The sequence below is a fragment of the Lycium barbarum genome, chromosome 3 (assembly GCF_019175385.1).
Source record: "Lycium barbarum isolate Lr01 chromosome 3, ASM1917538v2, whole genome shotgun sequence".
In the NCBI taxonomy this organism is placed as follows: domain Eukaryota; kingdom Viridiplantae; phylum Streptophyta; class Magnoliopsida; order Solanales; family Solanaceae; genus Lycium; species Lycium barbarum.
Window position 1 is genome coordinate 128,487,250 of NC_083339.1, and position 72,089 is coordinate 128,559,338.

The following is a 72,089-nucleotide window of genomic DNA, read 5'->3' on the forward strand; positions in this document are numbered from 1 at the left end:
CTGTGCCTCGGATTCTTCTTCACTACCCTCCTCCATCTCAGCGGATATGAGATCCGCAGAACACGAGTCCTCATCAGTGGGCAACCTGCCCTCCTCTCCAATGAGAACTCTTGAGTAAGGGGTGTGAGGACATTCCGCAAACACAATTGAGATATCTAGCTCAAACTGCTCACTAGCGAGTACCTCCATCTTGTATAGTTGTGTTAGCACGATCGATTGAGCCGATCTTTCTTATGCTTGAGTCAAGTTGAACTTGCTCTTCTCAGGGGCTTTGACATTATAGATGTTTATCGGGTTATCTGGGAACTCAATCACTCTATCATACTTACACTCCAAGTGCGGGACCAAATTTCTCAGATATGTTGTAAGTGTGTTTCCGAAGCTGAGCTTGAGGGATTTGCCCTCCCTGATGCAGATCATATCCTGAAGCATCCAGTATCTAATGTTGACCGGCTGCCCAGTCAAGAAGAAGTACACTATTGCCACTCTCTCTTTCAGCACGGTGGTGAAGTGGTCAAGAGGCATAATGCGGTAATTTAGGAGTCGGAGCCATACTCGTGCCTCCTTCAGAAAATCACCCATTAGCATAGTCTTATGCTTCTTCATATTCTCTCGGTATCTTTCTCACTTCGCCATGGATTCAGGGCCACACAAGGTTTCCCGAATGACTTTATAGTCAGGCCTTTTTATGAACTCGAGCAATGGGCCTATAAGATGGTCTGGAACTCCCAATTGTGCACACAAAGTGGAGGCTGTCAACGACACCCATTCACCCTTCAACTGCACTGAATGATGAGGCTCGCCCCCCTCTGTTCTTGCCAAAATAATGTTGGAGTAAATCTCCAAGACCATGTCAATGTTTACCGGCCTTGGGTTATCAAATACCGCGCTCCAGCCCATTCCGACTATTTGATTGTAAATTCCCCTGAAATTTTTGTTCAACGCCACCTTGTTGACAGGCCGTTCATGCACATATCCATCCGTCAAGGGGAACTCCTTGTACCATTCTTCTGCCAACCCAATCTCATAAAAGGTAGGTCGAGGCCTCTGGGAAGAGGCCCAAGGGACAGGGACCACTAGTTGCTTCCCACTACGAGTTGTTGCCCCTTTCTTAGTGGCAGTGTCCTTACCACCTCTACTTCTCTTGGAACCTTGTGACGGGCCTGACTCGTCAACTTTACCCTTGAGTTTTTTTACCATTGTACCTGTGGAGATTCAAAACACAAACATCCAACATTGTTAGCAAATTTTAAACCAAGTGGACACTTATTGCAAGCCGTGTTGTTTATGCATTGAGTGTTCATCATTCTTGAGGTTTGGGTCCTCTCATGTCTTTAATGACTCTCCAGTTCACGACCCCACACTTACTTCCGACTATGATACACAAAACTCAAAAGAAAGAAGTTAACTAATTTCTAGCCTAAAACGACAAAATTAATGAATTAAAGACTATCCTACAAAACAAGGAAAAGCATGTTGAATGACCTATGAGTGTTCATGGCATTGCCCTATGGTTTAGACTGTTGTTTCATGTTTATTTGCTAGTCAAGACTTCACAAAAATCACATGAAACTTAATTGAGTAATTCTATCAAGCATCTTGTGGGTATAGAACTATCTCTTGAAGTTTTGCAACAATGGAGGGTTGTAAAACCCTCCCTTATGTTTGGGAATCATTGTTCTAGCATTCAACACTCTTTACAAATAACACAATACCAAAACACCCATACAAATTCGCCCAACCCACAAACCCTTATTTATCAATATCTCAACCCAACAAAAAGAGGAAAGAAGGAATGGGATTTCATTGATGAAAACACACGAATTCTTACCTTGTGTTGTGAAGGAGATGATTGGCACTACTTTCCTTGGAGTTGGAAGGGATTGGGAGAAGGGTTTTTGTGTTTGGGTTCGGTTGGGAGCAGTTTTAGAAGGGAGGGAGAGGGGGTTGTGAGAAGTGGAAATTAAGTGGGGGTCGACCGTGTCTTATTCTTTTTAAAAGAATTCGAATTGGGACGACCCGTGCGATGGCCATGCGTCGTATGGTCAGCACACACGATCCCCCTTTCTGAACCTGACACTTAGAATTTTTTTAGCTCTGAGTTCCCTTCATGCGCTGGCCATGCGTCGCATGACCAGCGCACAATATACCCCTTTCTGAACTCTGGACTTAGCCAAACTTTTGGCTCTGATTGTTGATCATGCGCTGACCATGTGACGCATGGCTAGCGCACAATGTACCCCTCTCTGAACTCTGGACTTAGCCAAAATTTTGTCCTGCTTACCCGTTGTGCGATTTCCATGCGACGCATGGTCATAGGGCACACAAACCTGGAGCTGTTTCATTATTTGCTTCGAGTGTTTATTGTTCCTGCTTATTATTGGGTCCTGCAACATGAACACACATATGACATATATGCTACAAAAGTTGTGTTGCCTCCCAACCAGCGCCTTAGTTAAGGTCGTGGCACGACATTGTTTTTTAAATTGTTACATTACAAACTCGGGTTGCCTCTCGAGAAGCGCCTGAGTTAATGTCGCGGCACGACACGTATCTTTCTCTACTCGTCATCGAGGAGCACTTGCTCATTTTCCTTATAAAAATTTACATCCCAATATCGCTTGAGGCGCTGTCTATTGACCAAGAACTTGCACACCCCATCCATAGTTTGTAGTTCGACGGCCCCATGGGGTGTGATTTGCGACACAATAAATGGGCCAGACCATTGGGACTTAAGTTTTCTCGGAAACAACCGTAGCCTAGAGTTGAAGAGTAGTACCTGCTGCCCTGGGTCGAAATCACGATGCTGTATATGCTTGTCATGCCATCGCTTTTTGTTTTCTCCTTGTACAACTTTGCATTCTCATACGCCCCTAATCTGAATTCGTCAAGCTCGTGCAGCTGCAACAACCTCTTCTCTCCGGCAAAGCTCATATCAAGATTGAGCATTTTGATTGCCCAATATGATTTATGCTCTAGCTCAACCGAAAAATGACATGCCTTCCCATAGACTAACCTGTAAGGAGAAGCTCCGATGGGGGTTTTATATACTGTGCGATACGCCTATAAAGCGGCATCCAACTTCATTGCCCAATCTTTCCTCTGAGCGTTCACAACTTTCTCTAAGATTTGCTTTACCTCTCTATTTGAGACCTCTACCTATCTGCATGTCTGTGGATGGTAAGCTATAGACACCTTATGCTTCACCCCATACCTCGCCAGAAGGTTCTTCAGGAGGCTGTTGCAGAAATGGGCACCCCCATCATTGATCATGGCCCGTGGAGTTCCAAACCTCGCGAATATATTCTTTCGCACAAAATTCACTACCACCTTCGCATCATTGGTTGGAAGAGGGACTGCCTCTACCCATTTTGAAACATAATCGACAACAAGCATAATGTACCTGTTACCGAAGGATGGTGGGAAGGGTCCCATAAAGTCGATGCCCTAAACGTCAAATATCTCCACCTCCAATATGTTCGTTAGAGGCATCTCGTGCCTCTTAGAGATGTTTCCCGTTCGTTGACATCGATCACAACTTCCAGCAAATGCATGGGCATCTTTGAAGAGGGTGGACCAATAGAAGCCAGATTGTAATACCTTAGCCGCAGTATGATCACCTTGAAAGTGTTCCCCGTATGGGGAATAATGACAACTCTCCAGCACTTGACCCACCTCAGTCAGTGGAATGCATCTCCTTACTAGCTGATCAGTTCCTTGCCTAAACAAATACGGCTCATCCCATATGTAAAATCGACAGTCATGATATAACTTCTTTCTCTGCTGTGAAGTGGCTTCAGGTGGGTATACCCCACTTATGATCAAGTTCACAATATCAGCATCTATGGAACTTCGACAGCAGGAATTGCAAATGGCTGCTCGCCAGGCAAAACTCTCGAATTTGAACATCCTCCACAAAATGGTTATGGTTGTCCAATCTAGACAGGTGGTCCGCAACTTGGTTCTCCGCTCCCTTCAGATCTTTAATATCAATATCAAATTCTTGCAACAAAAGAATCCACCGAATCAACCTGGGTTTAGCGTCCTTCTTGCGGAACAAGTAGCGAATAACTACATGGTCTGTGTAAACAATAACATGTGTTCCGACAAGATAGGACTGAAACTTATTGAACGCATAAACCACAGCTAGCAACTCCTTCTCTGTAATAGTGTAATTCAATTGGGCAGCGTCTAACATCTTGCTAGCATAGTAGATAGAATGAAAAACTTTTGTCTCGTCGCTGACCCAACACAGCCCCCACAGCATTGTCACTTGCATCACACATTAACTCGAATATCACGTTCCAGTCAGGTGCAATGATTATTGGTGCAGTTACCAATATCTTCTTCAGACATTCAAAGGCTTTCATACATGCATCATCAAATAGGAATTTCACATCCTTTCCAAGTAATCTGCACATCGGACTTGAGATTTTTGAAAAATCCTTTATGAAGCGCCTATAGAATCCTGCATGCCCGAGGAACCTGCGCATGCCCTTGACTGATATGGGGAGTGGCAGCTTCTCAATGACCTCCACTTTTGCACGATCAACCTCCAGCCCTCTCTTTGAAACCTTGTGCCCAAGGACTATGCCTTCTCGGACCATAAAGTGACATTTTTCCCAATTCAAGACCAAGTTAGTTTTTTCATATCTTGCCAGCACTTGGTCTAGATTCTGCAACCTCAAAAGAGTTCTCGAATACCGAAAAATCATCCATGAACACTTCGACGAAGTCCTCAACCATCTCTGAAAAAATAGCCATCATGCACCTTGGAAAGTCGCGGGTGCATTACATAACCCAAATGGCATGCGTCTGAAAGCATATGTGCTATATGGGTATGTAAACGTGGTCTTCTCTTGATCCTCCGGAGCAATAGCTATCTGATTATATCCAGAGTAACCATCCAGAAAATAATAAAACTCTTGCTCGGCTAACCTGTCTAGCATTTGACCTATGCAGGGAATAGGATAGTGATCCTTTCTGGTCTGGTTGCCTCGTTCAGCTTGCGATAATCCATGTAGATTCTCCACCCAGTGATTATTCTAGTAAGAATGAGCTCGTTTTTGTCATTTGTCACAACTGTCATCCCTCCTTTCTTCGGGACGCATTGCACCGGGCTCACCCACTTACTGTCTAAAATGGGAAAAATAATGCCTGAATCTAACCACTTGATTACCTCTTTCTTGACAACCTCCTTCATCATAGGGTTTAGTCTCCATTGATGCTGTGCGCTGGGCTTATGATCATCCTCCATAAGTATCTTGTGCATGCACAGCGCGGGGCTAATTCCCTGAATATCAGATATCTGCCACCCCAATGCTCTTTTGTGGGATTTCAATACTTTGAGACAAATATAAACCTCTTCAGTGGTCGACTCTGCTGCCAATATCACTAGAAAGGTGGCCCCCTCACCTAAGAATGCATATTTAAGATGGGTGGGCAGGGGCTTCAATTCCAGCATCGGAGGCTCTTCAATTGATAACTTTAGAGTTACTCCCATTGTTCTATCTAAGTGCTCAAACTCGCCTGCCCGAATATAAATATTCGCCATATCCAGAGTCTGCACCATCTCATGAGAAGTGATAAGTGGCCTTCGTGTATCATCATTCAGAATAGTAATGGCGGACAGCTCCTCATAGATTGCAGGCATCTTCAGAGCTTGGTATACATTGAAGACCTCTGCTTTATCATGTACTCGCATGGTAAGCTGCCTAGCAGCTACATCAATAAGTGCTCTCCCTGTGACAAAGAACGGACGCCCTAAAATAAATGGGACTTCCGGGTCTGGCTCGAAATCCAATATCACAAAGTCAGCCGGAATTATCAACAACCCTACTTGTACCAATACATCTTCAATAATGCCTTCGGGTCTTGCCAACGATCTGTCTGCCAGTTGAAGAACTATAGTGGTTGGTCTGGGGACTCCCAAACCTAGCTTCCGGAAGATAGACGGAGGCATCAGATTTATACTTGCACCTAGGTCACAAAGTGCTCGATCAATGATGTGTCGTGAATTTCGGCACATTTTATGCCTTTGTAACTAGAAGTGTTGCTTGTTTTTAAGTGTTTTTACATTGTTTATTATGTTATTTTTGTATTTTATAGGATTGGTTAACTAAGGATCGGAAATGAGATAAAAATGCTAAAAAACGGACAAATTGGAGCTAAATGACGGTCCGTAACTGGATTCGTAACTCATGTTACGGTCTGTAACATTGAACCGTAACATGAGCCAAATTTCCAGAAATTTTTCATGGAAACCATCAGTGTTACGATGTGGTGTTATGGTCCGTAACTCATGTTACGGTCCGTAACATCTCACCGTAACATCAGCCAAAATTCCAGAGAGTTGCCAAGTAAATGTCACAAGTTACGCTTCAGAAGGACGGACCGTAACACAGGCTACGGTCCGTCGCATGGTGGCCGTAACAGCAAGATGACAAATGACGAACTGAAGGACGGGCAGTAACCTGGTTATGGTCCGTAACGACGCCGCGAAAGGGTGTTTTTGTCCAAAAACTTGGCACGATTTTTGTCCCTACAAATACTTAAAGTAGGGTCTTTATCTCATTATTTCAGATTTCTTTTGGGAGAATAAACTCTAGGTTTTGAATATTAGAAGTAGTTGGAGCATTTAAAGCAACAACTTCACTCTCATTCCATCTTGTATTTGCATCGTAAGTATATTATGTTAATTTGTAAGCTTTCTTTGTTAGCCAAAATTATGAGCAGCTAATTTTAAAGCTAAGGTTGTGGAACCCATGATGGATATTATGTGAATGGGTTTCTATTATTGATATATGTATAATGATTGTTATTATTTATTCTATCTTTGTGCGTTAGCGTTGGGTAATGATTGCAAGCATTATCCAAAGCAATTATATTGACTTTTTTGGGAAAGAGAGTTAATATTGGTAAGATTGAATAATAATGACTCGAGACGTTAACCCTCGTTTAATAGACTAACTTAGGAATAAGAACAAGTCTAAATTGGCATTATTGGTTGCTCTTCGATTGCAACTCTTTTATATTTAGAAGAATCATAAAGAGGAAATACTGCTTAACTGTTGGGAAACATTAAGAAGTCATTAAGAGATCAAATGCATATTCGTAGAACAACCATTAGAAATATATCACATTGAAACCTGAAGCATAATATCTAATCAAGTCGGGGAACACAACCTTAGTCTCTTTCAATTAATTATATTTCAAGTCAAAGTATTCAATTACATTATTCAACAATCAATTCAAACTATCCGGAATAGGATTAAAGCCTTTAAAGACTAGTATCGCATACGATTAGTATTTTCTCTCCATATTCCCTGTGGGATTCGACCCCAACCTTGTTGGGTTACTATATTTGACAATGTCCGCTTGACGCCATTAATAGGTGTAATTTGAGCGTATCAAATTTTGGCACCGTTGCCGGGGAATACAGTTTAGGAATCACTGATTGTTGTGTACTCTTCTTTAAAACTTTTTCTATTCCAGCACACCTTGTTTGCTGTTGTAGTGAACCAGGTGAACATGGCAAGAAGACACAATCGCAATCAAGGAAACCAAGGGGGAATCCAAGTGAACCATCCTGCACCAGAAGAAGAAGAGGGGGATGAGAATGTATTTGCGGAATTCATCAACGAAGATGATTATGCTTCTGCTGTAGTTCCTCCTAGAGCGGGAAATGCTAATTTAAAAATTGATAGTTCTATCTATCAGCTATTGAAACTTGAAGGCTATTTCCGCAATACTTCGGAGGATTGTCCACTCCGACACCTGAAGAATTTCCTGCATGTATGTTTTCAATAATCCCAAGGTGCTGTTTCTGTTGATGCACTGCAGTTACGTTTTTTCAAATATTCCTTGGCTGGCCAAGCGAGGGAATGGTATGAAAAGCTCCTCAGCAATACTATTCATACCTGGAGCGAGTTAGCCAATATATTTTAAAAAAAATGGTTCCCACCAAGCAAAAAGGATGAGCTCCGGGACAAGATCTTTGAGTTCAAACAACTTTCGGGGGAACAATTGTATGCATCATGGGAGCATTTCAAATATTATCTAGCTCAATCTCCGACTCATGAATTTCCGGATGCAATCCTCACCGGGAAGTTCTACAAGGGGTTAGATACCATGAATCAAATTGCTGTCAACACTGCAGCTGGGGGATGCTTCATGGACAAGTCATTTGTCAACATCACCAGGTTGCTCGATAAGATTACTACCCACAACCAAGCTTGGCATTCTAGTGATAGTGAAATACTGTCATATGGTAGTCCCTTTGCTGCCGCGGTGGCCAAAGAAAATCATGAGCGAGATCATGTTTTTGCTCAATTGCAAACCACCGTGGATTTATTATCGAAGAGGCTTACGGATAAAGAATCCAAAGGTGTGAATGTTGTCGAGGAGATGCCACCTCATGCTCCCGGAATATACCAAGTCTCTGAAGAAGCTTATCTAGAGGGGCAGCCACCAGATGAAGATGCGAATTATGTCAACAACTCGCAAGAGGGCTATCAAAGGCAAAATTATCAAGGTCCCGGTAATCACCCATGGCAAAAGCCTCAACAACAATTTCAAGGGTACAATTATGGAAGAAATGATCAGGGCAATCCAAATCAATGGAATTACAACAACAATAATTATGGCAACAAGAGCTCGAACCCCTACATTCCACCTAGGGGGCAAGCATCCAATTCCCAACAATGGAGAGATCATTCAGCTAGCAACTCTGCTGGCAACACGTCTAATGATTCTGTGAAACTGAAAAGTATGATGCAAAAAAGCTAATGAATCAAGATAGAACAGAGAGCACAATCAAGGGAATGTCTCAGGTCCAACTATCTCATTCAGCTTCCATTCAAAAGCTTGAAGCGCAATTCAAAGACCTTTCCCGAGAAGTGCATACTCCTCAACCGGGACAACTACTGAGTGATACAGTTCCAAATCCTAAAGGTAGTGGAGTAAACTCTGTGGAGAATGTAGCTGCTATTAGCACCAGAAGTGGAAAAGAACTTCAAGGTGCTAATAAAAAGGTGGTTGATCTTGAGCCAATTGTTAAAGAAAAAGTGCAACCTGATGTATCTGATGATATTGTAGAGGAAGAAGCAGAGGAGGAAGTCCCTATTATAGCGGAAGAGGAGCAGAACCTCGACAATCTCAAGGCACAAGGAGAAAAACAGGAAAAAGGGAAGGCAAAACTTTCTGACGCTCTTCGCCCTTTAAGCCAATTGTTAAAATCTTCACCGCCTTTTCCTCAAAGGCTAGTGAGAAAAACAGAAGATGAGAAGTGCTTGCGATTTTATGATCAACTCAAGCAGTTGACGATGAACATTCCTTTCATGGACGCTGTCCAAGAAATGCCTGGCTTTGCTAAGTATTTGAAGGATCTTTTAACAAAGAAAAAAAAGTCATTGAAACACGACACTGTGGGTATCACTCACCGCGTTAGTGCTATTCTTTCCAAGACCACAGTGCAAAAGAGGGAAGATCCTGGAGCATTCACAATTCCATGCACCATAGGGCAGCAGGATTTTACCAGGGCTTTGTGTGATAACGGGGCCAGCATAAATCTTATGCCCCTGGAAATTTTCAAGAGATCGGGATTAGTGATGCCAAGGCCAACTACCATGAGGTTTCAGATGGCTGACAGATCGATAAAAAGGCCAGTGGGGGTAGTTGATGATGTGCTTGTTCAAATCGGGGAATTCCTACTGACGGTAGATTTCGTGATTCTTGATTGTGCTATTGATCAGGAAATTTTTATTATTCTGGGAAGACTTTTCCTTGCGACAGGGAGAGCTCTTATGGATTCCGAGAAGTACGAGATCAAGTTCCATATGAACAATGAGGAGGTGAATTTTCACGCTAGCAAAGGCATGAAATTACCTAGTCCTTATCAAAGTATTTCAGTCATAAACTCTGTTGATGAGGTGGATGAAGCAGTGGAATTTAAAATGGAGGAAGAATGCTTGAGTGAAGCATTATTGGCCGTCTTGGTGAATTTTGATGCCGAACAAATGGAGGGATATATTGAGACAGTGAATTCACTCACCGGTCTGGGGTCTTACTCTTATGAGCCTAAGAAACCGTCTCTTGATTTAGAGAAACGAACAACTCCTCCAGCAAAACCATCAATTATTGAGCCACCAAAGTTGGAACTCAAGCAACTTCCATCCCATCTTAAATATGTGTTTCTTGGAGCAAATGCTACCTTTACAGTTATTGTGTCATCACTTCTGAATGAGGGCCAAATTCAAAGACTCATCGCAGTCTTGTGGAAGCATTTAGGAGCTTTGGGTTGGACTATTGTAGACATCCGGGGGATTCCCTCCGGAATTTGTGAGCACCGAATTCAACTAGAGGAGGAAAGTTCACCAAGTGTTGAGCATCAACGAAGATTGAATCCACCGATGCAAGTGGTGGTAAAGAAAGAGATTATTAAGTGTATAGATGCTGGGGTGGTTAACCCGATTGCCAACAGTCCATGGGTAAGTCCAGTCCAGTGTGTGCCAAAGAAAGGGGGCATCACTGTTGTCCCTAACTCAAAAAATGAGTTGATTCCGACAAGAACTGTCACCGGTTAGAGAGTGTGTATGGATTACCGGAAGCTGAACACGGCATCTTGCAAAGATCATTTCCCTATGCCTTTTATTGATCAAATGCTTGATCGGCTAGCTGGAAGGTCTTATTATTGTTTCTTGGATGGGTACTCAGGTTACAATCAAATCAATATTGCATTGGAAGACCAAGAAAAGACTACTTTCACTTGTCCCTATGGGACATTCGCTTTCAGCCGGATGCCATTTGGACTTTGCAATGCCCCGGCTACCTTCCAACGATGCATGATGTCCATATTCTCCGACATGGTTGAAAACTTTCTTGAAGTATTCATGGATGACTTCTCTGTGGTGGGAGATTCATTCGATGAATGTTTAGACTATCTTAATTGGGTGCTACAAAGGTGTGAGGAGACAAACCTCGTCCTCAACTGGGAGAATCTCATTTTATGGTAAAGGAGGGAATTGTCCTTGGCCATAAGATTTCAGAAAGAAGGATTGAGGTTGATCAAGCCAAAATTGATGTGATTTCACAACTCCCTCCATCCATTTCAGTAAAAGGAGTTCGAAGTTTCGTGGGACACGCCGAATTCTATAGAAGGTTTATCAAAGACTTCTCCAAAATTGCAAACCCAATGTGCAAACTCTTGAAAAAAGAGTCCAAATTCAATTTTGATGAGAAGTGCATCAAGGCTTTCGACGAGTTGAAGCTGAAGTTAACCTCCGCACCTATTGTTGTGTCCCCGGATTGGTCACTGCCCTTTGAATTAATGTGTGACGCCAGTGGTCTTGCAATTGGCGCTGTGCTTGGTCAACGGCTAAACAAAATCCTGCACCCAATTTATTATGCTAGCAAAATATTAAATGGAGCTCAACTGAACTATACAGTAACGGAGCAGGAACTACTTGCTATTGTTTATGCCTTTGAAAAGTTCCTAGCTTATTTGTTGGGTGCCAAGGTAGTGGTTCACACTGACCATGCTGCCTTGCGCTATTTGATGGCTAAGAAGGATTCTAAGCCTCGGTTGATAAGATGGGTCTTGTTGCTACAGGAATTTGACTTTGAAGTCAAAGACCGAAAAGGGTCAGAAAATCAAGTAGCTGACCATCTCTCCCGACTGGAAACACCAGGGAGACCGATTGATGTGCTGGATATTGATGACACTTTTTCGGATGAAAGAGTCTTGGTCACCTCCAATGATATGGCGCCATGGTATGCCGATATTGCCAATTATTTGGTAACTGGCATTGTTCCTGAAGAGTTGAAGACATATCAAAAGAAGAAGTTCTTGAGAGATTGCCGACAGTATTATTGGGATGAGCCTTACTTATTCAGGACTTGCGCTGACAATATGATCAGAAGATGTGTGACTGAATCTGAGGTGATGGATATTTTGAAGGTGTGTCATGATTCTCCGGTTGGTGGGCATCACAGTGGAAATCGAACCGCAGCCAAAGTATTAGAGTGTGGCTACTATTGGCCAGCCATTTATCGTGATGCAAATATGTTGGCACACTCTTGTGATAAATGCCAACGCCAGTGCACGATAGGTATGAGGCATGAAACTCCGATGAATTTTGTTCTTGAGGTGGAGCTCTTTGATGTATGGGGAATTGATTTTATGGGGTCCTTCGTGAGCTCCTACGGCCTGAAATACATTCTTGTTGCGGTGGATTATGTCTTTAAATGGGTGGAGGCGGTGGCCTTGCCTAACAACGATGGTAGAAGAGTCAATGCCTTTCTAAAAAAGAACATCTTTACTAGATTTGACACTCATAGAGTTATTATTAGTGATGGTGGCTCTCATTTCTACAACAAACCATTTGCCGATCTTCTTAAAAAATATGACGTGCATCACAGGGTTGCCACTCCATATCATCCTCAGACGAGTGGTCAGGTTGAGGTCTCAAATAGAGAAATAAAAAGCATCTTGACGAAGACGGTTAATGTGAATCGCACTGACTGGTCCAAAAAGTTGGATGATGCTTTGTGGGCATATCGCACGGCGTACAAAACGCCTATTGGGACTTCACCGTATAAGTTGGTATTTGGGAAGGCATCTCATTTGCCTATTGAGCTTGAGCATAAAGCCCTTTGGGCATTGAAAAAGCCGAATATGGACTGGCATGAAGCAACAAAGCTGAGGTTGTTTCAAATCAATGAGATGGATGAATTTAGGTACAATGCCTATGAAAGTGCAACACTGTACAAGGAAAAGATGAAATACTATCATGACTCGAAAATCCTAAAAAGGGATTTTCAGCCAAAGGATTTGGTCTTGTTGTACAATTCACGCCTAAAGTTCTTTCCGGGCAAGTTAAAGTCTCGGTGGTCTGGTCCTTTCGAAATCGCAAGTGTTTCCCCGAATGGAAGCGTCATTGAGGTGAAATCCGAGGATGGCACTCGGACTTTTAAGGTGAATGCACAAAGAGTGAAGCATTACCATTGGTGTATTGATGATGGTAAGGTCGTTGATAGGTACCATTTGAAATACGATTCCTAAACTCATAAATGAGGTATCCCGTCGAGCTGTGACGTTAAATCAAGCGCTGTGTGGGAGGCAACCCACATTTACTGCTTTGTAAGTAGTTTAAATTTTGTATTTCCTTTGTGTTCTTTTGTGTTTTTGATGTGCTAATGTGGTAGGATTTTGAGAACTTAAAAGGCCAAATAACTGTTGAGTTTTTCCCAGACGAGACGCTCCACGTTACGGCCCGTAACTCATGTTACGGCTCGTATCATGGAGCGTAACAAGCGAAAAGAAAAATCAGAAATCACTGAAAGATGGAGAAAGAGTGATACGGTCTGAGTTACGGACCGTCACACGTGTTACGGTCCATAACACATGACCGTAACTTTAAAAAAAAAATCTGGGCATTCACTGGAAATTTCGCACCTGTTACGCCAGGTAATACGGACCGTAACACGAGTTACGGTCCTTAGGCTGTGGTGCCAGGTCATAAATGAAAAAGGAAACGGTGTCGTTTGGTTAACCGTAACACGGATACGTCGCGTATCTCGTGTTACGGTCCGTAACAAGGAACGTAACCGTCAGGCATGTTTAAATACATGAACCGACGGTTACAAATTTTAAAAACAAAATAACCGGTGCCGTCAAACCTTTTAATTCCCTCTCTCCCATAACTCCCTTCTCTCATTAACTCCCTTCTTCTTCTCTTAATCTCCTCCTCTCTACATCTCCCATTCTCCTTAATATTTTTCTCAACCTAGTTGCTTTGTTATCATTCAAAATCCCGTCTTTGCATTTCGAGTTTCGTCTACTAATCGCCAACGATCAGGTATTACATGTCTTAACTCTCTTCTTTTAACTATCGACACGATTGCTATGATCTTCATGAGTAGATTTGTATGATTTGCAGTGAAATTTGTGTATTGATTGTGTTTAATGAATTTAAATTCCTATTGATAAATTGTGCGGGATTTGACAATGGTTGGGGGTTGGGATTGTTATGTGTGCTGTTTGAGAGACCCGTGGGCACAAGAACATTGTTTCCCACTGAGTCGGAGGGCATTCCGGGTGAAGTCTGAGTAACCCGAGGTAGGTGAACGGATAATATGTTGTTTTACACCATACCCAAGAAGCATAAAGTTGAAAATCTAGGCCTTGTGCTTGAAATGAGAAAATTAGGCCAAGAAATTTGTCTGTTGATTTAATGCCCGTCGTTCAATGTTACGAGCCGTAACGTGCGTTACGGACCGTAACATCGCACCGTAACACTGAGAATTTCCATGACAACTTTCTGGAAATTTGAACGATGTTACGGTGAGGTGTTATGGACCGCAACCCATGTGACGGACCGTAACACCACATCGTAACACCGAGGATTTCCATGAAAACTTTCTGGAAATTTGAATGCTGTTACGGTGAGGTGTTACGGACCGTAACACGTGCGACGGTCCGTAACCTCTTACCGTAACTCCTATGATTTTTCAGAAAACTTTCTAGATGTTTGGGTTATGTTACGGTACCATGTTACGGACCGTAACTCATATGACGGTCCGTCGAATGTTTTACAGTCCCTGTGTTAGAAATGAACAAATTGAGTTACGGTTGGAAGATACGAACCGTAACGCATGTGATGGTCCGTCAATTGTGTTACGGTGCCTGAGCTAATTGAAGCCTTAATTTCCACCAATAAACTGTATAATTGAACAGGTTCTCGTGCATTATATCTAACTTTACCTTCCACAGGTATGGGTAAACCACGACAAGCAAAGAAGCTTTCACCTAAGGTTGCGAAAAAAGAAAAAAGTCATGCTGCAAGAAAAGTAACCTCGCGGATACGCGACGATGATCTGATCAAAGACGCCAGGGCTACAAAGCGGCCAGTCGCACCTAGCAGGCTAGCCCCACCAGTCGCACCTAGCAGGCCAGACCCACCATCAGAGAGTTCCTCCTCGGCTGAGGAGGAGAGTTCATTTAGTTCGTCGAGCCAGAATGAACCCCAGCGGGCTTTCACACCAACACACCGACCTCAACCACCCATTAGACAGCCTACTGCGGAGAAGCGCGAAAAAGAGCGCGAGCAGGAAAGGATAGAAACTGACATTCGGATGCAGGCTATGTATGAGCAGGACCTCCGATTTTCTGTGGAGGGATCTGAAGATTTGTACAACAAGGGGTGTGAGCTGGTAAAGAATGAGGGGCAGGACCCAAGTCGGAGTATTTTCGAGGAGAGGAACGTCAGTTTCGACGGTCTCGATGGTTATCCAGGCATTCGTGACACTATCCGCTTCCATAAGTTAGAGTTTCTGAAAAACTCTGTGGGGTCTTACATCCCGGTTCTTGTCGGAAATTCTACGCTTCTTACGGGGCTGCTGTATTCAAAACACTAAAAAAGGGGCAATGCGCAAGTCAAGTGCCGGCCATGACCGAGGTAATAGTGCGGAAAAAGAAGATATACATCAATAGAATACTATTCAGGGAGAATTATATAGAGCCTACAGCAGCGAAAGAAGGGGAGTTTGTATACAAAATTGAACAGAAGGATACAATCTCCGTCCGAAAATGGGTGGCTTCAGTTATTTCACGAACAGCAGATCCCGAATGGGCCATACTGCTAAAGTTGACAGCCACCACGCGGATTTAGAAAAATACCCTCACGCCAGAGGCAAAGTTTTGGTGGCAGATTGTTCTGTTTCGCATCCGTCCTACCTAGACAGATAATGTTTTGACTCCGGACAGGGCTGTTCTTGTGGCTGCCATTATGTCGAGGTATAAGATCAACTTCGGACGACTGATAGCAGCAGATCTCCGAGAGAGAACCACTCAGCCGGCCACTTCCCTCATTCATCCATGTCTGCTTACGCTATTATGCTTGCGTGAAGAACCAGAACCCCTCCCCCATATCGATCACAATGTGATCGCCAGAAGTATTTATGACATCACAAAGGGGAAGGATGATGTGTTGAGCCAGGGTTCAATGCTATCTGCATCATCTTCTGATGTGCCGGAGGGGCCAACATGATCAGATGTTATACCCATGGCTATCATGGGTGCTGAGGAAGCTGCTGCGGGTCAACCTACAGATTCTGAGGCTCCACCGGCTGCTTATGCTACACAGCCCATGCCATCTCCAGCCGCACCTACTTCGGGTGGTCCTACCTCATCGACTGGAGCGAGCCCAGCACCGGCTCAGCCAATACCGGGAGTCCCACCCGAGCTTGTGAGAAAAATGATGTTCAATCGAGAGAATTTTGGGGCAGTAGTCCTGCAAGCAGATCGCACAGATAGGCAGGTCAAGCAGCTCATGACTGAGCTGAAATTGTACACTAAAAGTGTCATTGATGCTGCATTGCGGCCAATCAAAGAACAGCTGGCTGATGACCACCTACGGATCCACTCTCGGATAGATGGTATTGACAACATAATGACTGAGCTGACTATGACACACCCTGCTATGGAGTTGAGCACTATTCGGAGTGTGTTGCAGTCTGTCAAGGATGATGTGCAGAAATTGAAGGCACAGGACGTGGCTGTTGTGACTGACCAGCTTTTGAAAGTACACACAGAGTTGGTATAGAGCTTCTACTTGGGGATGATGACATCGAGGACATGGTTGAGGAGGAGCACGACGAGGAGTTGGAAGAGGAGACCCCCTCTTTGGCAAAAGGGAAGCGCAGGAGAGCCTCGCCAGATGATGAAAACCTCGAGCCCATTCTCCAGAGTCTTGATCCATTTGCTGATTTGCGCCCACAGAATGAGGAGGAGGAGTGACGTACTTTGAAGAAGATCCGCCAAGAGTCCCGACTGAGTTCTGACACCGCAGGAGCTACTTCTAGCTCAACCCATCCCATTGAGCCGGCTCACCATGCTTCTCCCCCACCCACTGTGACTGGGACTTCTAGTGTTGGCCAGCCTGACACCACCACTGCTCCACCTCATGATGCTGCTGCAAATCCGAGCACCTAGTGCGCTCCAGGGAGGCCCTCCGTTCTTTCGATGCATTATATTGATACCTTGAGGGCAATGCATGATTTTAAATTGGGGGTGTGGTTAATTGTTGTTGTTTGTTGGGATTGCTGTTTTGGTATACTGGATATTGTTTTTATTGATTTTGTTTTTGGTGGGTAGTTTATCCCAAATTGTGATAGTAAGCATGTGTTTAGGACAATTGTTATTGTTTGTGTTTCTGTTGGTATTGTTTTTATTATTAATTATGTGTTAGGACCTTCTTCGGCTAGTCTTTGCTATGTGTTCTATTCTCGAAGAATGCTATATGTATGTTGAACCTGGCATGTTTAGGATGTTTAATATAGAAGTAAAGTAATGATGACTTAAGTGGTGGTGGTCTGTGTTTCTAGCATAGATAAAAGTGGTTTTTACAGTTCAATGATATCCCTCCCAAAAATATTTTGTGATGTACATCAAAAATGAGTCGTTGATATTAACATGTATGGTTCTTTTAATGACATTGCAAAGAAAGGGTGTTCATGCATGTGAAATCTTCAAACAGAAATGAAGTCAGAGTATTTAAACAATCCTTATGCCATTGTGTTGTGAGTTCTTAGTTTCTATTTGCATATGATGCTTGTAATCTAGAACTTGCCCGGTTGGTCGTGCGTGAATTCTAAGGAGAGTTTGATTGTGAAGTGATCTTAGGCTTTCTTTGTATTAACCCCAAAGCCGGTTTATCTTAAATGAGCCTAGCCCATACAGAAAATGATCTCTAATCTCCCATTTTGAGCCTATAGACTTTTTTTTCGATTAACCGTGAACTAACCTCTTTCCCTTCTGTGAATAAACTTATTTGGCACCAAGTTCCTCCTTGACACTGAAGAATGGCAAATGAGGCTAAAAGCCTAAGTTGGGGGTGACAAGTTAAAAATGCGAAAAATGAGGCTAAAAGCCTAAGTTGGGGGTGATAAGTAAAAGATGCGGAAAATGAGGCCAAAGGCCTGTTGGGGGTGATCGCGAATATTAAGGGGCATAATTCAGCGTGGATATATATATATATATATATATATATATATATATATATAATTTTTTTTATAGATATATAGGTATATAAGCTCTAAATAAATCCACACTGAAGATGGAGGGTCGGAAATGATAGGAAGAATGGTGAATGAAGTCAAAAAGAAGTGTCGAGGAGGGTGATTCACCGATATCCAAATATTCATCCTACCCGTCCCTAAGCCAATGTTACAAGCCCAAAAAGTCCTAAGGTGATCACAATCAAATTGTTCAAAGTTGAAGGCATGGAAAATAAAGGCAAGCCTATGGTATGTGCACGCATGGTATGCAAATTTCTTTGTGAGTGTGAGTGTTCTTCTGTCTCTTTAGTCTTCTGTCCCATTTATGTTGTAAATGTGTGTTGCGACATTCGTTGGTCTATGTGAGGGCGTAAGGATTGTAGGTTTAAAAGTAACTAGCTTTCCGGAAGTTGAAATTCATGTGCATAGAAACTCCCGTACTATGATTGTGTCATTAATTGAAGTTGTATAGTGAATTGAATTTTTTCTGAAATGTACGTCTTGTGTCACAAATAGGAGATGGATAAGAGCCTTAATATTTTTCTTGGATTAAAGAGTCCGTGCTAGAAACACATGCTAAAACTATCGTAGTCATTCTTATTTTGCTAAGATGTCGTGTGTTAGTAGTGAATCTTATTGTAGTTGCATGAGGACAAGCAAAAGCTTAAGTTGGGGGTGTTGACGTGCCGTGAATTTCAACACATTTTATGCCTTTGTAACTATAAGTGTTGCTTGTTTTTAAGTGTTTTTACATTGTTTCTTATGTTATTTTTGTGTTTTATAGGATTGGTTAACTAAGGATCGGAAATGAGATGAAATGCTGAAAAACGGACAAATTAGAGCTAAATGACGGTCCGTAACTCATGCTACGGACCGTAACTGGATCCGTAACTCATGTTACGGTCCGTAACATTGAACCTTAATAGGAGCCAAATTTCCAGAAAGTTTTCATGGAAACCATCAGTGTTACGATGTGGTGTTACGGTCCGTAACATCTCACCGTAACATCAGCCAAAATTCCAGAGAGTTGCCAAGTAAATGTCACAAGTTATGCTTCAGAAGGTTACGGTCCGTCGCATGGCGGCCGTAACAACAAGCTGACAAATGATGAACTGAAAGACGGACCGTAACCTGGGTTACGGTCCGTAACGATGCCGCGAAAGGGTGTTTTTGTCCAGAAACTTGGCGCGATTTTTGTCCCTATAAATACTTAAAGTAGGGTTTTTATCTCATTATTTCTGATTTCTTTTGGGAGAATGAACTCTAGGTTTCGAATATTAGAAGTAGTTGGAGCATTTAAAGCAACAACTTCACTCTCATTCCATCTTGTAGTTGTATCGTAAGTATATTATGTTAATTTGTAAGCTTTCTTTGTTAGCCAAAATTTTGAGCAGCTAATTTTAAAGCTAAGGTTGTGGAACTCATGATGGATATTATGTGAATGGGTTTCTATTATTGATATATGTATAATGGTTGTTATTATTTATTCTATCTTTGTGTGTTAGCGTTGGGTAATGATTGCAAGCATTATCCAAAGCCATTATATTAACTTTTCTTGGGAAAGAGAGTTAATATTGGTAAGATTGAATAACAATGACTCGAGGCGTTAACCCTCGTTTAATAGACTAACTTAGGAATAAGAACAAGTCTAAATTGGCATTATTGGTTGCTCTTTGATAAGTTGGTATTTTACCAACTTATCTCTTCTTTAATCTTATATTTTTGCTATGTTTGCTTGAGAAAATAGTGCATTTAATATCATTTACATCTATTTTACAGGTTTATGTGATTTAGAATTGATCGGAAGAAACCAAGTGAAAATAAAGTCAAAAAGAGGTCAAATTGGACAAAACTGCACAGTTTTGCAAAACTGTCAAAAGTGGACAGTTTTGCAAAAATGGGACAGATTTGCAAAAAACGGGCAGAACTGCAAAAACGAAAATCTGGGGCATATTTTGTCATTTTTTGGACTTGGAAAAACTGGGAAACATAAAAGGAAGACTAGGGGGCAAAAACATATCATCTTTGGCACAACACACAAGTTCTTGGAGGCTAGGGTTCATCATCAACACCTTGGAAGAGAAGATTTGGAGGCACCCAATGAGAAATTCTTTACCCATTTCTTCTACTCTTGTTTTGTATTGAATATTTATGTGTGTAGTATTTCATTTCAATACTTGAACCTTGTTTATGGAAGTATACATTGTTTAAGTTTGGATTGAATCTCTTGTTTTGCTTATGTGTTGAATGATTTTATTCCTAATGAAGTGGGTTATTGTTTGTTTAATTAATCTCATTTTGAATGATTCTTAAGGGAGTAGTTAACCCTAAGACTTGCCCATTTATTTCGATTTAAACTTGGAAGAGGCAAACTCGGGATTGGGAAAGATTAATTAACAAGAATTTGAGGCGTTAACCCTCATCTAATGGAAATCGACCTAGGGATAGGCAACACCACTTGTAGCCATATTATGGTGTTCTTAATGCTCCTAATTGCTTTAGGGATATTCAATTAGGTAGTCTAGTAAGTCTTCGGAAAAAGCTAATTTAGAGTCATTATCCGAGGCTAAGTAATATAAACTCACCATTATTTGTAAATCATGAAATATATTGGATCGTTACTAGAGAGTAATTTCCCTTGTATCCATGCTTGTGGCCATTGATCATTTTACTTGCTTTCTAGATTAGTTTGCATTTTCGCATTAGTTATAATTTTCTCAAAACCAAAATATTATCCATCGTTTGGCTTTAGCTTAGTTGGTGAAAGTTCCCTACTTTTCCTAATCGCCTACATATTGTTCTCTGTGGGATTCGACCCCGACTCATAGTTGGGTAAATATATTTGCATACGACCGTGCCCATTCTAATTAATAGGGTGGATTTGGACGTTATCACTCTTACATTGCAACTCTTTTATATTTGGAAGAATCAGAAAGAGGAAATACTGCTTAACTGTTAGGAAACATTAAGAAGTCATTAAGAGATCAAGTGCATATTCGTAGAACAACCATTAGAAATATATCACATTGAAACCTGAAGCATAATATCTAATCAAGTCGGGGAACACAACCTTAGTCTCTTTCTCAATTAATTATATTTCAAGTCAAAGTGTTCAATTACATTATTCAACAATCAATTCAAACTATCCGGAATAGGATTAAAGTCTTTAAAGACTAGTATCGCATACGATTAGTATCTTTTCTCTCCATATTCCCTGTGGGATTCGACCCCAACCTTGTTGGGTTACTATATTTGACAACGTCCGCTTTACGCCATTAATAGGTGTAATTTGAGCCTATCAAGCAACAACTTGTGTCCCAACAGAAATCTCAATAGTGAAACTTCCGGGATCCTTCAATTTTGTGGGCAACTTGTTCTGAATACGAGAAGTGCACTCCTAAGTAAGTGCAACCGTGGCATACTCTGTGAAACGGCTCTTGTTTGCAAAAATATCTTTGATGTACTTAGTATACTTTGGAATACCCTGCAGCATATCGACCAAGGGGACGTTCACGTGTACCTGCTTAAGCAAATCAAGAAACTTCAAATAAGTAACCTCTTCTTTCTGTCTTGCCAGACGTTGAGAGAATGAAGGCGGTGGCTTTGCAACCATGGCCCGTGGCTGCTTTGCCACTGATACCTCAACAACCTTCCCTTTTTTCACTTGTTTCTGTGGCAATCTTCTCTTTTTCAGCCTCTACTCGACCAGCTTCTTTGCAGTCACTTCCTCTAGTTCTCGTCCATTTCACAGAGTTACGACATTGCAAGGCTTGGGATTCATATATGTGTACACACTTGGAAGTCCTCCAGGTGGTCTAGTATTTTGCGCACTAGCTATTTGTCCCATTTTTCTCTCTAAATTCCGTACATCCAAATCGCGATTTTGATTATCTGCTATCAACTTCTGCTAGTCTACCATCATCTTCTGCATGTCACCCATCATCTTTTTCATCATCTCTTCCATATTGTTTGTGGGAGCTTGAGGGGCAGGTGCTGACTGATAGTTCTGTTTCTGATTACCTGAGTTGTCACTCCACCTGAAATTCGGATGGTTCCTCCAATTTGGGTTGTAGGAATTTCCATACTGATTGTTGTTTCCTTGCCCATTGCCTGCATTACCCACAAAGTATATGGATGCAGGATTTGCAGGGCATTCATCACTGTGGAAAGGGTCACAACAGTGATGAATGCCCTGCAAATCCCGCATCCATATACTTTGATATTGACCGATTCAAAATAATTCTCCTCCTATATTCCTATGGTATTGACCTATCAAGAATGCAATAAGAGCACGATATATAATTGATTGCGGTAACTAAGTATATTCCTATCCTAGTCACAAATCCTAGCCCAACTCTAGGGATATTCATATCACAATCTCATTACTTCTTCTCCAAATTAACAATGTCTTTCCCAAGCACGTATATCAATGAGTAAATAGAACTCAATTGTTGCGCAAACAATCAAGAAATTAAACACAGAAGTCATGAAGCAATTGCATACGAACAAGCTACTAAGATTGAAATGCTTGTCAAACGTCAATATTCATGGCCACGCCACAACCCCAGAATTTGAGTGTTTAGCTACACATTAATTCGATGATAGAAACAAGAATTCATCATTAACATAGGGTTTTGATGTAAAGAAAAATAATAGAAGAGGAATAAAACCTAGGAAGAGTTTCACAATTCTCAAAATTCGTCCCAGCCGCCATTCTAATGTTAAAAATGGCTATTTATATGTTAGGGTAAATATGAGATAAGTTGGCCCAATCTCGATCTGAATAGGATAACTGACGCTGATTGTGCGCTGGCTATGCGTCGCATGGACAGCGCATGACCCCCTTTGTGTTCTTCTTGTGCGGCGCATGACCAACGCATGGTCTGTCTAAGATTCAGGAATTGTGTTTTTGTGCGCTGGCTGTGCGGCGCATGGCCAGCACATGAGACCCTTCAGTGGTCATATTTTGCCTTCAAGTGCTGGAACTTCCTTCGCAAAGTTCAATCGACGTACACAGCCTCGGAATCACTCAAAACTGCCCGAAAAACCCTTCGTTGGTCTTTGTTGTACCTATTCATAAAAACATACCAACATAAGCTCATATACAACAATTCGCATTCAAAACTGCGATGAAAGTGCTAAGAAGTAAAGTGTAAATGACACTAAATCTAGATATTTGTGTCAAATATCACCCGCCTATCATCATCATCAAGCTCTAACTTCATCTCGTTCCATGGAGAAAAAGAGAAAAAAAGAAAAAAGCAAGAACACACTCAAATGATAAAATTCCAAAACTCACATCAAAGTTCATCTCTAAATCCAACTCCAAATCTTGATGCAACAAGTACTTGGAGTCTATCAAGGACGAGTTGAATCGGAATCGTGTAAAAATGGGAATAGTTTAGTTTGTCAAAATGGTGAAATTTATCCATTTGCGAGGTATGAGAAGATTAAAACTAGTAGAATATTTTTATTCGAGTAGCCTACTGTTGCTGTAGCTGGGAAGGTAAAAGGTTTGTTCAGATTTAACCTTGAGCTAGTAGAAGAAGGGACTAGAACCCATCCATACACATTGAGCCGCTATTTTTTTTTTTTGGTTGGGTTTGGTTGGTAGGGGGGGGGAGGGGGGAGTTAAATAATCATTGTATTTATTAACAGGGGCAGTATGTACAACTCAAGGAAAAATGGAAAAAGGAGCAACCAACCGGACAAACCCTAGTTGTGCTCGAACTAGGCACAAACTATCAACACTGTAGCTAAACTATCAAGAAACAACTATCTTTCAATGCTCTGTCCATTTCTTCTACAGGTAGAAGTTCAGCCTCTGCATATAATTTGCTAGCTTTGGAGTTAAACTAGCTCTCAAATGAACCTCTTAGATGATACGTTTGGTCGATACTTGGACAGTCCAAGTACTGGCTGCACTAAGATTTGGAGTTGAATTTAAAGATGAAATTTGATGTGAATTTTGGGATTTTATCATTTGGGTGTATTCTTGTTTTTTTTTTTTCTCCATTGAAGGAAATGAAGCTAGAGCTTGATGATGATGATAGACGGGTTGGGCGGGGCAACTTAACAAAAAAATTGGGTAATTTTATTAAAATTAGGTAATTTGAGAGAATTTGAGAAATTTCATCCAAATAGGAGCATAAGTGTAAATTTTAAAGATGACAGGAATATTTTTATTAATTTTCACTAACGAAAAATATATTTAATTAATAAAATAAAATAAAAGAGCATATTTGAACCTTTTCCGAAAAAAAAAGTAGAGAAGAGAAGAGCATAGGGGCTGCTGGAGTATTATAAAATTTTTCACATCTACACTCACTCGAGTATTATAAAAAAGTAGAGAAGAGAATAGCATAGGGTTCACATCTACACTCACTCGAGTATTATAAAAAATTTCCATAGTTGGTATTATCACGACACTCGAAAAAAATATGACTACTAGAACCTTCACTGTGATAATTACAACTTATCAGAAATGTAACGGAGATAAGGGTAAGTAACAGTGATAATTTGATATTAGTACTAATAGGAAAAGTTTTATTCTGGATGAGGCCAAACCATTATTAGTTGTGCGAGATGGATTGTTTAATTGATTTTATAAATGCGGGACCCACCACATCATCTCACCCATCTGCTCCCATTCTCTCCAATCCGCTGCTTTTTATTTCCTCGTTTCCCTCGCTCTTCTCTACTCTCAGATTGAACTTCTCCTCATTGTTTTTATTTTAAAATTATTGACACATGACATAAGTTAGAATTAATGACTAAAATTTAATTGATTAAAATAAGACTCTAACCGTAATTTACATAATTAATAATTTATTTATAAATATATTAAAATTATTTTCTCTCTCTTCCTATGTGAATATTCCTACGTAATAAAATATCTTTTCTCCCTTACCCGATTATTTTTTCCCACTTTATTTTTTTCCTACGCAGAATAGAGCCCATTATTCAATTGATGATATTTTTAATTTTTTTCAATTACAATGCTTACTAATTCACATAATATACACCCCATTATTCAATTATTAATTGTATATTTCTGAAAGAGTTATCTATATTCCAAAAAATATCATCATTAAAGAGTTGTCATAATTGAAAAAAATGAAATATTAAAATAGGAAGAGAGAGAAATATTTTAACATATTTATGGATAAGTTATTAATTATATAAAATATGGTTAGAATCTTGCTTTAGTCAATTAAATCTTAGTCATTAATTCTAATTCATGGCATGTGTTTCTAATTTAAAGTAGTATTTTTACACATTTTCTATTTTCATCAAACTTTGGAACCAATTTTATTATGTGGAGATCATAATTCTTTAAGACATTTTGAGTAAATTTTATTATATGAATAGTTTTTATTTTTACTATAAAGGTCATTCGATTTTAAAACATACCAAACATTTTTTTAAAAAAAATTCACCTAAAAATCATTCAACTTTAAAGTTTATACAAAACTATTTTCTTTTTTATTGTCATATAAAAGTCACTCAACATTGACCAAGTTAAATAAAAAATAAATTTTACCTGAATTTTAATATCTTGTACAAAAAAATATCGCACGGCTCCCCTAAATGATTTAGTTAAATTCAAAATAAATTTGAAACCTCCCCCAGTAATTTGCATCATGATGCTAAATTAGTTGTGGTGTGCAATATTACATTTGTTTTCCTTATTTTGATTTCTTGTGATAATTTTAACTCGCTATCATTAATGTCAAATAATATGATTTGACTATTTTTCCATTACTAATATGCTCATTTATATAGTAGCTTTCATAAACATCTTTTAAAAATAGAAAAATAATTTTTATATGACAAACTTTTTAATTGGATGTCTTTTATGTAATAAAAAAATTAAAAAGTGATTTTTGTGTGATAAACATTAAAGTTAAATGATAGTTATCATAACAAGAAAATAATTAAATAATTTTTGTATGATAAGTTTAAATTATAGTTATCGCAACAACAAAATAATTAAATAATTTTTGTATGACAAGTTTAAAATTGGATGACCACCGATAAAACTTATAGAGATATTCTTCCATTTTCTATCCAGGCTTTCAATTTCCTCAAATTCCAGATTTTTTCCTTACCATAATTTTTTTCTCATATAATAAAAATAGAGAAAAAATGATGATAGAATTTATTACTCTTCAAAAACACAAAAAGGAGAGGTAAAGTATGGCAAAGAAAAAAGAACATAGGTCTTTGATTGCTTGGAAAGTGGACCTACATGAATCCCCACTTGTCAATGATCTGCTGCTTCTGCCACCTCTATAAATTGGATCGTGAATAATAGAATTTTGTAAGAAAAATACACAACATACACTATCCAACATGAAGTCCATTTTCAGCTTCCTCTTGCTTACTACTTTCTGTTTGCTTCCCTTTGTGGCCTTTTCATCAACTTTCACTTGCGACAATCCCATTTTCCTGCCCACTAGTACTGATGATGACAACGGTTTCCCCCTCCTTGAACTTCCTGAAGTGTTGGACAGTAATGGCGAACCACTCCGAGTAGGCGAAGAGTACCGCATTCTCTCCGCTACCTCGGAAGCTCGCAGAGGGGCAGTAGGCTTGGCCAAAATTGGAAACGCCAAATGCCCAAACGTCGTGGTCTTGCACGCAGGGGACATTCAACTAGGCCTGCCCGTTAAATTCTATACTAGGCACCCTGGTCCTCCGCCTCTTAATGTGATACGTGAAACTAATCAAATTAATGTTATGTTCTCGACTCCAAATACACAACGCTGTGATAACGGAAACTTTTGGATGGTTGGTAAACCTGACGAGACTGCACAGGGGCTTAGGTTCGTGGTAACTAGTCGTGTCCCAGAAGTTCCAGACGGTGTTTTTCAGATTGAGAAATTTACTAAGGCATCACCTTTTTACAAGATAAGGCATTGTCCCGACCGATCATTATCAACATGTCCAAAATGCCCCTGTTCAGACGTGGGATTGACATCCCAGAGTGGACACAGTCGTCTGGCTCTCACTGACCAGCCTTTTTCCTTCATCTTCAAGAAAGTCCAGAAGAGTTGTACTGATGCATAATTAATATCCTCATAATTAACTATGCTTAACCTGGCTTTCTAAATAACGTGGATATTGATCTCTCACTTGTATATATTTTCGATATTCCGTTGTATGTAATACTGCTTATGAAGCATATGAATAAAGAAGCTAGGTTCTAAATTTATTAATCTTCTCTATTATTCCCACAATATATTGAGATATTTTATTATTATTATTATTATTATTATTATTATAATAATAATAATAATAATAATAATAATAATAATAATAATAATAATAATAATACAAGATAGAACTCCAAACAAAAAGGAATACACAAGAATGCAAGATGCACCCACAATAAGAAAGAAAACTGTTGATGGTAGATTATTTCATCCATTGGTGAGATGCTTAAGCATAAGGGTGTCAAATGGGAGACTCGGTTGGGCAGAATAATGTAATGATCGAGTCAATAAATGAACATATTAATGAGCCGTCTAAAGAATATTTGTATTGGGACGAGCTAGCTGGTAAAGATTGTTAAATAACGGCTCATAACCACCCGTCGACCTCTTACGAAATATTAATTTTTTTGTGTTTAGTTTCTTTAAATTTTCTTAGTTATCAAACATGTCCAACTAGACTTTTTTTCTCTTGCTATATACTATAACCTTTTAAAAAAAAAAAAAAACTTTTGAAATATGTGGTCTAAAATAAGCCTTAGAAATTTTTGTGGTTGGTAAATCACTCATAAAATTAAATTATACATAAATATAGAAATGTGTCGATCTTTTTGAGACAAACTAATAACGAAAGTAAGACAATTTTTTGGGACATAGGGGGTATACCTATTGTTTATTTTTACTTAAAATCTATTTTAGAAATAATAATATGTTTTTATATTTCTAAAAAATAAGTTTAAACAGGAAAAAAATAAACTTTAAACTTCTCATTTTATCATTTTAAGAAGTTTAATAGACACAAAAATATTAGGTCATAGTTAAGAACACAAGCTTCCAAAAGTTTTATGGTTACACAAATATTATGACATGTTCAATGCCACAACTTTTAAAAGTTTTTTTTCTTCTTCTTAAATTTCCTGTTAGGCCATGCTATGTTAAACAAACTACAGGCAAACACTTAAGCTCACAAAATGTTTATATCAAATAATATTAATCTATGATGATTAAGAGATTTAATGAGGTAAAAAGTATAAAATTATATGTATATTTTCCTTGAGTTTGTCCTATTTAGAATATTTATTCATAATACAATTTTCCATGTTACCAATATTGATATAGTTAGATTAGCTCATTTGAAATTTTGAATAGTATACTTATTATTATAGTACTAAAAATATAAAAATAAAGTCATCTATAATGACTAATTAATGATATCTCCATGAATAATATGTGGGTCCCATGATATGATGATGTAGAGACATATATGAGACTAAACCTGTCAACCGGTTTAACCGGAACTGGACCGGTAACCAGTTAGGGAATCGGCCGGTTTCCGGTTAAAAAATCGGAACCATTTAACCGGTTCAGGTTTAACCGGTTTGAAACCTCAAACCGGAACCGGTCCGGTTCAAAGTCTCCAAAACTTTTTTTTTGTTTTTTGTATTTTATATATATATATATATATATATATATATATATATATTAGTATTTATTAGTATATTGTAGCTATATTTACAGATGTTATACAAGTTTAAGTAAAGTTTAAATATTTACCGACTAACAGACTAACATCAAATCAGCAATACAGAATATACGTGTATACATGTATATATATATATATATATATATATATATATATATATATATATATATATATATATATATATTAAGTTATATCATATATGCTCAAGTTATAGTGTTATACTACATATACGTATATATATCAATATACTTAAGTTATATAACTTATATATATATAAGTACACTATATATACTTATAACTTATGTTATTTATAGCTTAATTTTTTTCTAAGTTTATAAATTCTTATATACGTATACATACATATATATATATACCTAAAATATAGTAAGAATATACTTATATATATATATATATATATATCAATATATGTATCAATATACTTAGGTTATATAACTTAATATATATAAATATGTTTAAGTTATATATAACATTATAACTTATATATATGTATAACTTACATATATATATATATATATATATATATATAACTAAAATAACTAAAATATATTATGAATATACTTATAATGTATAGTATACTATAAGTATAACTTAAACATATATATATATATATATATTCATAATATATTTTAGTTATTTTTCAAATATATAACTTTTTAGTTTTTAATTTAAGTATATTTTAGGTATATTCCTAACTTAATAAAAGTAAAAATATGAACACAAGTAAATAGAAGAAAGCTCAATGAGCCATATATTTTATTCATTCTTGGATAACATTTATTTGCAAGTTGTAGTTTTTTTTAACTTGCAAATAATACATGAGTTGTACAGAAATAGTAGAATAATAAAATCACCAATTTTGACCATTTCGTTAATTTCCCCCACATCATATTCGGTCATGGAAATATCTTCAAAGTCTTCCATTTGGTCCGGTCCACTAGCTATCAAATCTTCAATTTCTTCCTCTTCGCCTTCCTCCGCTTCTAAGTTTTGGCTGCGTCGCTCCGATCTAATCCAATCGCGAATGCACACTAGTACTTGCAAGCTAAAGCCGGATAATGAATGTCTATGGTCTCAAATTTGTTGTCTTCCTTGGCTAAATGCGCTCTCCGAAGCCACGGTTGATACTTGAACCGTAAGGATATCTCGAGTCATTCTTGAAAATACCGGATAACTTGCCTTGTACTTCTTCCACCATGCTAAGACGTCCAACTCATCCAGTTCCTTGATATCCACATTTGGCTGCATCAAATAAAAGTTATATTCATCAAAGTTTGCAGTACAAGAAGAAGTTGGCTGTGAATGTAAAACTTTTAAACCCGACAAGCCCTTTTTGCTACTCTGAGAAGTAGTAAGGCGTGGAGCAACGGGCGTAGCACATTCTTTCAAACTAGAATAATGAGTAAAAACTTTTGTAAACTCATCATCAATAGCGAGTTCGGCTTCAGCTAAAGATGGTTGAACTCCCTCTTCAATTTCTAAAAATGTATAAATTTGACTAACCAGATTTTAGTATAAGACACTTTTAAACAAGGATTTAAAAGAGAACCCAATACAAATAAAATTGGGATGATAAAAAAATACTTCTTAAATTTGATTATCATTTCAAAAATAGCCAATTGTAACCGGGTTTATATTTATACTCTTGTAAAACTCTAGCTATTTCCGCTAAGTAGGCTAAAATTCCTGTTACCGTGGGATAGAATTGTCTAGAAAAAACAAGAGTTGCATTATAAAATTTTTTTAAGAGGTCAACACATTCTTTAACATCTTCCCAATGCGAATAATTTAACCAATCATCACTATCAGTATTATATTTGTTGTGAACTTGTTGTATAGGAATCCTATCCTCATATGCTTGTTGTAGCATAATGTAAGTGTAGTTCCACCTAGTCTCAATTTCTACTTAAATTTTCTTAAGTCTAAGGTTATGTTCCACACAAGCATTCTTAAAATCTCTAATTCTTCTCCTATTAGCATTACAAAAAAGAAACGCAATCGCATCTCTAACTTTTTGAACAGAATCTTCAAAATGCACAAGACCATCTTTAACAATTAAGTTTAAAATGCGACAACTACATCTTACATGAAAAATATTTCTTAGCGAAGGGTTTAGTTCTCCTTTTATAAGACCTATCGCTTTTATATTATTAGAAGCATTATCTAAAGTAATACAAAGTATTTTTCTATAAATGTTAAAAAATCTCATAATAGTAGACATTGAATCCGCTAAAAATTTTCCATCGTGACGACCTTTTCCTTCATCATATAAAAAAGCTATAATTCTTTTTTGCATAACTCAGTTGTCATCAACCCAATGACATGTAATAGCAAAAAAATCTAACTTGTTAAGACTAAGACCCAAATCAGCGGTACGACAAACATTACAATTTAAAGAATTAAATACATGGCGCAAATAAAATCTATATTTTTTAAACAAATCTATAACATCGACTTTACAAGTACTTCTAGGAATACCCTCAAATAACGGATTATAACAACGTTGAATGTAAGTAACAAACCCCAAACCCGAGGGAAAGGAAAATGGTAAACAATCATAAGTTACCATTTTAGCTATTTCTACACGCTCTTTTTTCTTGTCATACTTAAAATTTTTACCGGTTCGTGGGTCTATCGTCATTTGAATACCCCTACATTTGAACCCGTTTGCTTTCCTCAAACATCCATATGTTTGGTTCTCATATGACCATTTAGTGTACCCGTTCCACCATCCTTACCAGTTCCTTGCTTAAAACTAAATACTTGTCCACATAGGGTACATGTAGCTTATTGGTTTTCCCTATTCTTAGTAATAAATTTCCAAACTTTAGTTGTTGGCTTACGAGTTCTAGGCGGTTTGTCTTGTGTATGTGATTGTGTAGGACATGTATCTCCTATGGGATTTTCGGGGGGTTGTGTTTCATCATCATCATCATCTTCATTAAGACTGTCGGTAAAATGTTGTTGCATTGCCTCATGATCTAAAAGTGGATTATTCCACCAACATCAATACCTAAATTAGGTGTTTCTTCCAGAAATGTTTCCTCATTAAGCCCACCCCTAACAATACGACTACTACTACCGGCATCACGTCTTAATCTCTTTGACATTATTAAATAGAATTAATTTAAATCACAATCAAATAAATTACAAGAAAATAAATTACAACAAATTAAATTGCTAGAATTAAATTGCATAAATTAAATTGCGAAAAATAAATTGCTAGAGTTAAATTGCGAAAAATAAAGATAGAGTTGGAACGACGGTACCAAATTGCCGGATTAATTTTCAACAAAGTGAAGGCGGATAGAATTGCAAATCCACCAAAGCTACTTCGGATTGTTGCAAAATCACCAACTCCACCAACAATATTATAATTGTAAAATTAATAACTGAAAGTTGAAACTATAATAAGACTTTGTGGCTAATTATTGCAAAATAACTATAATTGAGAGATTGAAATTTGAGAGAAAGAGAAGAACAGTGAATTAGTGTGAATTAAAATGAAAATGACGATGGGTTTATATAGGGGTGAGAGATGAGTTAAAGTGTTAAAAAAAAGTTTGGGGGGTTGGGGGGCCAAAAATTAATTTTATGACCGTTTGGCAACAGCTATTTTTGCAAATGGACTGTTGCCAACGGTCCATTAATGGACAAAGGCCCAAGGCCAACGACTATAATTTTTTTTTTATTTCACCGGTTTAACCGGTCCGGTTTCGGTTTCAAAAAAATCGAAACCGGACCGGTAATAATTAAATGATTACCCCGAACCGGTTAACCGGTTATACCGATTTCAATTTCGGTTCCGATTTTACCAATCCGGTTACCGATTTAACCGAACCGGTTGACGAGTTTATATGAGACCCACCAAGCAAATCATAAAGTTAACGTGGAATAAGCATAAGCAGATAACAAACTTATCAATTAACTAAAAGGACTAAAATGCCATTAACAAATAAGTTAATCAAAGTAAGAAAATACAATGTCAGTGGGCCCCTCAGATTCAACTGAGATTTCTAGCAGGTTTGAAATGGATAAACAACTGGGGACCCACAGGCATAATAACCTTTCGGCTGGTACAAAAGTAATTTAACTAAAGTGGAGGGATTTTCTTGTTCAGCGGTGGACGACGATTCTGCCTCCCCAAACCCGTGCTTCTATATAGTAGTAAAATTTGACCTTTAATGAATGAGTAAACCCATCAACCGGTTCGGGTTAACTGATTCCAACTGGTAACCGGACCGGTAAAATCAAAATCGGTTAACCGTTTATTATATACTGGTCCGATCTCAATTTTTTTGGAACCGAAACCGGACCGGTTAAACCGGTGGAATTAAAAAAAAATTAAATAGAGCCGTTGGGGTGCTCTGTTAGACCGTTGACCAACGGTCCATTTGCAAAAATGGTCGTTGCCAAACGGTCCCAAATCCTTTCCCCCACCCCCCCCCCCCCCCCCCCCCAATCCCCCAAACGTTTTTTTAACACTTTAACCCATCCCCACCCCTATATAAACTCTTCTCCATTTTTATTTTAATCCACATCAATTCACTCTTCTCTTTCTCTCAAATCTCAATCTCTCAATTATAGTTACTTTGCAACAATTAGCCACTTTAAATTTCTCTCAAATAAATATTATAAAGTCTTATTATAGTTTCAATTATTAATTTTGCAATTATAATATTATAGGTGGAGTTGGTGATTTTACAACAATCCGAAGTAGCTTTGGTGGATTTGCAATTCTAACCGCCTTCACTTTGTTGAAAATTAGTCTGGCAATTTGGTACCTTCGTTCCAACTCTATATTTATTTTTCGCAATTTAATTTGTTGCAATTTATTTTCTTTTGATTTATTTTAGTGTGATTTAAATTAATTCCATTTAATAATGGCGACGAGATTTAGACGCGGTGCCGGTAGTAGTGATATTATTAGGGGTGGGCTTAATGAGGAAACATTTGTGGAAGAAACACCTAATTTAGGTATTGATATTGGTGGAAATAATCCGCTTTTAGGTCATGAGGCAATGCAACATCATTATACCGACACTTTTAATGAAATTGATGATGATGATGAAACACAAGCCCCCGAAAATCTCATAGGAGATACATGTCCTGCACAATCACATACATAAGACAAACTGCCTAGAACTCGCAAGCCAACCGCTAAAATTTGGAAATTTATGACTAAGGATGGGAAAAACAAATAGCTAAATGTATCCTATGTGAATAAGTATTTGCTTTTAGGTAAGAAATTAGTAAGGATGGTGGAACGGGTACACTAAATGGTCATATAAGAAAGAAACATATGGATGTTTGGGGAGAGCAAACGGGTTCAAATGTGGGGGGTATTCAAATGACGATAGACCCACCAACCGGTAAAAAATTTAAGTATTGCAACAAAAACGAGCGTGTAGAAATAGCTAAAATGGTAGCTTATGATTGTTTACCATTTTCCTTTCCTTCGGGTTTACAGTTTGTTACTTACATTCAACGTTGTTATAATCCGTTATTTGTCGTACCGCTGATTTGGGTCTTAGTCTTAACAAGTAAGATTTTTTTGCTATTACATGTCATTGGGTTGATGACAACTGGGTTATGCAAAAAAGAATTATAACTTTTTTATATGATGAAGGAAAAGGCCGTCACGATGGAAATTTTTTAGCGGATTCAATGTCTACTATTATGAGATTTTTTAACATTTATAGAAAAACACTTTGTATTACTTTAGATAATGCTTCTAATAATACAAAGGCGATAGGTCTTATAAAAAGAGAACTAAACCCTCCGCTAAGATATATTTTTCATGTAAGATGTAGTTGTCACATTTTAAACTTAATTGTTAAAGATGGTCTTGTGCATTTTGAAGATTCTGTTCAAAAAGTTAGAGATGCGGTTGCGTTTCTTTTTTGTAATGCTAATAGGGGAAGAATTAGATATTTTAAGAATGCTTGTGTGGAAATAACCTTAGACCTAAGAAAATTCAAGTAGAAATTTAGACTAGGTGGAACTACACTTACATTATGCTACAACAAGCATATGAGTATAGGATTCCCACACAACAAATTCACAACAAATATAATATTAATAATGATGATTGGTTAAATCTTACGCATTGGGAAGATGTTAAGGAATGTGTTGAACTCTTATAAAAAATTTATAATGTAACTCTTCCTTTTTCTAAACAATTCTATCCACGGTAACCGAAATTTTATCCTATTTAGCGAAAATAACTAGAGTTTTACAAGAGTATAAATATAAACTCGGTTATCAAGCGGTTATTTTTTATATGACAACAAAATTTAAGAAGTATTTTTTTCACATCTCAACTTCATTTATATTGGTTTCTCTTTTAAATCCTTGTTTAAAAGTGTCTTAGACTAAAGTATTGGTTGGTCGGTCAAATTTATACATTTTTAGAAATTGAAGAGGGAGTTCAACCATCTTTAGCTGAAACCGAACTCGCTATTGATGACGAGTTTAGAAAAGTTTTTACTCATTATTCTAATTTGAAAGAACATTCTACACCCGTTGCTCCACACCCTACTATTTCTCAAAGTAGCAAAAAGGGCTTGTCGGGTTTAAAAGTTTTACATTCACATCCAACTCCTTCTTGTGGTGCAAATGAATACCACTTTTATTTGATGCAGCCAAATGTGGATATCAAGGAACTAGATGAGTTGGAAGTCTTAGCATGGTAGAAGAAATACAAGGTAAGTCATCCGATACTTTAAAAAATGGCTCGAGATATCCTTACGGTTCAAGTATCAACCGTGGCTTCGGAGAGTGCATTTATCCAAGAAAGACAACAAATTGAAGACCATAGACATTCATTATCCGGCTTTAGCTTGCAAGTATTAGTGTGTATTCGCGGTTGGATTAGATCGGAGCGACGCAACCAAAACTTAGAAGCGGAGGAAGGCGAAGAGGAAGAGATTGAAGATTCGATAGCAAGTGGACCGGACCAAATGAAAGACTTTGAAGATATCTCCATGGCCGAATATGATATGGGGGAAATTAACCAAATGATTGAGAATTGGTGATTTTATTATTCTACTATTTCTTTGCAACTCATGTATTATTTGCAAGTTAGAAAAAACTACAACTTGCAAATAAATGTTATCCAAGAATGAATAAAATATATGGCTCATTGAGCTTTCTTGTATTTACTTGTGTTCATATTTTTACTTATATTAAGTTAGGAATATACCTAAATATACTAAGAATATACTTATAATATACATCTACTTAAATTAAAAACTAGAAAGTTATATATTTGAAAAATAACTAAAATATACTAAAATATACTAATAATATATATATATATATATATATATATATATATATATATATATATATATATATATATATATATATACATACTATACAAAAAATAAAAATAAAAAGGTTTTGGACGTGTCCGAACCGAACCGATTTCAGATTTTTAACCGGTAAATCGAAATCAATTTTTTAACCGGAAACCGGCCAGTTTGTTAACCGGTTACTGGTCCGATCCGGTTCAAACCTCCACCAGTTCCGATTTTTTAATCGGAAACCGGCCAGTTTGTTAACCGATTACCGGTCCGGTCCGGTTCAAACCGGTTAACAACTTTAAGTAGGGGATCTATCCAGTTTCTCCAGTGGTACCCTATATAGCTTATAATGGGTGAGACATAAATATGACAAGATGTGTGAGGAAGTATTTTATTACAATTATATTGTGGGCCCCACCAGTTTATGCTATTTTTACTCTTCTTTTCTTCTTTCAAGTTTTTTTGGTCATTTCTCTCTCCTCTTTCCTATTTTTCTCATTTTCTTTTTTTTTTTCATCAATTTTAAAACCAATTCTATTATACGCTGATCAATTTTTTTTTTAAATATTCTACCGTTTTATTATTTAGCTTTTCAATTTTTTCTTAAAAAATCAGTTAAACTCCGTACAAGTTTAAAAGAAAATAATTGGCACTCCAAAAAAAAATTAATATAAAAATTGATAACAAAAAATGAATGCCGGATACTTTTAAAAGTAAAAACACCTCAGGAAATTTATTGGAATTCTTTTTTTCCTTTTTCTTTTGGTATTTATTATTCAAAGTTGCTACATTCTTGTCACGACCCGACTAGGGGCCGCGACGAGCACCCGGTGCTAGCCCACCCAGGAACCCCCTTAGCTTACACCTACACTTATATCTAGGTGAGCCACATAATGAAACATGCATTTATATTCATCAATCATACTAGTCCCATTGGACGATAATGCTTTTATATCATCATTAACGTCTATGCCACATCAATGTATATGAGCCGACAAGGCTATAAAAAATGATATATAAAATATAGGCCGACAAGGCCAGACATATCTAATCATATACACGCGACAACGAGCCTCTAAGGAGAGTATAACATATCACATAAGCGGGACAGGACCCCCTATGCCCATAATTATGTACACAAAAGAATTAAGTACCCAAAAGCTATGGCTCTGAATGATATGGAGCTCTGCTATGTAATCTCTGAGAAAAGCAGCTATGGATCAAGCCTGTCTCCCTGTGCACCTGCGGGCATGACACGGCGTCCACAAACAAAAAGACGTCAGTACGAAGAATGTATTGAGTATGTAAAGCATGATCAATATCAATGAAAGCATAAATAGCAACATAAGAAAACGCGTAGGAGGGGAGATAGCAATATCATCGTCATAGGCACTTACTTGCCGTACATAGGAACTTTCCATTTCTAATGCGTGTTTGTGTACATACCTCCATATCCGTATCCGTAACCATTTACATATCCTTACTCACACCCATATCGTATTCATATCATATACATAATCATATCATATACATAGCATTTTACATAGCATACCTGACCACGTAGGATCAGTGTTTCATACATACTTGGCCAACCAAGGCTCAAGGTCACACATACTTGGCCCTACCAAGGCGTCAGGGTTACATCTACCTGGCCCTACCAAAGCGTCAGGGTTATCCGTACCATCTGCAGAGGTGTGCGCGCGTTACGTAATCATACACATACTTGTTTACATATCTTTCCCAGCCTTATAAGCTCGGGGTTCCATAACAGTCATACATATACATAATAGCTCATAAGCATCTTTACTTTTAACTTCATTACCATAATCGTCATCGTTATTATCGTCGCTATTACCATTATAATCGTCATCACTATCATTATCACTATTAACGTCATCCATCATATCTATCTTTATAGGCTTACTCGTTACGCGAAGAACTTAGTACAATCGTAGCGTATCAAGAATCGTGCGCTTACAAACTCGGAAGATCAAATCATTTGAAAGACAACATACTCGTATAGAGGATTTAGATGTTTGGCCAAAGAACCATGCCTTATGAAAGAAGGGTTAGCCTTACATATCTTTCCGTTGAACTATCTACCACTTGCACGTTCTTCTTCAACGCTCGCGTTTCTACCTTCATTAAAGTCATACTATCATTAGAATCGATAGCTAGTATGCATGACTAAAACTAGAGAAAATCGGACAGCATCTCCTTTATTCATACGACATTCCTCCATAACGTATATCAACTCCCATACGTCAATAATACATTCACAATGCCATAACAATAGTCATTATTCATCCACATCATCCATATTTCTTAATTTACCTTCAATCGCCCATATCCATGGTCATAATACATACGACTAAGTTCATTCACACACATTGCCTACCCCATGTTCTCAACATCATTTATAATATATTTACATCACAATACATCGAGAATCATAATTCAATTCAAACTATCTCTCAAAATGGCACTATCCCACATTCATGATCCATTTTCTATATTCTTCTATAATCCAAGTATTTTAACTCTTAAATACCCTAAACAACATAGAAATATCATGAATCTTATTTTAGATGTTGTAGGAACGAGCCTTGATGGATAGTACTTCACTTGAGCAAAACCCTAGTTTATCTCCATAAGGTTTTCTTGACTTGAATGATCTTTAATGGGTTTCCTTATATTTGATTCACTTGGTTTATGTTATTGATCCCCAAATATCCTTGAATTCTTGTGGAATATATGTAGAGAGATTTTTTAGAGAGAAGGGGTGTGATGTAGAAGTCAAATGAAATAAGCCTTGGTCCCCTTATTTAATGACTTAAAAATCTGATTTGAAGTGCACAGTGGTCGTAAACCCAGTTTACGGACAATATTCTAGTTTACGATCCGTATTCTGTGGGCGTATTTAAGCATAAAAAAACCAGAAAGTCAGGCTGAGACATGGTGATTTACGGACACAGTTTACGGGCCGTATTTCAGTTTACGGTCCGTATTTCAAGTCGTCTTTAACCATTCGAGCATTTGATAGAAAGTTGAAGTTTTGGAAGTCAAAATACGACATGGCAGTTTACGGGTCGTATACCACTTTACGATCCGTATTTCATTTTATGTCCAATTGGCCAAAATGCAAATCTGCAACTTTTCACATTTTTAGAACCTATAATTAGTCCTTATGGAGCATAACCTATCTCTTATTGCGATTGCCTTTGAAATCTTACTTAAGGCTATCAATTGTCATTTCTTACTCAGGGAAATATCGTATGCTTGTACTCCTTACTAGTTCATTCATTGAGCAACAAAGGAAGATTTTTCCGAGGCGTAACAATTCTGTACCCGAAAAATTCAAAGTTCTAAGTGTTATCAAAGTAGACCCTAAATTTAGTGGTGTGCAAAAATCGGTTTAATCAATAAACTGAACCGAAAAAAAAGCTATCTGTTTAGCAATCTATTTGGTTAATGAATTTTTAAGTTTTATGGACTACCGGCTCGATTTTAAATTTTAAGTTCTATTAAGGGCCTGTTTGGAAAGCCACCTGGTAATTGGAATTGGTGTAATTACTAGGGTAGTAATTACACAGTAGTGTAATTACAACGACATGTTTGTTTGTCATAACGTAATTACAGTGTAATTACAAGCGTGTTGTTTGGTTGCACAAGTGTAATTACACAGTCAGTTTAATTTAAAAATAAAATTTAATTATAAAAAATTTAAAATTAATATTTAAAAAATATTGCCTTTATAAATGATATTAAATTAGTTATTTAATAACACATTGTTTCTTGAAAATATATTAATTAATAATCATATATTTGTAACTAATATTGTAACAAAAATAATTGATATCTATATTTTCAAATTAATATTTAATTTTAATTAATTATAAAACTTAAAAGAAGACTTTTTTTGTGAGAACATCATGGATTGGATGTTTGAAAAAAAAATATTAATAAATATAATGCCATAACATTATTCAAATGTTTGACACAAAAAATCCATCAAATGTAAGTGAAAAATAAACACATGCAATGTGAAAGCAAATAACTTAAAATTGAAAATATAACCTAAATTCAAAATCCAAAAGGAAAAGTTCAACATAATACTCTTATGTCAAATTCCAACATTACATAGGTAAGTTCCAACGTAATTTAAGTAATTAATTCAAAAGAAAGGAAAAATATAAGTCCATAACCCCATTCACAATGAAATTCTACTTTAATAACGTTACCAATTATATGTCAAGTTTGTTAATAACTCATTCTTTCCAATATTAAGAGGTGTAGTTTCAAATATTAGAATAATAACACGGTTATGCTAAATGAATAAAATAAAAAATAAACAATACGAGCAATTACATGGAATCACAAGAAGTAAAGGTTGGAAATGAAAAGAAAGAAAATGAAAATAAATAATATAAAAAGAAAAATACTTTTTAAAAATAAAAATAATAAAAAAGTAAAAATAAAAAAGAAATTAAAATAATAGAAATAAAAAAATATTAAAAATCAAAAAAATTAAAATAATAGAAATAAAATAAATTGAAAATAAATTGAAAATAAAAATAAATTAAAGTAAAAAATTAAACAAACTAAAAAGTAGTCCTGTAATTACAGGGTGTAATTACACCCAATTCTCAGCCCCCCCTTGAGAATTGGAGAGTGTAATTACACCCTGTCAATTACACCAAATTTTCACATAACTGTGTAATTACTTAGTCAAACAAACAGGTCAAACTGTGTAATTACACCCAATTCCAATTACCTGGGTGGCTTTCCAAACAGGCCCTAAAAGTTATCAAAATTGATCATCGTTCTGACACTATGAATTCAAGCTTGATTAACAGACGGTAACCAAAGCAAGCAATATACAATTTGTATTAAATTCTTAGCTATTCATCCAAGTGATGGAAATGACATACTCCATTCTTTTCAATTTATACGACACTCTTTTCTTTTTTTAGTCTATCCTATAAAAAATTATACCGTTCTATATTTAGTAAAAAATCAACTTTAAATTTACCTTTTTATCTTTAATGATGATTTCTAGCCAGCAGAATTTCTATAGCTTGTTTTAGATCCCAAATTTCAAAAAAAAATCTTTATTTCTTAAATTTTATGTCAAATCAAACGTAGGGATCTAGTAACTCAGTTGGTTGGTTACCCAAACTCACCTTGTAGGTGAGGGTTTCTTGTAGGTGAGGGTTTAAATCCCCACACTCTAATCCCCTTTTCCTACCTTATATGTAATAAAAAAAAACAACTTAAAAAAAACAAAACCTTCATATAAAAAAATTGCGGTCAACGAATAACTTGTGTGACTCTTAATATCCGAACACCTGAGATGGGACGAAGGGGGTATTAGATTATGTTTTTGGTTATTATAAAACAATTAATTTATTGGGCATGGTGTTGGCTAATGGTGGTGGTGTGAGTAGTAACAAGTGTTGATGTTGACTGTCAGTAGTGTTGATGGTGATAGATAGTGGTGGCGGTTGATAATTGCGATGTCAGTAGTGTTGATGGTGATAGATAGTGGTGGCAGTTGATAATTGCGATGGATGATAGTGATAACTAATAGTGGTGTGAAAATGATGACGGTGAAAGAAACTAGTGCTTCATTAAACTCTTGGACACCTTCGTGGAAAACAACTCCAAAATGTCCAAATTACAGAGATTAGCATAGCATATCTCACGCATGCTTTTATTTCATACATCTATTATTAATAGTTTACAACAGATCATTGATTAGAAATCTGCAGTTGCCTCGGGTCTAGTACTCTCTCCTTCACAGACAAATCTGCCGTTTTTACCGAAATAGTAGCAACCCTTGTGACCTGTGCAACAGGTGGTGCATCCGGTGGGATAAATTATCGTCTTTCCACCTGAGCGAGGACATTTTGAATAAGCAATTCGTGGATCACAATTGAGGGTGCAAGGTTTTGGATTTTTGGGGTCAGACTCTCCTTCACAAATAAAATTTCCGTCAGCACTGTAATAATTGCAACCCTTGTAGCCTGCACAACAGTTGGTGCATATGGGATTCTTTGGACTCCCTTCTGAACGTGGGCATATCCCAAAGCCAAGATTACCACATTCTTTTGTACAAGCCTTGGCATCAGCATGTTCCACCGTGCTTACAAGTAGAAAAATCCCTACAATAAATATAGCTTGATATTAAGGAAAAGCAACACTACATCTGTATGTATCAAAGAAGAAAAGAGAAGGATAAAGAAGAATCTTACCAAGAACAATTAGTAGGTGAGCAAGGAAACTAACTTTGTGAACAGCCATTATGGATACTTTCTATATCGTGATTAATTACCTTGATTTCACTTTTGAGTGAGGAGGTCCATCCTTCTCCACCTATTTATAGCAAACGAGTAACAAAGAAAATAGTTAACTAGAACATTTTTCAAATAAGAAACTAATATTTTACTTTAGATAGATTAAAAATGAAATTCACCCACATCACCGGAGACGGATTGAGGTCCTCTCCATTTCCCTTCTCTCAATTTTCCTTTAAGTTTTATCTTAAATTAGGGACACATGACAAGTGTTACAATTAATGACTAAGATTTAATTGACCAAAATAAATCTTTAACCATGATTTATATAATTAATAACTTATCCATAAATATATTAAAATATTCTGTCTCTTCCTATTTTACGTTTCCCACTTTTTTTTTTCTGCCTACACAATATTCTGTGATATTACAAATTCACAGAATATATTTCATTATGCCATTACTAATTCACAAAATATATTACTAATTATATAGGATATCACCATCATTCAATTGGTGATATTTCTTTTGTTTTTCTTTATCTACACGATATCACCATTATTCAATTTGTGATATCTCTTTCGTTTTTCTTTATCTACACGATATCACCATTATTCAATTGGTGATATCTCTTTTGTTTTTCTTTATCCAATCCCTCTTTCAATATTTTTGAATTGATAACTTACACTCTATCTTCCAATTCCTTTTTGAGTATTGATAACTTACACTCTATCTTCTAATTCCTTTTTGAGTTAATCTTTTAGTCGGGAAACATAAAATAAGAAGAGAGAGAATATTTTAATATATTTATGAATAAGTTATTAATTATGTAAATTATGATTAGAGACTTATTTTAGTCAATTAAATCTTAGTCATTAATTTTAACATATGTCATGTTTTTCTAATCTAAGATAGAAGTTGAAAAAAATAGAGAGAAGGGAAATGGTGAGGAGCTCGGTACCGGAGAAGGAGGGAGTATCACTTAATCATTGTAATTCGTTGGCACTTAGGCCAATGAGACAACGAGATATTTTTAAATTTTTGTATGAGGTGTCACTGGCTCAATTCCTCTTCATATCGGTGGCCCAATTAAGGCCGGCTATTGCACAGTCTGTTTAACTCGCTAGCATCTTTTGCAAAAGTAATTGTATCAACTAAAATTAGAGATATTAAATCGCTCAAATTAAAGCAATATATGTAATTGGTAATTTCAGATGACTATCATAATTACGTAAATGTAGTAACCCAAAAATTAGGTGACTAACCTGCTGCAAGTTTTATTGTCCTGATTGAATAAAAATTAATTTGTATTAATAATGGTTAGTTAACGATTAATCATCTTATAAAAGGAATTAAACTGTATGAAAATATTTTGAGATGTCATACGAGCTTTAAATTCCATGGATTAGTATTCTTGCAGACAAAAAGAGATACTCGTAAATGGTGCATGCATTTTTTTCAGGATAGGAATCAGTTTAATTTTTAATTTGGTACTTCTATCATGTAACTGAATGAAATAATAAGATTTATCCACTATTCAATTGTACTTATAAATTATGAATTTGGCATAATATTCAGTCCGACATAATAAGAAAAAATCTAACATTTTCTTCTTCGAATTTGAAATTGGTGTAATTTTTAACAAGTTTTGTTGGGATCGTTGAAAATCACTTGTGTTTTAAATATGGGATCAGTTTGAAGGTGATTTGAATTATTGTTAGATCAAAATTTAAATTTCATCATTATTGGACCCACCTTAAAATAAATTAAAAAATAAAATAAATTAAAATAGATCACAGAAGAAAGAAACCAAAAAAATAACCATGTAATTACAGGGTGTAATTACGCCTAATTCTCAATCCCCCCTGAGAATTAGATGGTGTAATTACACCCCCTCAATTATACCAAATTCCCATCTAATCAAGTAATTACTTAATCAAACAAACAGATCAAACTGTATAATTATACTCAATTACGTCCAATTCCAATTACATGGGTTGCTTTCCAAACAGGCCCTTAGGAAAATTGTGTTTTGGACATGGGATCAGTTTGAAGGTAATTTAAATTATTTTCAGATCAAAATTTAAATTTCATCATTATTGGACCCACCTTAAAATAAAACGAAAAAAAGCATATTGTACAGTGTACACAGTGTGACCTGACAATGACAAGGAAAGGACTTGCCATTGTTGCGAAGCGGAATACCGAAGAAGAAAAGTTGATTAATCAATGACAAGAAAAGGACTTGCCTTTTTCATTTAATCGCTCATTTGGATTATCACTTTTGAATCTAACTTCTCTTCATTTCATAATTATTATCTAGAATGAGTAATTTAGATTTAATTAATTAATTAAATAATTATTATCTAGAATGAGTAATTTAGATTTAATTAATTAATTAAAATTAGTCTTAATTTTCCTTTTTGATGTAACTTCTAAGTAGGCATTTGGACATGCGATTTCATCTCTTGAGATGAAATCCTAAATCATCTAAAAACGCATGATTTAAAATTTCAAATCATATATAGATTAACAAAAAAAGGAAGTTCAAATCATAATTTCAATTTTTTTAAATGTAAGACTTGACTCATAAGTTTATATTTGTAAAAAAAGACCCATAAAATTTTTAAATGTAACAATGTTGGTTCGTCTTCTGGGTCATTTGATCGGGACATGCATGCTCGGCGTGAAGAGATTGTTCGTACCATGTAAGAAGATTATATTAAAGGTAGTTACATTACTATTCATGTTAAAGTTTTTTTTTATTGAACTAAAGTTTGATTAATTGATGTTGTGTTTTTCAGAAAGGTCTTCTAGTAGCGTATTAATTTTGCTATGAACTATGACTTGCTCATTTGGTAAGATTGTATAATAATTGAAAAAGTTTTGATGCTTTTCATAACTTTTGGGGTTTTTATGCCTATAAGAAAAAATGCAACTTAAGAAATCCAAATTGCATGTCCAACGCATGATTTCATCTAATGATTTCAAATCATGTCCAAACAGCTCTTAAATAAAGTATCTTTATGTACTGATTTGTTACTATGAGGGCAAGACAGTCTTTTGAAAAGTAGTTAAGAGTTAATTATGTAGGTAATCAACTCATTAATCCCTCATGGTCCCCTCGGCGCATTAGTATTCATTATTGGGATTTTTTTACTGAAATGGTATCCTTTGAGGAACAAATCCAATAAATGGTCAGAAGTGTTGTAACTTAAATGGTGAAAATACATGCCTGGCAGAGCACCTTCAATGTGCGGTTTTCACGTTTAAGAACAGACGGTCAGTTAAATATATTTACAATGAAAGTGTTACGCTATCCATGAGCCTTCAGTGGATATTTTGGAGAAAGACTCATCCCTTCTAAAGCAGCTTCATAGTAAATTTTACAATAAGAGATAAGGCACTGTCCCGACCGACCAACATGTCCAAAATGCCCCTGTTCAGACGTGGGATTGACATCCCATAGTGGACACAGTCGTCTGGCTCTCACTAACCAGCCTTTTTCCTTCATCTTCAAGAAAGTCCAGAAGAGTTGTACTGATGCATAATTAATATCCTCATAATTAATTATGCTTAACCTGACTTTCTAAATAATGTGGATATTGATCTATCGCTTGTATGTATTTTCGATATTCCGTTCTATGTGATACTGCTTATGAAGCATATGAATAAAGAAGCTAGGTTCTAAATTTATTAATCTTCTCTATTATTCCCACAATATATTGCAATATTTTATTATTACTGTTAATAATAATAATAATAATAATAGTAGAACTCCAAACAAAAGGAATACACAAGAATGCAAGATGCACCCACAATACGAAAGAAAACTGTTGACGGTAGATTATTTCATCCATTGGTGAGAAGCTGAAGCATAAGGGTGTCAAATGGGAGGCTCGGTTGGGGCAGAATAATGTAATGATCGAGTTAATAAATGAACGGATTAATGATCCATCTAAAAATTAATTGTATTGGGATGACCCAGCTAGGTAAAGATTGTTAAATAACGGGTTATAACCAACTCGCCAAACTCTTACCAAATTTTTTTTTTTTTTGTGTTTAGTTTCTTTAAATTTGTTTAATTATAAAGCAATTCTAACGAGATTTTTTTTCTCTTGCAATATACTATAACCTTTCAAGCTAGGAGAAATGTTAAAAAAAAAAATTGCCATATTTTATTATGGGTCAATTGGACTATATATTTAACCCAAATTTTAGATGATCCGAATTAAGCAGAAATAGACTGAGTTATAAATGAGGGATATATATTAACCTGTCCAAATTAACTTCATGAATTTGCAATGGGCATCCTTCGGAAGGACACTCATTTCATTTTTAGTCTTCTTAACACTTCTTCAACAATTTTAGATTCTTCCTCCTACTCCATCTTCTTTTCCTCAAGTATAGGTAGTTCTACAGGTAATCGATAAAAATATGGTAATTTTATTTTCTTTGTGAGTTCGTACAAAAAAATTCTTACCTACTTATGAATTTATTTATGGATTATTTTTGTAGATTTAATTGGGAATATCATATTACCTAGAAATTTATCTGGGATTTAGTTACTGCGATTTTACCTGGGGATTATTCCATGGAGATTTACCTTAATATTATATTATCGAGGGAATTATCTAGGGATTTGTTGCAACAATTTACCTGGGATAATATCTTGAAAATATACTTGAAAATTAAATATATTACCTAGGGAATTGTTTGGGATTTAGTTTCTGTGTGCGATTTTACTTGAGTATCATTTCATGGGAATTATTTGGGGATGTGAAGAGGAGATGTGCGGATGCCCCAATGGGGAGGTGTGAGAGATTGGCTATGGATGGCTTCGGGAGAGGTCGAGGTAGGCCTAAGAAGAATTGGGGAGAAATGATTAGGTAGGACATGACGCAGGTACATCTTACCAAGGACATGACCTTAGATAGGATACTGCGGAGGACGCGGACTAGAGTAAAAGGTTAGTAGATAGTTAAGCATGTCTCGTGTGTCCTTCCATCCTAATAGGTGTAGTATTACCTTTGTTGTTTCTTGTCTTTCGATTTCCTGTTACTATCTGCTATCTCTGGTACTTCAATTATCATGTTAGTTTGCTGCATTTATTATTATTTTTCTGCATAGTGCTTATCTATGATATTTTATCATGATTTCTTTACTTTCTTCAATCCTTGTCTAACATTTTTGTCATGTATTATCTTGAGCTGAGGGTCTTTTGGAAACAGTCTCCCTACCTCCCAAGTTAGGGGTAGAGTCTGTGTACACTCTGCCCTCTCCAGACCCCACTTAAGAAATTTTGTTGTTGTTGTAAGGAATTACTTTGGGATATTGTTGTGCAATTTTACTTATATAGTTACTGGTAGATGTAGTTAACATATTGGTCTTATATAAAAGTAACCTCATTTTGGATTGAATATTGCAAAATAATTAATTTGTCCGTATATTTTACTTCATCCTTTTAAATAGGGAGTTATATTACTTTGTAACACTGACTTAGGTTTTAGGTCCTTTAATTTCTGACATATATCAACATGCTTCTGCTCTGTGTTTAATTTGATGTTCAAATTAAAATCATCTTATTATGGTCTCCAGCTTAAAAACATCTTATACTGTCGTAATTATAACTAGTGGATGGACACTTGCATGTCTATCTGCTATAATTTATAGGTAATTACCATAAAAAGTAAAAAATTTAATTTGAAACCTAAGGTTACAGAGATCATTTAAACTTCTTCATGGTATGTCTCTCGTGCACCAATTATACAAATGACTAGCAAACAATGCCCGTGCATTCTTTAACATGATTAATTTGGTTACTCAATTTAGTTTGTCTTTATATGCAAAGGATATCGTGATTCTCTTTAGTGAGTCTCTATATTTTTTTTCTTTTCGTCTTATTTTTCTCCTTAATTTCTCATTTGTTGTTAAAATTTATCTTATTTTGGTTATGTCCGTCTCTTTTTATATTTAGTAAGTTGATAATTCAAATATCGTACATATCAAGTTTATAATCACAAGATTCAAAAGATATTTTATTAATGTTCAACTTCTGAAATGTACATATGTTAGTCCCTGCTTAGAGTACAATTTTAGTTGCTTTTTGTACAACTTATTGTTATTGTGTTCGTCCACCTTGGGAATAGACATATATTTTTAGTAATGTGGCCAAGTAATATGGGACGAACAAAGTACTTCATTTTTATTAATTCTTAAAGAACGTGAAAAGTCAAGTATAGTAATGTGGCTAAGTAATATGGGACGAAAAGAGTACTTCATTTATTAATTCTTAAAGAACGTGAAAAGTCAAGTAATGTGGCCAAGAAATATGGGACGGAGGGAGTACTTCATTTATTAATTCTTAAATAATGTGAAATGTCAAAAGTGAACAAGTAAAAGTGCATGGAGGAAATAAATATGTATCGGATAATTAAAATTGAAATACATACATGTTTATATGAGAAGAAAATAAATATTCAGCAAGAACATCAAAAGTCAAAAGTAAACAAGTAAAAGTGCACGGAGGAAATAAATATGTGTCGGAGAATTAAAATTGAAGTGCACACGTTTATACATGAAAAGAGAATAAATATTCAATACTATGACATATATCCATGTGGGCTTTATTAATTGTTAAAAAACGTAAAAAGTCAAAAGTGAACAAGTAAAAGTGCACAGAGGAAATAAATTTGTGTAGGAGAATTAAAATTGAACTACATATGTCTATACATGAGAAGAGAATAAATATTCAGCAAGAACGTGAAAAGTCAAAAGTGAACAAGTAAAAGTGCACGGAGGAAATAAATGTGTCGGAGAATTAAAATGGAAGTGCATACGTCTAAATATTAAGTAATATGACATATGTCAACGTGGGATAAAAAAATAGTTGGATAAAGTGTACAAGTTATATAGCTTATGGTACAAACATTCATTGAGTGTACAATTTGTAAAGCTTAGGGTACAAGTTAGAGCAGTTGTGTTCGTCCATCTTTCATGCTTATATATATATATATATATATATATATATATATATATATATATATATATATATATATATATATATATTGTTTGGGTCCAATCTACATACATTAATAATAGAATATTTTAAACCTTTAAATTAATCGAATTAATTAAAATTCAAGTTATCAACTGATGCTTAAATATTGCTATTGTTTTATCTTAAAGAGGGGAAAATAATTTCCTTTTAAACAAGTCCGTCTTTTAAAAAGTATTAATAAAATTTTGCAAACTTTATATTCTTAGTAAACATTAATATAATAAAGTTTTGGATACTGAGCACAAACCACAGTGTTATACTAATCGTGTTTTGAACATACAACTTATTAGTAATATAAGTAAAAAGATTCAAGCGAATTTTTATTTAAAAAGCTGACAAAATAATGAATAAAATAATTGTAATTTGAGAAATTATATAACCAATTAACATTAATAAGAACAAATTTTGAAATAAAATAAAAATATATGGGTCAAAAAAATTAATATGATGTGTAACTATATAACATAAACTTTAGTAGAATTTAAATTAAATTTTAAAGAAAATACATTTATGATGTGAGACTACACGATAATATTTTCACTAAATTGATATAAATGATAAAAGTACCTATTAACAATATATCATTGTAATTATGAAAGAAGAACAGAAGCAAGTATTGTATCATGTTAACAACTTTTCTACTGTTTGTCGAGATAAATTACGCATTTGAATTATGCACTAAAATTTCTAATTTTTATTTGTGAATGGTAAGTAAGAAATGATTGATCTTCAGGAGAATAATGTATAATGACTCACGGTTGTTGTATAAAATACCATTCAATCTAAGAAGCAAATATATATCTTTGCAAACCTAATAAATTTATAGCATTAAGCGATAGTAAAAAACAAATACAATGTTAGATTCTTAGTGCTTTACAACTTAAGAAATGAATGTTCTCATAATTAAAAACTAATAAGTTATGTTACTTTATTAAATTATACTACTAAAGTTTTGGTTAGGACCAGTAGAATACAAAGATTTTAACTAAACAAAAATTTTGAGATGAAATGAAACCAAATAATTTCCTGTACATACTTAGCTTCTTCGAACGAAAATGTTGTCATACTAATATTATGTTTGTCGTTAGCTCAACTTAGACCTGTTGGGCCTGTGCGAAGCATGGGCATCAACATCTATATATATATATATATATATATATATATATATATCACACGGGCATCAACATCTAGTGTGTGTATATATATATAATAGAAATTTAGATGTGCCGATGTAATTAATCTATTGGCTTCTATAAATTAATTCGACCTTTAATGAACGAGTCGCAATAGAAAAAACACCTCTCAGTAAACAATTCAATTAGATTGGTAATTTCAGTTGACTATCATAATTACGTAAATGTAGTAACCCAAAAAATTCGGTGACAAACCTCCTGTAAGTTTTATTGTCCTGATTGTAAAAAAAATAATTTGTATTAATAATGGTTAATTAACGATAAATCATCTTATAAAAAGGACTTAAATTGAGTATGAAAATATTCTGAGATGTCATACGAGCTTTAAATACCATGGATTAGTATTCTTGCAAACAAAACGAAATACACGTAAATGGTGCATGCATTTTTTCAAGGGAATATGGCTAAAATGACACCTATACTATGGCCGGATTTGCATCTACACACTTATACTTTACGGGTGTTCTATTACCCTCAATAATTTTTAGATGGAATTAACAAAACACTATGACCAGATTTGTGATATAAGGTGGATTACACGCACCTATTCTACTAGTTAAATTCTTATTTTATTTTTTGGCCATCTCCTCAGCCATCCACTATTGTCGGAAAAGTCTATATCTCACTTTTAGTTTTGGGCACACGCCCATGTCGTTGGCATCAGCAGTTCGCACTTCCATTTTTTATTACTTTATCACTGTTGCGCACCGAAATCTGGTGAAAATTCAGATCTGATTCATCTCAGTTTGTTCAGAGATTGATGGGTGGAGTTCTTGTTCTCCAGCGTCACGGCGTTTCGCCATCGAAGAGACATTGTTCGATGAGTTTTTATGATTATCGGCAAGCATCACTGCCTGTAGGCCTGAGCGCTTTTGTTCCTTTTCTAGTAAGGTCTCCATTTTTTCCTATTGGAGGTGGATGAAATTTTTATTGGATTTGTTTAAAACTTATTGAAAAGTGTAATCTTTATGGGTTTTCGGTAGTGGGTAGTGTAGATCCAAACCCATCCTTTTATCAAATTAGATCTGACCGAGATTTGGAAGAAAAAAGGAAGAAATTTGACCAATTTTCCTTCAAAAGGTGCTTGATAAGGCTTCCATGAATGAGTAGACCAAAAAAAGGCAATTGCAGCAGAATGCTTAAGAGATCAGTTCAGCGCCAAACAAAAGCAAGTTCACTGAAACTTTAATGGTCGGAAAAATTGGACTTGCCTTTTTCATTTAATCGCTCATTTAGTTTATCACTTTTGAATCCAAATTCTCTTCATTTCATAATTATTCTCTAGAATGAGTAATTTAGATTTAATTAATTAATTAAAATAGTCTTAATTTGCCTTTTCCATGTAACTTCTAAGTAGACGTTTGGACATGGACATGTGATTTCATCTCTTGAGATGAAATTATAAATCATCAAAAAACGCATGTTTTGAAATTTCATATCATATATATATATATATATATATAAGGAATTTCAAATCATAATTTTAAACTTTTTAAATGTAAGACTTGACCCATAAGTTTATATTTGTAAAAAAAGACCCATAAAATTTTTAAATGTAACAATGTTGGTTCGTCTTCTGGTCATCTGATTGGAAAATGCATGTTCAGCGTGAAGAGATTGTTTGTACTGTGGGAGGATTATACTAAAAGTAGTTACATTACTATTCATGGGAGGATTATTTTTAACTAGACCACATATATTTGGCAGATGGAGTAACAGTATGCAATTATATTTTTAACATATTGATTTAAAAAAAAATCTACCAATAACAAATAAATTATTATGAAGCAAAAAATAAAATTGAAAAAAAAAAGAAAAGAAAAGCGTCTAAGGAAGTTTGTTTTTGTCATTAGGTTGAAGGTGCCTTAGCAAGTACGAGTCTTTAGGCTCTGCAAAAGTTGTTTTAGTTGTCACATCATACAAGAAAAACTTAGTTTTTTAGATTCTTCGACTTTAAAAATTTATTCTGAAGGCGCTTTTGAAAAGATGAGCCCTTCTCCAAAGTTTGAAATATCCACTGAAGGCTCATGAGTAGCAGAGCACCTTTAGAGTAAATATATTTAACGGGTCGTCTATTTTTAGACGTGAAAATCGCACACTGAAGGTGCTATGTTAGACATGCATTTTCACCATTTAAGTTACGAAAATTCTAACAAACCCTTTTGTTGGATTTGTCCCTCAAAAGACACTATTTCAGTCAAAAATTTCATTATTGGCTTTCAAACTAGAACATATGATAAGAATGGAAATTTGGTTGATTCTTCTTTAATTACTTTTCTTCTTTTGATGATTGTAACAATGGTGGTGGAGGTGATGATAATAATGGTTGAGGAGAGGGATAAGGAGCAAGAAAGAATGATTGGTGGTAGAAGTTGTGGCAGGAGAAGAAAAATAAGAAATAAAAAAAGTTAAAATTCAAAATTAGGGGGAAGGGTCAAATTTGCACTTAAACTTTGGGAAAGTGTAAAATTTGCTTGAACTATGCGAAAAGTTCAAATTTATCATCAGTTTGGTGTGAAGCTTCTACTATTTAAAATAAGAGAAAATTTATTTTATTTCACATAGTTCAGGGGCAAACTAGACACCAATTAGTACGACTAGGGCATATTTGACCCCAACTAGTACGACTAGGGCATATTTGACCCCAACTATTCATGGAAGATAAATTTGTTCCGTTTTGAATGTTCAAGGGCAAATTTGACCCTTTGTCAATAGGATGATAAAATTAGCTCAAAAAAATATGATTCATCCAAGTTTATTGATCCGCTCATTTTTTTCTTCTCTATTTTTCATGTGAAATTTATTCAGACACTCAACATTTGTGTGATTCTATTATTTTATTAATTGGACCGTGACAAAAGGATTGGAACATTAATTCCTAGGTTTTAAAACACTTAAAGACAAAAACTCCAGATAATCAATTCCAAGGGGAAAACATTTATAATTAAGAAACTATGCTTAGATATTATACTAGACGGCCTATGCCCGTGCTGTGCACGGGCCCAACACTTTAGATTATAGTGCATCTATGTGTATGTAGTTGTCTTTGAATAGTGATTATATATATATATACATATATATATATATATATATATATATATATTATGTTCAAAACACGATTAATATAACAATGTAGTTTGTGCTCCGTATCTAAAATTTTATTATGTTAATGTTTGCTACGAATACAAAATCGGCAAATTTATTAATATTTTTTAAAAGAAAAGACTTGTTTAAAAGGAAACTATTTTCCTCTCTTTGAGATAAAATAATAGCAATATGTAACCATCAGTTGATACTTTTAATTTTAATTCGATTAATTTAATTGTGTAAAATACTTATTATTTTTTATCAAATTTTGATTTGGATAATTCTAATTCAAATTATTAAATTAATTTTACATGTTTAAAACAAAACAAAGTAGAAATTGATTTTATATTTAAACGAAGAAATACTATTTTTTAATTTTTGGTAAATATTCTCGGTTTAGCTCATTTTACTTGTCATGTTGTCTTTTGCATGATTTTTTAAAAAAACGTCGATTATAATTATAATTTGACTAATTTACCTTAGTCATTATTTGATCTCCATTTGATTTTTTTTTACGACATTAATCTCTTTTCACATTTATTAGAGTAAGAATAAAAATAAAAAAGTAATTAAATTCTATCTTATTTTAAAATATAAATATTTTAAGTATATTTATTTTAGTGAACATAACAAATAAATGACATGGCGGAATAGTGCACTGAACTTTCTAATTTTTACGCATTTGAATTATGCACTGAACTTTCTAATTTTTATTTGTGAATGGTAAGTAAGAAATGATTGATCTTCAGAAGAAAAATGTATAATGACTCACGGTTGTTGTATAAAATACCATTCAATCTAAGAAGCAAATATATATCTTTGCAAACTTAATAAATTTGTAGCATTAAGCGATAGTAAAAAACAAATACAATGTTAGATTCTTAGTGCTTTACAACTTAAGAAATGAATGTTCTCATAATTAAAAAATAATAAGTTATGTTACTTTATTAAATTATACTACTAAAGTTTTGGTTAGGACCAGTAGAATGCAAAGATTTCAACGGAACAAAAACTTTGAGATGAAATGAAACCAAATAATTTCCTGTACATACTTCTTCGAACGAAAATGTTGTCATATTAATATTATGTTTGTCGTTAGCTCAAATTAGACCTATTAGGCCTGTGCGAAGCATGGGCATCAACATCTAGTGTATTTATATATATATATATATAACACGGGCATCAACATCTAGTGTGTGTATAATAGAAATTTAGATGTGCCAATGTAATTAAATCTATTGACTTCTATAAATTAATTCGACCTTTAATGAACGAGTCGCAATAGAAAAAACACCTCTCAGTAAACATTTCAATTAGATTGGTAATTTCAGTTGACTATCATAATTACGTAAATGTAGTAACCCAAAAAATTAGGTGACAAACCTCCTGTAAGTTTTATTGTCCCGATCTTAAAAAAATTAATTTGTATTAATAATGGTTAATTAATGATAAATCATCTTATAAAAAGGACTTAAATTGAGTATGAAAATATTCTGAGATGTCATACGAGCTTTAAATACCATGGATTAGTATTCTTGCAAACAAAACGAAATACACGTAAATGGTGCATGCATTTTTTCAAGGGAAAATGGCTAAAATGACACCTATACTATGGCCGGATTTGCATCAACACAATTATACTTTACGGGTGTTCTATTACCCTGAATAATTTTTAGATGGAATTAATTCAAAATACTATGGCCAGATTTGTGATATAAGGTGGATTACACGCACCTATTCTACTAGTTAAATTCTTATTTTATTTTTTGGCCATCTTCTCAGCCATCCACTATTGTCGGAAAAGTCTATATCTCACTTTTAGTTTCGGGCACACACGCCCATGTCGTTGGCATCAGCCATTGGCGAACTCCACTTCGCACTTCCATTTTTTTTTATTACTTCATCACTGTTGCACACCGAAATCTGGTGAAAATTCAGATCTAATTCATCTCAGTTTGTTCAGAGATTGATGGGTGGAGTTCTTGTTCTCCAGCGTCACGGCGTTTCGCCGTCGAAGAGACATTGTTCGATGAGTTGTTATGATTATCGGCAAGCATCACTGCCTGTAGGCCTGAGCGCTTTTGTTCCATTTCCAGTAAGGTCTCCATTTTTTCCAATTGGAGGTCGATGAAATTTTTATTGAGTTTGTTTAAAACTTATTGAAAAGTGTAATCTTTATGGGTTTTCGGTAGTGGGTAGTGTAGATCCAGAGCCATCCTTTTATCAAATTAGATCTGACCGAGATTTGGAAACAAAAAAAGAAGAAATTTGACCAATTTTCCTTCAAAAGGTGCTTGATAAGGCTTCCATGAATGAGTAGACCAAAAAGAGGCAATTGCGGCAGAATGCTTAAGAGATCAGTTCAGCGCCAAACAAAAGCAAGTTCACTGAAACTTTAATGGTCGGAAAAATTGGTGCTCCAACGACTGTTTGGAAAGGAAGGATTAGAGATGATGTGTTAATTTAATTAAATATAATATTAAATTAAAGGAGAAAAAGATATCAGCTTTAATTTAGTGATAATATTCAAATGTAATTAAATATAAAGATGCCAACTAGTAAGTGACACGTGTATATGCTAATCAGCTTTTAATATATCTTTGGACTCTCACACTCTAACAGAGTGAGCACAAACTCTCTACCTGTCATCACTTAAGGGTGTGTTAGTTCCATTTAAAAACTGTCCGGGAGAGGGGAGAGGGAGTGGGGTAATAGAACCCCCGTAAAATATGAGGGTGTTGCTGCAAATCTGGTCATAATATGAGTGTCACTTTAGTCATTTTCTCTATTTTTCAGGACAGGAGGGAAACAATTTGTAGAGTTTAATTTTTAATTTGATACTTCTATAATGTAACTGAATGAAAGAATAAAACTTATCCACTATTAAATTGTACTTATAAATCATGAAATATTCAGTCAGACATAATAAGAAAAATCTAACATTTTCTTCTTCGAATTTGAAATTGGTGTAATTTATAACAAGTTTTGTTGGGATAGTTGAAAATCACTTGAATTTTAAATACGGAAAAGGCTCAAATATGCCATCGAACTATCAGAAATGGCTCATTTATGCCACTCGTTGAAAGTTTGGCTCAAATATGCCACTGCCGTTACCTTTTTGGCTCATCCATGCCATTATTCACTAACGGTGGTTTTAAAATACCAGATATGTCACGTGGCAAAAATTTATTGGTCCATGTCACTTAAATGAAAACCAGCCAAAATAAATCCTAACTATACAACGAGTGACATATTTGAGCCAAACTTTCAACGAGTGGCATAAATGAGCCATTTCTGATAGTTCGATGGCATATTTGAGCCTTTTCCGTAAATATATTTCAATGAAGGTAATATATAATATAAAATATAAAATAATTAATAATTAATAAAAATAGGGGTATATTCTATAACAAATTCCTAAAAAATTAGCTATTTATATTTTATATGAATTATATATATATATATATATATATATAGAGAGAGAGAGAGAGAGAGAGAGAGAGAGAGAGAGAGAGAGACGCCCACGCGCACACACACATACAAATATATGTAAAAATAAACAGTAATATGTATTTGTATGTGTGTATGGGCGCATGTGTATATATATACTTAATGCATCTAGTATTAAAATATCAATCATAAAAGTAATATTTAATTTTGTGATAAATTCATAAATGGATTATTCTACTTAAAGTATGAATTTAGATAAAAATGTATAAATAGGTTAAAAAATAAATTTTCTATAATATAAAAAGGTATTACATAGATGGAGGATTGAAAATACCAAGGGTAAAATAGACATTGTTTAGGATAAAGGGGGAGAACGTCTATTATTCATAATTGAGGGGGGATTTTGATTTTTAAAGCAAAATTGGGGGGTTGAAAATCAAATAGGACACTTTTTCCTCTATATACTTGTCTTTGCAAATGAAAAGTTTATTCCTTGATTAGAAATGTGCTTGTTGAATAATTTCAAATACTTAACGTCTCCGGATAAGTATATCCAAGCTTAATAGTGAGTAATCTGGATTCTGGATAATTAACTTCAGCTTTGGAGCATAAAAGACTCAAATATGCCATCGAACTATCAGAAATGACTCATTTATGCCACTCGTTGAAAGTTTGGCTCAAATATGCCACTCGTTGTATAGTTAGGATTTATTTTGGCTGGTTTTCATTTAAGTGACGTGGACCAATAATTTTTTGCCACGTGGCATATCTGGTATTTTAAAACCACCGTTAGTGAATAATGGCATGGATGAGCCAAAAAGGTAACGGCAGTGACATATTTGAGCCAAACTTTCAACGAGTGGCATAAATGAGCCATTTCTGATAGTTCGATGACATATTTGAGCCTTTTCCGTTTTAAATATGGGATCAGTTTGAAGGTGATTTGAATTATTGTTAGAACAAAATTTAAATTTCATCATTATTGGACCCACCTTAAAATAAATTAAAAAAGAAAATAAATTAGAATAAATCACAGAAGAAAGAAATTAAAAAATAACCATGTAATTACAAGGTGTAATTACGCCTAATTCTCAATCCCCCCTTGAGAATTGGATAATGTAATTACACCCCCTCAATTACATCTAATTCTCACCTAAGTGATTACTTGATCAAACAAACAAATCAAATATAATTATACCCAATTACATCCAATTTCAATTACACGGGTTGCTTTCCAAACAGGCCCTTAGGGAAATTGTGTTTAGGACATGGGATCAGTTTGAATGTAATTTGAATTATTTTCAGATCAAAATTTAAATTTCATCATTATTGGACCCACCTTAAAATAAAACGAAAAAAAAAAACATATTGTACACACCGCGCGACTTGATAACGACAAGGAAAGGACTTGCCATTGTTGCGAAGCGGAATACCGAAGAAGAAAAGCTGATTAATCAATGACAAGGACTTGCCTTTTTCATTTAATCGCTCATTTAGTTTATCACTTTTGAATCCAAATTCTCTTCATTTCATAATTATTCTCTAGAATGAGTAATTTAGATTTAATTAATTAATTAAAATAGTCTTAATTTGCCTTTTCTATGTAACTTCTAAGTAGGAGTTTGGACATGTGATTTCATCTCTTGAGATGAAATTAGAAATCATCCAAAAACGCATGTTTTGAAATTTCATATCATATTATATATATATATTATTGCGGTATAATTACCATATATTACCATATATTAGTTAGTTTTCTTGTTTCACTAGGGTTCAAGATTGTATCCTATATATATTCTCTCTTGGTGAATGAATGAAATAAGTCAAGATTGTATAGTTTCTACATGGTATCAAGCCACACGTTTTTTTTTCTTCTCTTCATCGTAAATTTCCATGGCCGGTGACGCCGTACCTCCTCCACCACCACCCAAAATTGAGTCTAATTCTCCCTATTTTCTCGGTCCTCAAGACCGACCCGGGGACTATATCACGCCTACTCGTTTCAAGGGCGCATCAAATAACGCTGCCGTCGGTCAGCACTTTACTTCCGATCAATAGAAGGCTATTACGGGATTTTTTGGTAATGCTACAATTCCCGAAAATCGCTTGAATGGTAAGTTTGATGTTTTTTCTTGGATTATTGACACTGGTGCTACTCATCATGTTACCAGTGAGAAATCTTGGTTGTTTGATGTCCATACTGTTGATTGTCCTATTGGTTTGCCTAATGGTGAAAAGGTGTTTACTTCTTTGGAAGGTTCTGTTCGACTGTCAGATAAATTCACCTTACATCATGTCCTTTATGTGCCTTATTTACGTTGCAACTTACTCTCCATCCCCCAACTTACTGATAATTTACATACTATTGTCTCTTTTAATTCTTATATGTGTGCTATTCATGACCCACTGAATGAGCTGATTGGAACGGGAGTTAGGAGGGACGGACTATACTATTTTAGCAAACCGGACGGACTATACTATTTTAGCAAACCGGACGTGGTGCAACATGTGTCTACTGTCGTGGAAACGTCCGCATTGGAATTGTGGTATCGACGATTGGGGCATCCTTCCGAGAGAGTAGTTAAGTTGCTTCCTCATGTCAGTAGTGATAAGAGTAGTTTAGCAAAGGATTGTGAAGTGTGTTTACGTGCTAAGCATCCTAGAGACAAATTTCCTTTAAGTGATAATAATGCATCTAGAATATTTGAGAAAATACATTGTGATTTGTGGGGCCCATATCGCCATGTTTCGTGGTGTGGAGCTCGTTATTTTTTAACAATTGTTGATGATTTTTCCCGGGCTGTTTGGATTTACTTGTTGGTTGATAAAACAGAAGTGTTTCCGATGTTGATGGCTTTTGTTGCTATGGTTGATCGACAATTTAATCAAACAATTAAAGTTGTACAAAGTGATAATGGTACAGAATTTAATTGTTTGATCGATTATTTTTCCGCCACTAGTATTTTGTTTCAAACCTCTTGTGTGGGTACTCCGCAACAGAATGGGAGGGTAGAGAGGAAGCATAAACATGTGTTGAATATTGCGAGGGCTCTCAGATTTCAGGCCAATTTGCCTATTTTTTTCTGGGGTGAATGTGTATTTGCTGCATCCCATCTCATAAATCGTACCCCCAAACCCAAATTGGAAAATAAAACACCTTTTGAAACTTTATTCAATAAACCTCCTTCTTTTGATGCTATTCGTACTTTTTGTCAAATGGAGATGTGGAACGACTCAAATCGCGCTTGGTTGTGCTGGGAAATCATCAACAAGCGGGGATTGACTACAATGAAACTTTTGTTCCGGTCGCCAAGATGACTACTGTTCGAGCCTTCCTAGCCATTGCAGCATCCAAAAATTGGGAACTTCGCTAAATGGATGTTCATAATGCCTTTTTACATGGTGACCTTGATGAGGAGGTGTATATGAAGCTCCCTCCCGGGTTTGAAAGTCCAGATCCTACGTTGGTGTGTCGTTTGCGCAAATCGCTGTATGGGTTGAAACAGGCCCCTAGATGTTGATTTGCAAAATTGGTGACTGCTTTGAAAGGGTACGATTTCCTTCAATCTTATTCTGATTACTCTCTTTTTACATTTACTAGAGAGAATATTCAGATTAATATCTTGGTTTATGTTGATGATCTTATTATTTCTGGGAATGATTCCGCTGCATTTGCAACATTCAAAGCCTATTTGAGTGATTGTTTCAAAATGAAAGACCTTGGGTCTCTCAAATATTTTTTAGATATTGAAGTAGCTCGTAGTTCATCAGGGTTGTTTTTGTGTCAACGCAAGTATACTCTTGATATTATCTCTGAAGCAGGATTGTTAGGTGCAAAGCCAAGTGGGTTCCCTATTGAGCAAAAGCATAAACTTGGCCTTGCAAATGGATATTTGTTGTCGGATCCGGAGGTCTACGTAGATTAGTTAGGCGTTTGATTTATTTGGGGGTCACTCGACCGGACTTGGCATATTCTGTTCATATTTTGTCTCAATTCATGCAAGAACCCCGAATTGAACATTGGGAAGCGGCCTTACGAGTGGTCCGTTATTTGAAAGGCACACCAGGACAGGGTATTTTGTTACGTGCCGACAGTGAGTTGACTTTGCAGGGATGGTGTGATTCTGATTGGGCGGCTTGTCCGCTTACTCGTCGTTCGTTGACAGGTTGACTAGTATTTCTAGGTCAATCTCCCATCTCTTGGAAGCCAAAGAAGCAGCACACAGTTTCTAGATCTTCTGCAGAGGCTGAATATAGATCCATGGCTGCGGTCACTTGTGTTACATCCCGTATTTTTGAACGTCGGATTATTTGTAAGCTGAGGTGGGGCCCACACGTCAAGTTTTTTTTTTTTTTTGGGACATGTGACAAATTATATGAATTACATATGTGAAGTTAAACACAACTCAAGAAGGACCCTTGGGCCAAATCAAAGTGGAAGTCCTCCAAACGAATATTTTTAAGAAAACGTTTTCGGGTGACCTGACTTTGGGGGGCAAAAACGGTATTATATGTTTGGAATTTGGAAAAATACCAAGAAGTAGAAGTTGTAGATAATTGAATTATGTTTCCAACCATAGGTCGTGGGTTCCCAGGTGACGTCGGTACAAGGAGATATGGACGTTTTAAGGTCGAAAGGTCAGTGGGCTAGGCCCAACTCGTGACCAACCGGGTTGGCCCAAAAAAAAAAGATAAAAGGGGAGAAAATTTAGGCCCAAAAGAGGGGTGGCCGGCCATATGGCCCAAGCCCATGGTAATTCATTAATCCATGTATTAAATGAGACATTAGACCACAATTCTTTCATTTTCAAGAATCTTCAAGAACAAAATTGAGAGAAAAAGAAGAGCAAAAACTTGAAGGACCACACGGCCAAGACCTTGGAAAATTAGGTCCTCAAAATCTTCCTCCAAAAATTATTAGCTTGTGGTTTTCCTACTCAATTAAGGGTCCTTTACAACTTGGTGTAGTTGTTTTGGAAGAAGGAGCACTTATTTCTTCAAGTTGACAACTTGTTCAAGTGAAGAAATTTGTAGAAAAAGGTAAGAATCAATTCCTTTTTCTTATGTTATGAAGGTTTGTTTATGTTCTAGTATGTAGAAATGAGTGGAAATTATGGAAATATGGAAGTTTGCAAAGTGGGTATGTATGTGTGTAGAAGGATGAACCAATTTTATTTGTTATGTTAATTGTGTTGTTGAAGCCTTGTAATGGAAATGGAAGGAAATGGTTCAAGTTGGTATGGAAAATTGTTGAAAATGGTTATAGGAAATTATGTGATTTTAATGTAGTTTTTATGAAATTATGGAAGTTGAATGAAAATTGGATGAAATTGGAAAGAAGCCATGTTGGCCGTGTGGTATATGTTGTTGAGATAATGTTGGATTTATTTTGTTTAACATGTTAGTTGTGTTATTGTGATCTTCACAATGCAAAGGAAGATTATATGAGTGAAGTTGACATGAAAATGGAATGTAGAGAATTATGACACATTAATGTGATTTTATGATATTAAGATAATGAAGTTGTTAAAGTGTAGATTGTTGTTGGAGATGAATTAGTAAGTAGAAAATGTGTTGGAATGGTTTTGTTGCATATATAAGAATTTTGGATTGAATATGGAAGTTGATGGAATTGTTGAATATTGAATATATAGCTTGGAATACTTTTGGTTTATGTTTGAATGGTCTTATATTAGTATGTGAATATGAAAATATTGATATCGGGTTGTAAGTGCAAAGTTGGATTTGGAATTGTCGCATTATTTGGAAAATAAGACTATTTACGCTAGAATGCGTTCCTAGTCGATTATTGATGTTGTATATATTGTTGTTGGTATGGTTGTTGTTGTTTTAGCCGAGTTTTAACCTCGGGGATGATATATATATAGGGGAGATGCTGCTCAAATTTTTATAGACAAGAATTGGTTAAGGTTGAAATTTTAAGTCTTATGAATAGTAAATTGGTAAATGTGACCATTTGTAGGTTTTGGACGAAACGGGATTTGAGTTTTGGCAAGCGTAAAGGGTAAGAAAGGTATGTAAAGCTATCCCGATTCTTCTCTTGGCATGTCCTAGATGTACTAGGCTTGGATTTACGCCTCGGGGAATATTCTTTCCATCGGAATCCGCGTTTGAAATCGTCGCTTTTTCATTCAATAGAATTGAATTCCTTAAGTATGCTTTGATGAAAAATTATGAAAATTTTTCCCAAATTGCTTACGAAGTTATGGAATGTCCTAGAACCTTTGTAGGTGACCCCATAAGCTTAAAAATACGTAATTTGAGCCCACCGCTTCATTGGTTCCGAGGTGGGCCCACTATTTCCAATTTTACCCTTTATGTGTCTATGACTTGTCTTCGAGCGTTTTCGTTAGAGATACTCTAACTACTCCTTTATCTACTAAATAAAAACTATTTTAAATATTTCATTAAGTCTTATAAATTGTTTTGAATCCTGAAAACGATCTCGGATAGATTATGCCTCCGTAACCCGTTATGACATCTAAATTTACTTACTATGTTTCCGTCCGATTTCATTGATTTGATTTGACATTCGATATGCCTCATTGAGTCTCTGGAAATATATATATATATATGGTATTTTTAGTGCATTAGTTTCTCACTACTCCGTTCGTGGATGCCTCAATGTTTCCCCCACTGAGCCCGGGCCAGGATATGTTGTCAAGCGTGATCCTTTGCATTGTTCGCCGTGCCTCGATGTGAGGGGGCAGGTATACGCGTACATGGGTTTGTGGAGTATGTTGTGCCATGTACGCTTGTTCTGATATGATTTGCTATGGCCATCTGATATGACATATTATGTTACGGGGTTATGCCCCTGTTCTGATTCTTCTGTGTTGTGGCACCAGCGTCGGGAGGGTGGCCACGTTCTGTCTGCCGAGTCCCTTGGCAGGGGCCGGATTTGATGTGACATATGTTTCTGTACACACTCTGCATGTTTTGAAAATATGTATCTGATACTTTTGGTTTTCTATTTACTTTCTGTACGTTCTGTACCAGTTATGATTTTGTTTCTGTAATTCAGGCTTTGCATATTCAGTACATATTTCGTATTGACCCCCTTTCTTCGGGGGCTGCGTTTTCATGCCGCGCAGGTACCGACGACAGGTTTGCTGATCTGTCCGCTTAGGATCTTATTCTCCTATTTTGGAGCGCTCTCTTATCCAGAGCCCATCTTTTGGTATAGTCTGTCACTACTGTATATATATATTCTCGTTCATGGGTACGGCGGGGCCCTGTCCCGTCATATGATTCTGTCGGTCTGTTTAGAGGTCTGTGGACATGTTTGTGGGTTGGGGTCTTTCTGTACATATGCGTGTATATGTTGTGTTTGGGCGATCTCATTCGCCGCGGCGGCCGCATATGTTTAAATGTTGCTTCGTTGGCCCTGTGTGGTCTTTTGTTGGTATTTTCTGTGCGCAGGGTTATTTTGGATAGCCTGTAAAACAAAGGAAACTCTGCCGAAATTTTTCTGGAAATTATCTAACTTTGAAATATAGCCTTGTCGGCTTCCGCTATATACTTGAATGCGTTTGATAAAATTTGAGATAGCATTTGATAGATGTGTTCGGGTGCTCAGATCGGGCACTAGTCACGGCCTATGGGGTTGGGTCGTGACAACTTGTAAGTTGAAGTGGCTGAGAGGTCTGTTGTTAAGTTTAGGTATACAACATCCCAAGGCGATCAAATTGTTTTGTGATAGTCAGTCCGCTTTGCACATCGCAAAAAATTCGGTTTTCCATGAACGAACAAAGCACATTGAGGTAGATTGTCACTTTGTTCGTGATGCAATTAATGAAGGTTTGATTTCTCCGTCACACGTTTCAACATCTTCACAATTGGCAGACATGTTTACCAAAGTTCTCGGCAAAATCAACTTGGTGAATGAATGGAATAAATCAAGATTCTATAGTTTATATATATATAAATATATATATATATATATATATATATATATATATATATATAATTTCAAACTTTTTAAATGTAAGACTTGACCCATAAGTTTATATTTGTAAAAAAAGACCCATAAAACTTTTAAATGTACCAATGTTGGTTCGTCTTCTGAGTCATCTAATTGGAAAATGCATGCTCAGCGTGAAGAGATTGTTTGTACCATGTGGGAGGATTATATTAAAAGTAGTTACATTACTATTCATGGGAGGATTATTTTTTACTAGACCACATATATTGGGACAGATGGAGTAACAGTATGCAATTATATTTTTAACATATTGATTAAAAAAAAATTATACCAATAACAAATAAATTATTATGAAGCAAAAAATAAAATTGAAAAAAAATGAAAAGAAAAGCATCTAAGGAAGTTTGTTTTTGTCATTAGGTTGAAGGTGCCTTAGCAGGTATGAGTCTTTAGGCTCTGGAAAAGTTGATTTAGTTGTCACATAATACAAGAAAAATTTACTTTTTCAGATTCTTCGACTTTAAAAATTTATTCTGAAGGCGCTTTTGAAAAGATGAGTCCTTCTCCAAAGTTTGACATATCCACTGAAGGCTCATGAGTAGCAGAGCACCTTTAGAGTAAATATATTTAATGTCTATTTTTAGACGTGAATCGCACACTGAAGGTGCTACGTTAGACATGCATTTTCACCATTTAAGTTACGAAAATTCTAACAAACCCATTTGTTGGATTTGTCCCTCAAAAGACACTATTTCTGTCAAAAATTTCATTATTGTCTTGCAAACTAGAACAGATGATAAGAATGGAAATTCGGCTGATTCTTCTTTAATTACTTTTCTTCTTTTGATGATTATAACAATGGTGGTGGAGGTGATGATAATAATGGTAGAGGGGAGGGATAAGGAGCAAGAAAGAGTGATTGGTGGTAGAAGTTGTGGCAGGAAGAGAAAAGTAAGAAATAAAAAAAATTTAAAATTCAAAATTAGGGAGAAGGGTCAAATTTGCACTTGAACTTTGGGAAAGTGTAAAATTTGCCTGAACTATGCGAAAAGTTCAAATTTATCATCAGTTTGATGTGAAGCTCCTACTATTTAAAAATAAGAGAAAATTTATTTTATTTCACATAGTTCAGGGGCAAACTAGACACCAACCAGTAACGGCGAGGGCATATTTGACCCCAACTATTCATGGAAGATAAATTTGTTCGGTTTTGAATGTTCAAGGGCAAATTTGACCCTTTGTCAATAGGATGATAAAATTAGCTCAAAAAAAAATATGATTCATCCAAATTTATTGATCCGCTCATTTTTTTCTTCTCTATTTTTCATGTAAAATTTATTCAGACACTCAACATTTGTGTGATTCTATTACTTTATTAATTGGACCGTGACAAAAGAATTGAAACATTAATTCTTTGTCCACGCCCCTATTCTCTTCTCTACTTCCTTTTTTTTGTAACTTCTCTCTGTCTGTCTTTCTCTTTCTCTTTCTACTCTCCTTCCCTAGATACTCTATCATTTCTCTCTTTTTTTCCCCTTTTCTGAAAAGAAAATTGAATTTTCCTCTTCAATTCTTTATTTCCCTTCTAATTAGAAATTGAAAACTTGTTAATTATAAGGGCGCTTAACCAAGGAAAAGAAAAAAAAACTTATAAGGCTCTTCCAAACCTTCACGACTCAGCATTAGGGGTGTTCATAGTTTCGTTAAAATTAAATAGATCCAGATTGCAAATCAATTAAATAAATCGATAGTTATTAGGAGTTGATTTATTTTGATTTTAAGTTCTTAATTGATGAGTTGGTTTGGGTCAATTTTTTATTAAAACAAAAATCAAATTGATGTAGTCGACTTTTTAATTATTAAAACTAAATTAAATCAAATATAATGCATATCCATCTGTATGATTTTTGACGTTTTGGCTCAGTGTTTTAAGAAATCTAATGGTATTTCTTTCTTGCATTTTTGTTTTCTTACAATTAGGGAAGACTTTTTCATCTCTTTCCAACTTACAATTTGTTATTACCCTTTTATTGGAGGAGAAATAATTTTCTTTGGTTATGGAGGAAATGCTTAAGATAAGTTTTAATCAAGTAAAAAGAGTTTATAAGAACTAAAACCTTTTCTTTTAGGTAAATCTCATAGTTATTTTTGAATAAATGAGTTTGGATTCATGAATTTTTTTTAAGAAATGGACTAACATGTGTAAAGTATATTAGCCGAATCGAGATACAAAATTTAATGAAAACATAAACAAAGTATTTAAAATTATATATATATATATATATATATATATATAAAAGTTGTGTATATTGTTTTATCAGTTTGGCTCGATTTATTTTTAATAAAATCAAACAAAATATTATCAGGGTTTTAAGAACTTAAAATAAAAATAAATCAACTCCAAATATATTATCTATTTATTTAATTGATTTGCGATCTGAATCGATTTAAGTTTAACCAAAGAACACCCCTATTGCTGACTCGTGAAGGTTTGGTAGACCCTTATAATTTTTTTTTTGGGTCAAGCACCCTTATAAATTAGCAGGTTTTCAATTTCTTTCTAATTAGAAAGGAAATAAAGAATTGCAGGGCCGTCGCGTTTTTGGAGAAAAGAAGTGCTACATGATATATTAACATCATGTATTATACTGCACAACATGATAATCGAGGATGAGCGTGATCTTAATGCACCAATTCAAGATGCTTGAGAAGGTCCAACTCCAACAGTAAAAATGTTAGTATATGAAAATTATTGATTTGAACAATTTTTAGCTCGACACAAAAAAATTAAGAACAAAGATGCTCATTTTGCACTTCGTAATACATTAGTAGAGCATTTATGAGAGCAACGTACTAATCATGGACGTTGAATATTTATGTAGAAATTAAAATAAATTCTACCTTAATGTAATAGTATTTATTTAATTATATTTTATCAATGATTTCACTTTTATTTGAATTATCCATTAATATGTATAACGTATAATATTTGCTTACAATTTATATTATTTAAAATTTTATGGTATAAAATAATTTTATATTAAATGATTATATAACAAAGGATTATGAATTACATGGGATGGATATGTAAAAAAGAAAAAAGGAAAGGATTTTTTTTTTATGAAATTAAAAATAAAATTTAAGTAAAAGAAAATAATATAATATAAAAGAAAGAGAAGAATATAAAAAAAATATTATTTTTTAGTGCAAAAAATAATACAATGGGTTGAAATTAATTTACACCATTTTGATGTTTGCGTCATTTTAGTGCACAAAATGGTGCAATGGGATAGAGATGCCCTCAAGTGTTATAAAAAAGTTTCATAGTTAGTATTATTATGACATGACACTTGAAAAAAATGTGACTACTAGAACCTTCACTTTGATAATTACAACTATCAGAAATGTAACGAAGATAAGGGCAAGTAACAGTGAGATAAAAAAAATCAGCTTTCCTCGATATTGATATTAGTTAGTACTAAAGGAAAAGTTTTATGCTGAGTGAGGCACAACTATTATTAGTTGTGTGAGAGGGATTGTTTAATTGATTTTATAATGCGGGACCCATCACATCATCTCACCCCACCTGCTCCCGTTCTCTCCAATCCACTGTTTTTTGTTGCCTCCTTTCCCTCGCTCTTCACTCTCCTCTTTTTACACATTTTCTATTTTCATCAAACTTTGGAACCAATTTTATTATATGGAGATCATAATTCTTTAAGACATTTTGAGTAAATTTTATTGATGGTCATCTAATTATAAGAATTTTGACTAAATTTTATTATATGAATAGTTTATGTTTTTATTATAAGGGTTATTCGATTTTAAAACTTATCAAGCTTTTTTTTTTTTTTTTTTAATTTTCACCTAAAAATCATTCATCTTTAAAGTTTACAACATAACTATTTTCTTTTTTATTGTCATATAAAAGTCATTTGACATTGGCCAAATTAACTAAAAAATAAATTTTACCTGAATTTTAATATAGTACAAAAAATATTGCATGGCTCTCCTAAATAAGTTAATTAGTTTCAAAATGAATTTCAAAACCTCCCCCAATAATTTGCATCATGACGCTAAATTAGTTGTGGTGTGCAATATTCCATTTGCTTTCCTTATTTTGATTTCTTGTGATAATTTCAACTCATTATCATTAATGTCAAATAATATGATTTGACTGTTTTTCCCTTGCTAATATACTCATTTGTATAGTAACTTTCATAAACACCTTTTAAAAATAGAAAAATAAGTTTTATAAGATCAACCTTTTAATTGGACGTCTTTTATGTAGTAAAAAAAAGTAAAAAAAGTGATTCTTCTGTGATAAACATTAAAGTTAAATGACAGTTATTGTCACAAAATATAATAAAATAATTTTTGTGTGATAAGTTTAAAATTGGATGACCACCGATAAAATTTATATAAATATTCTTCCATTTACTATCCAGGGTTTTAATTTCCTCACATTTCAATTTTTTTACTTACCATAATTTTTGCTCTCATATAATAAAAATAGAGAAAAAATGATTTTTAGATTTTACTACTCTTCAAAAACACCGGCAGAATTCCATACAAAAAAGATAAAGGAGAGGTAAAGTTTTGCAAAGAAAAAAGAACATAGGTCTTTGATTGCTTGGAAAGTGGACCTACAGTCCACTTGTCAATGATCTGCTGCTTCTGCCACCTCTATAAATTGGACCGTCAATAATAGAATTTTGTAAGCAAAATACACAACATACACTATCCAACATGAAGTCCATTTTCAGCTTCCTCTTGCTTGCTACTTTCTGTTTGCTTCCCTTTGTGGCTTTTTCATCAACTTGCACTTGCGACAATCCCATTTTCCTGCCCACTACTACTGATGACGACAACGGTTTCCCCCTCCTTGAACTTCCTGAAGTGTTGGACAGTAATGGCGAACCACTCCGAGTAGGCGAAGAGTACCGCATTCTCTCCGCTACCTCGGAAGCTCGCAGAGGGGCAGTAGGCTTGGCCAAAATTGGAAACGCCAAATGCCCAAACGCCGTGGTCTTGCACCCAGGGGACATTCAACTAGGCCTGCCCGTTAAATTCTATACTAGGCACCCTGGTCCTCCGCCTCTTAATGTGATACGTGAAACTAATCAGATTAATGTTATGTTCTCGACTCCAAATACACAGCGCTGTGATAACGAAAACTTTTGGATGGTTGATAAACCTGACGAGACTGCACAGGGGCTTAGGTTCGTGGTAACTAGTCGTGTCCCAGAAGTTCCAGACGGCGTTTTTCAGATTGAGAAATTTACTAAGGCATCACCTTTTTACAAGATAAGGCATTGTCCCGACCGATCAACATGTCCAAAATGCCCCTGTTCAGACGTGGGATTGACATCCCAGAGTGGACACAGTCGTCTGGCTCTCACTAACCAGCCTTTTTCCTTCATCTTCAAGAAAGTCCAGAAGAGTTGTACTGATGCATAATTAATATCCTCATAATTAATTATGCTTAACCTGGCTTTCTAAATAATGTGGATATTGATCTATCGCTTGTATGTATTTTCGATATTCCGTTCTATGTAATACTGCTTATGAAGCATATGAATAAAGAAGCTAGGTTCTAAATTTATTAATCTTCTCTATTATTTCCACAATATATTGAGATATTTTATTATTATTATTATTATTATTATTATTATTGTAATAATAATAATAATAATAATACAAGATAGAACTCCAAACAAAAAGGAATACACAAGAATGCAAGATGCACTCACAATAAGAAAGAAAACTGTTGAAGGTAGATTATTTCATCCATTGGTGAGATGTTTAAGCATAAGGGTGTCAAATGGGACGCTCGGTTGGGCAGAATAATGTAATGATCGAGTCAATAAATGAACATATTAATGAGCCGTCTAAAGAATATTTGTATTGGGATGAGCTAGCTAGGTAAAGATTGTTAAATAACGGCTCATAACCACCCGTCGAACTCTTACGAAATATTAAATTTTTTGTGTTTAGTTTCTTTAAATTTGCTTAGTTATCAAGCATGTCCAACGAGACTTTTTTTCTCTTGCTATATACTATAACCTTTTAAGCTAGGAGAAAAGTTAAAAAAAAATATTTTGCCATAATTTATTATGGGTCAATTGGACTACATATTTAACCCAACTTTTAGATGATTCAAATTAAGCAGAAATGAGCTGAGTTTAGAAATGAGGGGTATATATTAACCGTCCCAATTTAACTTCATGAATCTGCAATGGGCATCCTCCGGAAGGACACTCATTTCATTTTTGGTCTTTGCTAACACGTCTTCAACAATTTTAGATTCTTCCTCCTACTCCATCTTCTTTTCCCTAGGTATAGGTAGTTTCACAGGTAACCGATAAAAGTATGAAAATTTTATTTTCTTTGTGAATTCGTACAAAAAAAATTCTTACCTACTTATGAATTTATCTATGGATTATTTTTGCAGATTTAATTGGGGATATCATATTACCTAGAAATTTATTTGGGATTTAGTTACAGCGATTTTACTTGGAGATTATTTCATGGAGATTTACCTTCGGATTATATTATCTAGGGAATTATCTGGGGATTTGTTGTTGCGATTTACCTAGGGATAATATCTTGAAAATGTACCTGGAAATTATATATATTACCTAGGGAATTATTTGAGATTTAGTTTCTGCGCGCGATTTTACTTGAGTATCATTTCATGGGGATTTGTCTAACCTTTTTGTCATGCCTTATCTTGAGCTAAGAGTCTTTCGGAAACAGTCTCCCTATCTCCCAATGTAGGGGTAGAGTCTGCGTACACTCTACACAGACTCTACCCTCCCAGACCCCACTTATGAGATTTTGTTGTTGTAAGGAATTACTTGGGATACTGTTGTGCAATTTTACTTATATAGTTACTGGTAGATGTAGTTAACATACTGGTCCTATATAAAAGTGACCTCATTTTGGATTGAATATTGCAAAATAATTAATTTGTCCGTA

At 35.3% G+C, this 72,089-nt stretch overlaps 3 protein-coding genes and 1 non-coding gene across 4 annotated transcripts; 2 read left to right on the forward strand and 2 right to left on the reverse strand.

The window, feature by feature from the left end:
- Positions 1-7,978: 7,978 nt before the first annotated feature.
- Positions 7,979-8,084, reverse strand: LOC132634479 (small nucleolar RNA R71). Its single transcript, XR_009580198.1, has one exon. It is a non-coding gene; the product is annotated as a small nucleolar RNA R71 (small nucleolar RNA).
- Positions 8,085-26,384: 18,300 nt separating this feature from the next.
- On the forward strand, positions 26,385-27,298 carry LOC132634156 (cysteine protease inhibitor 1-like). The gene has a single exon (XM_060350451.1). It carries the CDS (start codon positions 26,410-26,412, stop codon positions 27,124-27,126), a length of 717 nt encoding a protein of 238 aa, XP_060206434.1. The 5' UTR covers positions 26,385-26,409; the 3' UTR covers positions 27,127-27,298.
- A 14,389-nt stretch (positions 27,299-41,687) lies between these two features.
- On the reverse strand, positions 41,688-42,483 carry LOC132632422 (proteinase inhibitor type-2 P303.51-like). The gene is made up of 2 exons (XM_060348347.1): positions 42,332-42,483; positions 41,688-42,241 (listed from the first exon to the last, which is right to left on the reverse strand). The coding sequence occupies exons 1-2, from the start codon at positions 42,378-42,380 to the stop codon at positions 41,835-41,837; spliced, it is 456 nt and encodes a 151-aa protein (XP_060204330.1). The 5' UTR covers positions 42,381-42,483; the 3' UTR covers positions 41,688-41,834.
- Positions 42,484-69,809: 27,326 nt separating this feature from the next.
- Positions 69,810-70,717, forward strand: LOC132632421 (cysteine protease inhibitor 8-like). The gene has a single exon (XM_060348346.1). It carries the CDS (start codon positions 69,858-69,860, stop codon positions 70,566-70,568), a length of 711 nt encoding a protein of 236 aa, XP_060204329.1. The 5' UTR covers positions 69,810-69,857; the 3' UTR covers positions 70,569-70,717.
- Positions 70,718-72,089: the final 1,372 nt, after the last annotated feature.

What these genes read in the sequence shown, in the direction of transcription:
- LOC132634156 (XM_060350451.1), top strand. Translation starts at nt 26,410, where the DNA reads ATGAAGTCCATTTTCAGCTTCCTCTTGCTTACTACTTTCTGTTTGCTT.
- LOC132632422 (XM_060348347.1), bottom strand. Translation starts at nt 42,380, where the DNA reads ATGGCTGTTCACAAAGTTAGTTTCCTTGCTCACCTACTAATTGTTCTT. An exon ending in TCACCTACTAATTGTTCTTG is followed by an intron (nt 42,242 to 42,331) that starts GTAAGATTCTTC and finishes TATTTATTGTAG; the next exon opens with GGATTTTTCTACTTGTAAGC.
- LOC132632421 (XM_060348346.1), top strand. Translation starts at nt 69,858, where the DNA reads ATGAAGTCCATTTTCAGCTTCCTCTTGCTTGCTACTTTCTGTTTGCTT.